At 39.5% G+C, this 60,948-nt stretch overlaps 2 protein-coding genes, 1 long non-coding RNA gene, 1 other non-coding gene and 1 pseudogene across 6 annotated transcripts; 4 read left to right on the top strand and 1 right to left on the bottom strand.

Moving 5' to 3' along the window:
• The first annotated feature begins 1,842 nt into the window (after positions 1-1,842).
• On the top strand, positions 1,843-2,109 carry LOC125174455 (ATP synthase subunit f, mitochondrial-like; annotated as a pseudogene).
• Positions 2,110-33,924: 31,815 nt separating this feature from the next.
• On the top strand, positions 33,925-40,392 carry LOC125174789 (uncharacterized). The gene is made up of 3 exons (XR_007155560.1): positions 33,925-34,282; positions 34,643-34,706; positions 39,299-40,392. It is a non-coding gene; the product is annotated as an uncharacterized LOC125174789 (long non-coding RNA).
• ACTRT3 (actin related protein T3) lies at positions 37,595-39,529 on the bottom strand. The gene is made up of 2 exons (XM_047874588.1): positions 39,327-39,529; positions 37,595-38,513 (listed from the first exon to the last, which is right to left on the bottom strand). Exons 1-2 carry the CDS (start codon positions 39,527-39,529, stop codon positions 37,595-37,597), a joined length of 1,122 nt encoding a protein of 373 aa, XP_047730544.1.
• A 760-nt stretch (positions 40,393-41,152) lies between the features above and the next one.
• TRNAV-AAC (transfer RNA valine (anticodon AAC)) lies at positions 41,153-41,225 on the top strand. Its single transcript has one exon. It is a non-coding gene; the product is annotated as a tRNA-Val (tRNA).
• A 1,285-nt stretch (positions 41,226-42,510) lies between these two features.
• Positions 42,511-60,378, top strand: MYNN (myoneurin). 3 transcript variants are annotated; one of them, XR_007155558.1, is made up of 9 exons: positions 42,512-42,862; positions 43,690-43,986; positions 48,120-48,913; positions 49,676-49,835; positions 52,082-52,260; positions 53,118-53,201; positions 54,220-54,306; positions 57,512-57,832; positions 59,456-60,378. XR_007155558.1 is itself a non-coding variant. In XM_047874576.1 (8 exons), the coding sequence occupies exons 2-8, from the start codon at positions 43,721-43,723 to the stop codon at positions 57,772-57,774; spliced, it is 1,833 nt and encodes a 610-aa protein (XP_047730532.1). In that variant the 5' UTR covers positions 42,512-42,862; positions 43,690-43,720; the 3' UTR covers positions 57,775-60,378. The 3 variants fall into 3 exon arrangements, 2 of the variants coding, with proteins under 2 accessions (XP_047730533.1, XP_047730532.1); XM_047874576.1 differs by having other exon boundaries at positions 57,512-60,378; XM_047874577.1 differs by lacking the exon at positions 53,118-53,201 and having other exon boundaries at positions 42,511-42,862; positions 57,512-60,378.
• The last annotated feature ends 570 nt before the right edge of the window (positions 60,379-60,948 follow it).

The following is a 60,948-nucleotide window of genomic DNA, read 5'->3' on the forward strand; positions in this document are numbered from 1 at the left end:
TATTTGTAACTGGTATTGGCTGAATAAATATTGCCAAACTATTACAAAAGTGTAGTCTTTGATGAGAACACACAAAAGGCATTTCTGACAGTGCAAGAATGTAATTCTTTGAGAGGGACCTTGTTCTTCAGGTGGACAGGGGAAATGATGAAGGGAGAAGCGTCCTCGATGGCACAATCTATCCTTCTGCGTCCCCTTTTGTATATTTCTCAAGAGGATGCTACGATCTCACCTCCACACTCTCTTTCTCTGGCAGCCAGTACATCCTGCTCTTCACGAGGAATTGTTTTGTGGCACAAAAGGATGTTCTGTGTGATAGGTTCTGCAGCGTCCAAAGGACTCTCAAGGGGGGAGCAGAGCAGAACGGTGTGCATCAACAGCCTTCAGAAACTCCTCAGTGCTCAGTTGTTGGGTTGTTTTCTTTTTTTTTTTCTTCTTATTTTAACTTTATCTTAGGTAATATATTTACATGATATGAAATTCAAAACTAACTAAAAGGATAAATACAGATATAAAGCTTTCACTTCCCCCTCCTCCTCCTTTTCCATCAAGTTTTCTGTAGTTTACATACAGTAAAATTCACTCTTTATGTGTACGGTCCATAGGGAGCACAATATACCTACAGAACTTTTAGCCATCTATTTAGAGCTAATATGAGCACTTTAAGGAAAATGTAGAAGAAGCCTTACAATTACCTAGGTCTCTCTTTAACCTTCCCCCCTTTTATGTTGTAGTTGCCGCTTATATTACTGCACCTACATGCATTGAAACCCCCACCAATCTTACATTTTTGCTGTTAACAGTCATACAGCTTTGAAGTAACTTCTGAGGAAAAAAATATTCTGTTACATGTATCCAAACATGTGTTTGTTCCTCCTTCATTCCTGCTGTTCCATCTTTCCCTCTTGAACCTTTTGCCTTTAGCTTGAAAAACTCCCTTTTATCATTTTTTTAGAGCAGGTCTGCCAGCAATGAATTTTGTTAGTTTTCTTAGTCTAGGGATATCTTTATGTCACTGTCATTCCCAAAGGATATATTCACTAGATGTAAAAGTTTCAGTTAATTCTCAGATCTTTTCTTTAAGCAGTTTAAAGATGTTGTTCCACTGTCTTCTAGGCTCTGTGTAATGTGTTATTTTTCTCTGGCTGCTTTCAAGATTTTTTTTTTTCTTTACCTCTGGTTTTCAGCAGTCTGATTATGTGTCTGGTATGGTTTTCTTTGAGTTTATTTTGTAACCTTATCTGTTTCACCATATTGGAAAGTTTTCAGCAATTATTTCTTCAAATATTTTTTCTGAACCAATCTCTTTTTCTTTGGGGGACTGAAATGACACACATGTTATATCTTAAAATATTATCCTGTAGGTACCTGATGATCTGTTCACTTTTTAAAGATATTTTCTCTTCAGTTCTTTATTTTGGATGATTTCTATTGATCAGTCTTTAAATTCTGGTGTCCAGTGGCCTCACTTTTACTTCACACATTACATTTTTCATTTCTAAAATCTCCTTTTGGCTCTTTGTTTATGATTTCTATCTCGCTCCTCAGAATTGCTATCTTTCCTTCACTTCAAATGTGTTCAATTCCACTTTGTGGAGGGTGATCATAGTTATTTTAAAGCCTAGTAACTTCAACATCTGGATCATCTCCGAGTAGGCATCTGTTGATTGTGTTTTGAGAATTGGTCGTAGTTTCCTGCTCCTTTGTCTGCTGAGTAATTCTGGATTGTATTCTGGGCATTTTGAATATACACTGTATTGTGAAACTCCAGGTCCTATTAAAGTCCTCCGTACAATGGTGACTTTTTATATTTTTAGTTGGCCAGACACCCAGAACTCCAAGATGGCATCATCTGCACCAGTGAAGATGAAAAAGCTCATGGATGGTAAACTAGCAGAGTTGCCAGACTGTATACTGATGAGGGATTTCACCCCTAACGTCACTGTTGGAGTGTTTCAAAGAGGTTGCTACTGTATTACAGCAGGTATGTCAATGTGAGGAAAGGGGGCGTCTCTAGGATTTCTATGGTGCTGGCAGCTTATGTGCTTTTCAGCAACTGTCATTCTTAACAAGGGACTCAAACATAAGCAGCTACCCAAGTACTGCTGAAGAGGGCCCAGGGTGGAGGCACATTCTACCTTCCTTACCATAGCCTTTGCCGGGCACCCTTGAATCCTTTCATGTCCGAATTAAGAAGTAACACCCAGTAAAAGATGACTGGCACATAGAAACAAATAAACAAATACATAAACAAAATCTAACGAGCCACTAACATGGTTAGTTTCAGACTCTAAGTTCTGTCTCCTTTGGTCAGTTAGTTTCAGTGTCAGTTCTGTTTTCAAATCTTCTATTCTGCTGCTTTTTTCTATACCACACATGTGCTTCTTAGGGATTAGTCTTTGAATCATGCAGTAAATTACGATATAGATCACTTCAGTGTCTTTGTTATACAGCCAGGGATCATTTTTATGCATACAAAGCTCAGGTTTGAGACACAAGATTCCAATATGGCGTTTTCTTTCATCAAGTCTAAGAACGATATGGATGTTATAATAGTGTTCTAAAGTTTGTTTTTTTTTTATTACTGCTTCTCATGCCATTGTTGTTATTCTCCTCCCATGTATACTTAATCGTGATTTTTATTTGAATCACAAAACTACTAAAATTTATTTTCTTCTATTGTTGAAAGAATTTTGTTTCAAAATTTTGGGGGTTTTTGTTTGTTTGTTTTTTCATGTTTACGAATTTTTGAGTGAGAGAAACAGAACGCAAGCAGGGGAGGGGCAGAGAGAGACAGACAGAATCTAAAGCAGGCTCCAGGCTCTGAGCTGTCAGCACAGAGCCTGATACAGGGCTTGAACTCAGGCACCGGTAAGATCATGACCTGAGCCAAAGTTGGATGCTTAACCGAATAAGCCACCCAGGGGCCCCTGTTTATTTGTTTTTAAATGTGTATTTATTTTTATGAGAATGAGAGTGTGAGCAGGGGATGGGGGGGCATGGACAGAGGACCCAAAGCAGGCTCCGAGCTGACAGCAAAGCCTATACAGATGAAGAGCATTTTTCACCACTTTACACTGATTGTTATCCAATTTTCCTTTAGTCTCAATTTATCTCACTTCTACAAGGAGGCTTCGTGTCATTCTATCTCCTCTGAGGATAACAAATGGATTCATGTTTTGTTCTTCCATTCACTAAGTATTTAAGTGCCTATCATGTGCTAGATACTGTTCTAGACACTATTTTTAAAAAAATAACTAGCTAAGCAAAGAAATGTGAGTCTTTTGAATAGTTATCAACAACTTTCAGGGACAGACATTTGACACAATTTTCTTGCATCTTCCATAGCCTCTATTTACTTACAGATATCTATATGTTCTTTTGATAGTTCAGCCACTGGACTTTTACTGGTATGTTATCTAGTAAGATGATATTGCTAATGTGTTTATAATGAACTAATGAAATGAATAATATAGAAAAAAAATAACTAGCTAAAAATAAATAAATACTGACACTAGGATGCATACATTACCAGGGAAATTGGGGAACTTATTTCTCTGTAGTTTTTAAGATAATTATTTGCCTATTCCATATTATTAACTTGAGGATAGCTTACGGTGAAGGGAATAGACAGTCTCCTTTCAATGTTCTGAGTTCAGTGAACTCTCAAGACTGAAATATCAAGGAGATACCATCAAACAACCCAGAGCGTCTCTAAGAGAAACCAAATTGTGTATAGTCTCTTGTCTGTCATGCTGTCTCTTCTCCTATCATGCTTCTCTCCAGCACCCCATGAGTTCTGAAAGGGAAATAAGAGCTATGATCTCTGAAAAGTACTGTGAGCTAATGGCCACAGTGCAAATATCCCAGCTTGTTGTCTTCGCAGAAATGCTTCGTATTCAGATTGCTCCCGTTTCTTCCACGTTGGTAAAGTCAATGGGAAAATATACAGCAGACTAACCAGGATTAAAAAAAAAAAAAATAGTTTTATTTTTCCGTACACAAATTCCCAGTAAGTGTGATCAGCGTAAAGATTTTTCACATCAAATAGAATTTGGCTTCAGTAATGAGATGACCATGATACATACCCAACATAATACCAATGGCTCTTTAAAAACATATAAAAATGTAAGGAGAGAATATAATTAGCTTGTATGATTCAACCTGGGTTTATGCCCATTTACTGGCTGTGTGATCTGGGATAACTTGTTTAACCTCTCTGGGTCCTCCTTTCCTCAATTATAAAATTGAGAGAACAATAGCTATGCTAGAGTTGTCGGAATTCAATGCCTAACTTAGTAGATAATTAACATTAGGTAAATATGAATCCAAAGGTCAGTAAAACTTCTAGAAGAGAGTATATACCTCTGTCTGGAGAGTGTCCTTGGGAAGAGTTTAACCCAGCCACTTATATATTTTACAAATTGAAGAAAGCAGGAGAATCTCCTAAAACGTTGTCACATAAGGCAGAAGAACAAATCTTCTCTTTTAACAAATGTTTCCTTACTGCAATACCCAATTCAATTAGATTAGCCTGGGTGTTTTTGGAAGGACCTGACTGTAATAATGCATAAAAGTTTTTCTAATAGCTGGCCAGGAGCTTTTGCTGACACTTAATGAAATCTGTTTAATTGCTCCAGCAACCCCTATATTGGCTGTTATGCTGGGGTCATTGGAAAACTCGACCCTGTGGTACATGGGATACAAGAACACCTTCTGCTGATTGAAGCCTGTACCCTGTGGAAATGTTTTAATGTGATCCTTGAAGCGTGTCCTAGGAAATGCTGTCAACACATATTCTTCCTTGTCAGGCCTTTATTTGGTCAGGAATACTCAAGAGCTCTGTCTTTCTGCCTGTGGTTTACCACATTGTCTCCCGTTTGCTTTCAAATCTGGTTTAGTTGTGTTCAATGAAGCAGAGGTAGCTGAATAAGAGGGACATCGTCAACATCACTCCTCCAGGGAGAATTTCCCATCAGATAAATCACTAAACCAGCTACCATGTTCTGATGCGCAGAAGCCACATCCTTGCCACATGATCATTCACTCGCAGAAAAACATGTTCTCCACATAGTGAGCAAAGGGGCATGCCCAAAAGACCACGTGAAAAGCTGGGGTTGATGGCCAATACCCCAGATGAAGAATTTCAAAAGAAGAAGGAGAAGGCAAGAATAAAAGGGAAACTTATTCAGAATTCATACTATCACAGGTGGGTTTTTTAAATTACAAATAAAACTCTTTTTGGAGACTCCTATTGAACATAAACTAAAAGGTATGGCATAATTCATGAAAACTCATAGCTGCTCGTATAAACATAAAGGATGTATATTATGGGTTGATAAAGTAGGGTGACTAGGTATTGACAAGCATAACATTTTGCCATATCCAGAGGTGGTGAGATGTATCCCCAAGGTGTGTTGCTGCTGTTATTTGTTTTTAGTGCATCGGAATTCTCGCAGAATAAGCAATTGCCTTAACGCTGATCATCTGACCAATTAAAAGTCTTAATGTCATGAGTTTTTTACCAGTTCTGAGAATGGAGAATGTTCCAGTGCACAGAACTAACTTGATACGGGTTTTTACTCTCTAAAACAACTGGTACTTAGAGTAAAATTAAGGTTCACATTTCTTTGTATAAGAGGTAGACTTTTTAGAAATGTGATCATTAGAAACAAAATCTTGATTTCACAAAAATAATTCTATTTTACAGCCTATATCGATCCAAGGAAAAACTTTCAAGCCCACTGTCTATGTTTTAACCCACTTGAAGTAAACTGGAATACTTGTACTGTGTTTTCATTTTAGGCATCTAGTCCTTTCATATTAAGGAATGATACTTTAAAAAAAATTTTTTTAATGTTTCTTTATTTTTGAGAGAGAGAGAGACAGAGGGTAAGCAGGGGAGGGGCAAAGAGAGGGAGACACAGGCTCTGAAGCAGGCTCCAGGCTCTGAGCTGTCAACACAGAGCCCTACACGGGGCTGGAACCCATGAACTGTGAGATTATGACCTGAGCCGAAGTCAGACGCCCAACTGACTGAGCCAGCCAGGTGCCCCCAGAATGATACTTTTAGAATTGGAACCTTTTCTTCCTAATCACAGAATTCAAAAGGGAATGAAGTTCTTCAACTTGACAGTAATGAGTAAGAGCCACACTGGGCTTTCTCTTGCTCTTCAACGACCAATGGCCACGTGAAGCATCTGGATACTCCTCCCCCAAGAAGTTCCAAACAGTTACAGAGTGACAGACCTACATACCAGAACACTAAGACACTGAACTAGAGAAAGATGAGAGGATATTTCTGAGCCAAAAAGAAAATGCGAGAACAAAAATCCACAGAATAACTAGAAATTAATATAGAAGAAATGTTCAAGACCGCTATAAGCACAATAATGAATCAAACAAAAACAGGGGCACCTGGATGGTTCAGTTGGTTGAGCACTGAACTCAATTTCAGCTCAGGTCGTGATCTATGGTTTGTGGGATCAAGCCCCACATCAGACTCTATGCTGACAGCACACTCTCACTCCCTCTCTCAAAATAAATATATGTTTTTAAAAAAACAATAAATGAGGTTAGAAAAGCCTGAAACAGATCTTATTCCTGAATAGGAGACAGCGATTCTGAAAAAAATTTTAACAATACCAAACTAATCTGTTTATTCTAATCCCGAACTGTTAGTAGTGGTTACCTGTGAGGAATGGGGCTGGGGGAAATGTTTGCAATGCATACATGACAGACAAATCTTCCAAACAGCAATTGCTAAGAAACAAATAATAATAATAATTCAATAGAAAAAACTTCACTAACAATTGAATTTCAGGTATTTCTGTTCTCAAAAGCCCTTGGCCATTCCTGCCACTGGCTCTCTTCTGCACCAGGAGGAGGACCCAGAGCTCTTCTGGGGAAGGACAAAAGATAGGAACAAACAAGTCACAGAGGAGGAAATGCAACTTGGCCTTAAATACATGAAAAGAAGCTTAGCCTCATTTGTAATAGGAGAAATGTAAAACAATACCCTGTTAACATGGCTGTGGGAAATAGAAACTCTTATACATTGGTTGAATATTATTATATCTCTTGTATGTTATAAATTAGTTACATTTCTATGATGGGCAATTGCATAATATTAATTAAAATTATAGGGATACCTGGGTGGCGCAGTCATTAAGTGTCTGACTTAGGCTCAGGTCACAATCTCACAGCTCGTGAGTTCGAGCCCCCTGTTGGGCTCTGTGCTGACAGCTCAGAACCTGGAGCCTGCTTCAACCTCTGTGACTCTGTCTCTCTCTGACCCTCCCCCACTCATGCTCACTCGCGCTCTGTCTCTCATTCTCTCTCAAAAATCAACATTAAAAAAATTAAAATTATACATGCATGTATTCTTTGATTCAACAATTTCAGTTCCTATAGATACACACACATGACACAAAATGCAAAATGACACAAAGTTCATTGATGAAGCACTGTTTAAAATAGCAAAAGATTGGGGCGCCTGGGTGGCGCAGTTGGTTAAGCATCCAACTTCAGCCAGGTCACGATCTCGCGGTCCGTGAGTTCGAGCCCCGCGTCGGCCTTTGGGCTGATGGCTCAGAGCCTGGAGCCTGTTTCCGATTCTGTGTCTCCCTCTCTCTCTGCCCCTCCCCCGTTCATGCTCTGTCTCTCTCTGTCCCAAAAATAAATAAACGTTGAAAAAAAAAATTTTAAATAGCAAAAGATTGAAAAATGCTGAACATCCTTTGGTTGAGGACTGATTAAATAAAGTATGGTACATCCATATAAAAATATCATTCAGTTGAGGGGCACCTGGGTGGCTCAGTTGGTTGAACGTCTGACTTCGGCTCAGGTCATGATCTCACAGCTCATGAGTTCGAGCCCCGTGTCGGGCTCTGTGCTGACAGCTCAGAGCCTGGAGCCTGTTTCTGATTCTGTGTCTCCCTCTCTCTCTCTGCCCCTCCCCCACTCATGCTCAGTCTCTCTCTCTGTGTCAAAAATAAATAAACATTAAAAAAAAATCATTCAGTTAAAAAGAAAAGGAAAAAATTCTTTATGTACTGATATTAAGAAAGCAAAGTACATGAGAGTGTTTAAATATCCTAACATAAAACAATAGTGACTTGGAAAAAAGGGGCCTGGGTTTCAGAAAATACAAGAGAAGGGAAATTTTCATGATTTACCTTTTCATAACTTATGGATTTTTGAACAGTGTGAATGTACCACCTACTGAAAAAATTTTAACTAAATTTTAGTTGGACATTTTTTCTTTTTTCTTTTTTTAATGTTTATTTATTTATTTTGAGAGAAAGAGAGACAGCGTGAGTTGGGAAGGGGCAGAGAGAGAAGAGAGAGAGAATCCCAAGCAAGCTCTGCCCTCTCAGCACAGAGCCCGATGTGGGGCTCAAACTCACAAAACTGTGAGATCATGACCTGAGCCGAGATCAAGAGTCAGCATCTTAACCAACTGAACCACCTAGGTGCCCCTGGACATTTCTTTCGTTATGAATTATTTGCAAATCATCTTTTTTTACACCATGAAATGACTTTGTAATTGTGTTCATGAAACCTGTTTTTTACCATGGTAAAGGCAATTATATTTCAATTAGAAGTATTAATTGCTTTTTCATATTTAACTTTAACATAAAATGTATCACATTGCCATTGTTTAACAAACAAAACATTTCCAAATATTTTAATATTGAGACAGGTGCAGGAAGATAAATGGGAAAATAGATATTATATTATATTATATTATATTATATTATATTATATTATATCATATTCACAAAAATATAAAGGAACTGAAGTTAATTTTTAGACAATATTGTACTATCTCAAAACCTTATCATTGGTTTAAATTTGTCACACAACCAGCATATCCCACAACAAATGGATTCTTGTTCACATATAAAGAAAGAGTGTGTGCTTAAACAATGGCTTATTTACTGATTAGGGGAAAAAATAACACGTTGAAGTCAGTGGACTTCTGCCCTTGAATGTAATGAACTGGTCTATGGATAAAAGTTCCACAGTGCCTAGTGGTGAAGGGCACAGGATTTTGGAGTAAGACCCATCTAGATTGAATCCATCGCCTATGTGACCTTGGGTGAGTTACTTCACAGGCGACAGTTTCCTATCCCACAATAGATTCCTCATAAAATTGTTCATTAAACAAAATAATGCACATAAATGGCTTAGCACAGGCACCTACTTAAACTCTATTTTCATTATGAACCTTGGCTCTCCTAGTCAGACACATGTCACCAAAAAGGCCCACAAGTAGTCCAGAAACTCTATTTGAGAAGTCACCTGATTCCTCAGGCAAATCCCCTGTGAACATGCAAATATTTCTAGAAAGATATTAACCCAGCAACTATTAATATTTAGCATAGTACATTAAATCAATGTTCCTTCAATAGCTAGTAGCAGAATTCATCTCAGACAACAGTCTGTTTGGTGAGATACAGAATCCTGATGTGCCCTTTTGGTTGTAGAATCCTTGGGGCACAGCTTGAATGAGGCAGGAATAAGACAAAGAGAGCAAAACTGTTCTGTGGAAGAAGAGAACCTGACTCTGTGGGCTTAAGGGACACATGCTGGTCTGAGTAAAAGGGAAGACTTTGAAGGAAGAAGAAAGGGAGCTGATTCCTCCTCCCAGTCCAGAAGAGAGCAAGTGCCCAGTGGCAGGACTGGCCAAGAGCTTTTGAGAACAGAAATATCTGAAATTCAGCTGTATTTACACAGCTTCATGGCCCCAACCCTTTTGTAAGATCTCCACGTAACCCTGAGTTGTCAGGATTTGGAGCAGTGAAGGGATTTGAGTGATGCCCAAGAAGAAGACACATGCAAAGGCAGGCAGGAAGTACAGACAGTAAGATAAACACACAGTAGAGACTCCCAGAAACAGAAAAGCAGGATCAAAGGGCCTTGGTTTGGGACACAGTCTCCTCCAAAAGCCTTCAGACATAGTGGGGATGAGGGTAGGGGCAGGGGATACCTCCTTCCCCACACCTCCTTGCCTACTCAGGAGGGGCTGAGTCAATTTGATGAAGTCTCAAAATGGAGTGATCTGGCTGCATGTTGGTTGCACTAGGTGTCCTTCACCCTGGCTCTCCAAAAGTGGGGGAAAGCTAAAGCAGACCCCAGAGCATCAAGCCATGGTTGACAGAAGGGTAACACCGGTGGGGTTAGAAGAGAAAGCCTGGGAGGGATGATACATAGGGGCATCAAATGGGGACAACTTAAAAGGAGTTTGTTGTTCTGAATAGAAAGTAGCACCCATGGCTTGAGCAAGCCATATACTGATTACATTTTAAATATTATTTACCTAAAGTTAAATTTAGTATATGTTATGTGGGTAAGTGATCAGATACCATATTATCTAGGATAAGTTACTGAGAGGAAATATTAAACCTGTAACATGACCAAAAAAAAAAAAAAACAACCTGAAATTAAAAAAAAACAAAACAAAACATGAAAATGGTATTTTCTTCCCAGCAGTCTATTTAAAAGAGTTAAATTAAGACACGAAATGATCATATCAGCCTTAATTCTTCTCCGTTATTAATTGAACTCCTTCTTGGAAACATGCAGATAAAAGTTCCACCTTGGAGAATTTGAGATAAGAGTGAATGGAAAGGAAGAGAAATTAGCGGGCTTTACCAGTTCACACTCAGAACCATCACGCTCTATTTGTTCAAAGCTGCCCACAGATGCATAATATTAAATTGAACCTTTAATGTATTCTGATGTGGGGGAGCTTACAATCATAAGGCCTGTTCTTAGGTTCACACTTTTCTTTGTACATAGTAGGGGCCATAAAACCAGGTGAACAGCGAAAGGCTGTTGGGAAACAAGATAAATGAGAGTTCCGTGGGTTATAAAGAAATTCAAGCTGCTTCCTGTGATGAAATATACATAGATGTACATACACACTGTAGATATTCCTCAGCTAAATATAATAGACCCTATAATGCATTAGTTTACAGATAAATTAATATGATAAAAAGAAATGATGAGATTTGGATCTTTGCCTAAGGAAGACTTGTTATAAATAGTAAAACTGGCCCGATGTCCAGTGATCCTAAAAATAGTTAAGCTTCTACTGTGAAACCCATCACTTCACAGGAAATAATGAGAGAAACACAGCCGTACTCTATGGAAAAGATCCACCATGAAATAGCCAAGATAATTTCCTTCATTTGACCATAAACCCATCAAAACTTCATGGAATGTGGTTACTTTATTTATGCAGTAACTGTGTTCAGTTAACCACACATGCCGTAGACTTCTTAAATAATGAGAGAGACAGACAGACTGCCATTGGACCTGTTCTTTAATAGGAATTCAAGTATCAGTGAAAATCTCCAGAATCCTAAGGAATTTTCTACCGACATCAACAGTCACCAACACAGACTGACTCAGAAATAGATTATATCTCATTCCTCCTTGGCTCCTCAAAACATTTATTTTTAAAATCTGACTACTTAAAGTGAACCACTTTTTAAAAAGAACCCAAAAGGACTATTACCCTTTTATATACTACAATTGGATATTTTTATTCCAGGAGGATGATCATCACTATAAAAACAAGGGAAGAGTCATTTTTCGATGAAAATTGGCCCCGTGTTAATGCGGTCCATAAAAACATGTGAAGTCTTGATCAGTATGATGTCAAGGAAGCTAGACCTATTTGATACTATCAGCTATGCCCCACTTTTTCTTTTTCTTTGTACTTTGTATAGGGGTTGCCGCTTGGGGATGCAGTAGCAGTCTCTTGCCACGCTTCCCAGCTGTTCTCTTCAAAATAGTTGTTTTCCTATCCACAGTCCTCCAAAGAACAAACTATCAATGAGACTGTTGTTGTTTTTTTTTTTTAATTCCAGGATAATCAACATACAGTGTTATGTTAGTTTCAGGTGTACAATCAATGAAACTCTTTTGGCAAAAGGATGACTTATTTTAAGATACAGAATAGAGAGGGGCCTGGGCGGCTCCGTCGGGTTAAGCGTCCAACTTCAGCTGAGGCCATGATCTCCCGGTTTGTGGATTCCAGGCCCACATCAGTCTCCCTGCTGACGGTGCAGAGCCTACTTGGGATTTTCTCTCTCTCCTCCTCTCTTTCTGCCACTTCTGCATTCGTGCTCTTGCTCTCTGTCAAAATACATAAATAAACTTTAAAAAATAAAATATAGAACAGAAAGTTCTAGAAAAGTTATAGTTATAGAAAATTATAGCCAATAAGCAATCCAATGAGTACTATATGTTCCATATTAAAGATATATTTTAATGAAGATAGCATTCATTATGGAAATTCCTAAAGTAAAAGCTAGGGAGTTGTGGTATGTCAATATATTTCTCTCATCATAGCACACAATACCACACTTAGAGTTTTCAAAGGCATAGATGATGTTAGATGTTAAGATTTGTTTACTGTTCTTTCACAGAGGTAAAGCTGTATAACCTGTAGCACAGCTAGTTTTTTAGGCCATTAACTGTAATTTTTGAACCTTTTGAAACTGGGGAGCCATTTCTTCAAACACGTGTTAGAAATCCACTTGATAAAGACATGCAACTGCCCCTGTTGATGCGATCAGAAGGAGGGTCCCATGAAGGAAACCTCTCCCAAATCCTAGTCTTACCCGCCCCCCCACCGCTTACTCCTTGAGAAGCAAAGCATAAACGTAGGCATTGGGTATAAAACTGGCATTGTTTTATTTCTTTATTTCTTATTTTATGTCTCAAAAACAAAAACGTGTGAAGCTTAAAATTTTCTCGGCAAAAAAAAAAAAAAACACGTTGGAACTTAAAAAAATAAGCAAACAATCTCTATGGGTATGTAACAAGATCTGAGCATAAATTTTAACAGAACTAGCTAAAAATTGTTAGCTTAACCTCTTGTTCTTCTTGCCTCAAACTGTCTACTGCTAGGCTGTCTTTGTTCACCAGATCCAGCAGCCTTTCCTAGACCCGCCAGCCTCTCTATCCTGGAGTGAAAGAAGGCATAGTTTTCATCTACTCATATACTTTTGCACCCCTTCAACCAAAATTTTAAAAGATTGTACTGACATGCAAACTGCTTCTGTCTTCAATTTTACAATTTTAAATAGACTGATTCCACTTTACAGGGTGGAGGGAATAAAAATCTGTAAGTCTTTGGTCATTACTGTGATTGAGGCTTTTGCTACAGGTGAACAGATATTGCCATCTACTGTTGAGAAAAAATAAAATGGCTAAGCCAAAACTTTTCAACCTTACTAAGGTTTTGACAGATCATAAATTTAAAATGGAAAAAAAAAATGGCTTTATGAAAATAGTTTCTCCTCACTTGTACAACTATTTAGTATTCATAAAGTAGTTTGAAAACTAAAGAGAATAGAAAATATAGCAAACCAGAAAAATTTCAACCCTAACATCAGAAAAAATTGCTCTGTGTAATTATTCTTACCTTGGATTACAAATTGAAAGTGAATCATCGGTTTTTCAGTCTCCGTGTGGTACACAATTTTAGATACTACACTAAAAATGAAATATAAGTAAGTTATCCCTTTTAAATTATCTTAACATCATTTCAAAATTTAAGATAAAATTTATTTTCTTTGTTTTTTCATAAAGCCACTAGAAATGCATAAGACAGTCAGTTTTTGACTTTAGATTTAGCTATAAATAAATGTTCTCTAGAAAAATAGGGTAGTTAACACTTAGCCTCCTTTAGGCTTCTAATGGTACATACTTAAGTTCAAATTTAGAGAAAGCCCCTGTAGGGCAAAAAGGTACTACAAAAGCAATGTATCTGAGTCAGACAATCTAGCACATTAAAACTCACCTACTAGTAAGGGGAGACAGAGTTCTGTGACTCCAGATCTATCAATGTGAAGAATGACCTGTCCTTATTCTGATGGCTGGTGTTGAGCCAGAGGACATGATGTGGTGGCCGAAATTCAGTTGGGTTTGCACATAAAAAAGTATTTTCCCCTTTAAAGAGTATTTATTTAACTCCGTCAGCAGCCGAGCACCACACCACATCCTATGCCCGCTATCTCACAGTCTAGAGAAGCGGATGTGAAGCGTGATGTGTGGATGGTGTGGAGTAAGCCCCTTCTACGAAGAGAAAGGAGAGAGACCGCAATCTTGCAGCGTGTTAGTCCCAGTATGAAAACTGATTGCATGCTATGCACCATGTATGTTACAGACATGTATGTATACATGTGTCTGTGTATATGTGTCTGGAGGGATTAATGTACTGGTAACTGATTTGGCTATATCAGCAATTCTGGTTCATATGGCTTATCTTGCTGTCTTCATTAATGTGTTTTCATCATAACTAATATTGGTATGGTGTTTACTATTTAAAGGGCCCTCACACATGTCACAAGTCATTTGCTCATTTAACAAATGTGTACCGAACACCAGCCATGAGCAAGGCTCTCACAAGCATCAGAAATACAAAGCTAAAAATGAAACCGTCTCATCCTTCAAAGAGTTTGATAGTCTAGGTGAGATGAAAAGGAAGCAACCTCACCACCGGGCTTATAAAACAATGTTAGAAGTTCCCTGATGGAAGAATGAAGGGGCCCTATGTAAAAATGAAAGCTAGTAGGCCTGTTTCTGTTTGGGGGACATGGCAGGAATCAGGAAAGTGATAGAAAGCCAAACAGCACATGAGGCAGCAGAGGGTACACTTCCTGAGAATTATGGGTCATTGTTGGACGCCACATGCTCAGCGGGCATCAGCCGGTGAGTCTGGTGAGACAGCATCACGCAGAGTACTTCCAGGCATATACACCTAAGTGTCATATATGCAGCAAGATATAAAATAGAGGTTATAGGAGAACAGCTTACCAGCAGAGAAGTAGTGAAGTGTTCATAGTCCCCTGAACTCTCATTATCCCACAGCTCAGGCCCTGCATAGATGGTCCACATGCCCCAGGGCTAACATCCCAATAGAAAGAGGTCCTGCTCCATAATACTCTAGGGAATAGGAAACATCAATGCACCACAGAGGCCCCTGGTCAGAGTTGTAGCCTTGATAGAATGAGAGAAACTTTGAAGTTCCTGCACTGGTATCAGCTTGTCTTTCTGGTCTACTCTGACTTGCTAACCCAGCTATCTAACCTACCAAAACTGCAGAGGAGACACGACTCCAGGACATGCAGATTTATTCCTCCTACGAGGAGGAGAGAACAGGAACTGAAGGCTCCTGTTTACCAAGCTAAGTTGATTTGAAACAATGGGCATCAGGGAGCCACCAACTGTTCTTGGGCAGGGAAGTAAAAGGATCTGATTCACATTTTAAAGAAGTCACCGACATTAGAAAAGATAGGTGGCGGATAGGAAGCCAGCCAGGGAGATACTGTAGAAGGGCAGGCTGGAGGGTGTGACTCGGGGCAGAGACAGAGAGCTGCACGCTCAGGAGTGACATGAATGTCAGGACATGAACGACAGAATGGACAGACAGGACTTTAAGACTGGTTAGATTTAGGGGGAGGGAAAGAACAGAGTCTAATGCAGAAGAAGGAGATATTTCCTTTCTTCTTCCCAGGTTCTTCTAACTAGTTTAGGAATTGACATGAGACAGATGAACAGGAGGAAAAAGAAACAAAGTTTTATTACATACTGCATGGAGGTCCAATAGTGAAATTGAGACCCAAAGAAATGGCCAGGGCAAGCAGTTTTTATACACTGTAGACAAAGAGACAATACGTTTGTGAGGAGTTTACAGAATAAAGAAAACAGATGTTTGGGAGCGTTAAGTAGTAAGAAATTCTAAGCAGAATTTAGGCTGAGGTAATAGGTTTTTTAAAAATAATAAGATTTATTTCTACAGCTTTCTCAGCTTTAAAGTTCCTAACTGATGATAAGGATATCGTTTTACTTCTTAGTACAGGGAGGGTATCTTTCATATGGGAGTTTTATTTCCTGATTTCAGGGGGACAGAAGAGATCTGAGTGTGCCTGCATCAGACCTTCCCCAAGTAGCTACAATTCAAGATAATCAATATGCCATTGGGATACATTTTGAGGTGGCTAGCCCTGGGACCCTACACTAATATCGCTTGGTCTCTGGCTGAGTGACAAGCTGGATTGAGGAAGAGGATGTAGAGAGGGAAGTGAGAGACAATGAGGCTATTTTTTTAGCTTTCTATTTTGAAATAATTATTGATTCCCAAGAAGTTGCAAATATAGAACAGAGAAGTCCCATATACCTCTCACCCACTTTCCCCTAATTACATAGCTATAGCACACTATCAAAACTAGGAAAATGACATTGGTACAATGTATGTGTACAATTCTTTGTCATTTTATCAAATGTGACTCATGTAGCCCACAATACAGTCAAGACATAAAACTATTTCACAAAGATCCCCTCCATGCTACTACCCCTTTATAGATACAGCTATCCTCCCCTTTCTCCACCATTCCTATTCCCAGCAACCACTAATCTGTTCTCCACCTCTATAATTTGATCACTTAGAGAATGTCATGTGAACAGAATCATACAGTATATGACCTTGGGTGACTGGCTTGTTCCACTCAGCATAATGCCTGACATTTATCCAAGTTGTTGTATGTATCATTAGTCTGTTCCTTTTTATTGCTAAGTAACATCCCATAGTACAGATGTCCCAGCTTGGTTAGCCATCACCCACTAAAGGACATATTGGTTATTTCCACTTTAGGGCTGTTGAGAATAAAGCTGCTATGCACACTAGTGTGCAGGTTTTTGTAAAAACATAAGTTTCATTTCTCTGGGATAAATGTCCGGGAGTGTAATTTCTGGGCCATATGGTAAGTATATGTTTAGTTGCTTTTGTGGTTTTTTTTTTTAAGAAATTAAATAAGCCTTATCTGGCACATTAAGTATGATTTTGTTCCTGTTTTGAAAGAAATGAAAAGCATGACGAATAGCAACCAGACTTCAAGACAAATAGACTTGGGCTTGAATCCGGCACGGCCACCATCCACCGTGAGACTTGGTAAACTACGTAACCCTGCTATATTTATACGCCATTTTCTTTCGTGTGTAAATTTCTGTAATCTTTTAGTGGCTTCAGAAAAGCCCCAGAATGATAATTTCTTGCTTTGCTTGAATGAATAAGGATAGGTAGGATTCCTAGGATGAAATGTATAATTATGCAGTCATCAAGTAAGGAAAAGAGGAGCTAGGCTGACTAGAACTGAGAATGTAGGAGAAGATGACGTTAAAATCGGCAGCGACTGTCCTGGTTTAGACAATATATGGCCAAGTTCAAGTCACCGGCAGAGGCACCAAAAGGCAGAGATATACCCAAGTCCAGGCAACCAGAGTCAATTATCAGGAGTTCCACAGACTAGATGAAGCAAGTGGCGGAGTAGGGGGGAAAGGGTGGAATTTCTGATTCTAGAACAAACTTTTGCTTTTTATCTATTTTCTGCTATGTGCTGCTTCTGTGAAGCCCTGCGCCTTTGGGTGTTAGTTCGAGCCAGGAAGAGGTCAAAAAAGAGATCATAAAAGCCTATCTTTGAGGAGAATAAAGGATTAGGTTACCTCATGTAAAATTAGTAGAGGCAAATGTATTGAGATGCTTTTGGATGCAAATAACAGGTAAGCCCAACTGAAGGAGCCTCAAATAATAAAGAAACTTATGATCTCATGAACAAAGTCCAGGGGCAGGGGATTCCAGAGCCAGTCAAAATAGCAACGCAGCAGTGTCATTAAGAACCCCGTCTATCCCACACTTCCCTCTGCCATCTGCCTCACACTTTCCCAGTGCAGGGTAATGTACATGGATGGACAATGGGGTAAATCACAGGATAAATTCAAGAAATGTTTTTTGGGGTTTAGAATAAAAAATTTTTTAAGTTTATTTATTTTGAGAGAGAACGTGCACACGCACACAAGTGAGGGAGAGGCCAGGGGAGGGAATCCCAAGCAGGCTCCTTGCTGTCCGTGCAAAGCCCAATGCAAGATTTGATCCCATAGACCATGAGACTATGACTTGAACAGAAATCAAGAGTCAGATGCTCAACTGACTGAGCCAGCCAGGTGCCCCTAGAATCAGAAAATTTAAAAACTAATCCTGATTAATTAAAGGTTTTAGTTAGTTGAATTCTAACTAATTGAAATTCTTCCTTACATCATTCTTCGTATTTTATACTTTTCCTAAGATTCCTCTCTAACATGAGAATCAGGCCACTTTCATGGGTGTAGATGAATTTTCTTTATTCTCATTTTCAGGACATGAAATGATGACTCAAAATATTTCTTTTTTTTTTTTAATTTTTTTTTTCAACGTTTATTTATTTTTGGGACAGAGAGAGACAGAGCATGAACGGGGGAGGGGCAGAGAGAGAGGGAGACACAGAATCGGAAACAGGCTCCAGGCTCTGAGCCATCAGCCCAGAGCCCGACGTGGGGCTCGAACTCCCGGACTGCGAGATCGTGACCTGGCTGAAGTCGGACGCTTAACCGACTGCGCCACCCAGGCGCCCCCAAAATATTTCTTTTAAGGAAAGAAGTTGTATAACTTAAATTTGCACAGCAGTGTACTTTCACATGGCTTGTCTAATCTTTAAAAATCTTTGTGAGTTAGAAAGAACAGATATTAATAAGCTCCTTTTAGAGAGGAGGAAACAGTTTCAGTGAAATGCCCAACGTCAGTGAGAAACTACACGGCAAAATTGAGATTTAAGCCCAGATATCATATCTCTCATTTTAGTGTTCTTTCTACTTTCAGGGACAATAAGTCTGATTTCTCTGGCTAGTCAGATATCACATGTGAAGCCATAGTCTCCCCATTACTACACTCATAATTGTTGGAATATAAGAGTTGGTTTTCAAGTTAAGAAGACACAAGCACTGGGACTTCCTGGCTGGCTCAGTTGGTAGAGCATGCAACTCTTGATCTCGGGGATGTGAGTTTGAGCCCCATGCTGGGTACAGAGATGACTTAAACACTAAAAAATAGAGAATACATAAGCACTAAGATCAAATTGTGGGAGGACTCCCAGGTCAGACACTCAAGCTAATACTGTAAATTTCAGTGCAATTAAAGGATGGCTATCTCTCATCTCCTTCCACCACCCCCCACCCCACGAAAGAGCGGAAAGAAGAAAGGTTGAATAAGTAACATGGGGCATAGCGAAATTGGAAGTACAAAAACAGCACTACGCGCGAGAGAGTATCACAGACCTTGCTCACCCTCGATTTAATCCTATATAAAATTCAGATAATAGTAGCTATAGTACAATGTTTTTGTACTACTAAAATAAGGTAATTATTTTCACATATTCTACAAAGAGTTGTTTGAGGATTAGAAGAATGAAGGAATCCTTGCATGTGACCTAGGCTCTAACTTCACATGGTTGGGGGGGGGGGGAGGGGACTGGAAAGTTCCAGCCTCCTAACCATGTGGTTGATTCCTCTAGCAACCAGACTCATCCTCAGGTGCTTTCCAAAAGTTACCTTATGAGCATAAACTCGGGTATGCCTAAAAGGGGTTTGTCATGAATATCAAGACATCATTATCACTCTTGTCACTTAGGAAATTCCAAAAGTTTTAGGAGCTCTGTGCCAGAAATGCAGTACAAGACCAATATGTATTTCTTATTCTAAATAACAATATCATACCTCTCCAATTTACCAAAACTACTCTCGCCAACACACAGGATGACCCTGTAATGTATTGCACAATCCAGGATTTTTTTTTCTTTTTTTTTTTTTTAATGTTTTATTATTTATTTTTGAGAGAGAGAGAGAGACAGAGCATGAACGGGGGAGGGTCAGAGAGAGAGGGAGACACAATCCAAAGCAGGCTCCAGGCTCTGAGCTGTCAGCACAGAGTCCGACGCGGGGCTCGAACTCACCGACCGTGAGATCATGACCCGAGCCAAAGTCAGATGCTTAACCGACTGAGCCACCCAGGCGCCCCCCACAATCCAGGATTTTTGAGACTAAAAAGGAACATTATTAATAATTACATTGGGATGTACACACAAACGGGCCCTGTCCTATATACAAACTTAGACTTTCACATCTCACCTCAACATGAAAACAGTGAATCATTGCTTTTTCTAAAAAACTTGTTTCCCTCATATTATTAAATCCCATCTATACTTATCCCATTTGCTCAAGCCAGAAACCTGGGAATCATGCCCAATTCCCTCTTCCATTCTCTTATGGCCATTTCATAAAATATCTATCCTAGATCTACCTACAAAGTATAATCGGAATACATACACTTCTCTCCTCTATCCACTATGTAAACCCTCCTCTTTCACCCATTGTACCTTAGCCCATCACCCTGTTCATTTCCTTCACACTCTGAAATTACATATTTGTTAATTTACTTGTCACTGTATGTCTTCTCTAGTTTACTGCCAGGACCCCAGTTTGATCACCCAGTGCCTGGCATTCCTAGCACCTAACATAACGCTGAAACATAGCAGGTGCTCAGTAAATGTTTATTGGATGAATGAATACATGAATAAACAAATAGAAACAATAAACATTGTGCAGAACACCTCTGGGAAATACTGGTATAAGTAGTGTGAAATTGAGAATAATACAGCTGAGTCTTTGTGCCCTATTAAAAAATCAGCATCTGAATCTCTGAGACAAAGACCAAACAACCAAGGTCAGAGTTAGTGCTGGAAAAAGGCAAAATGAAGACAGGAGTGGAGAAAAGTAGAGAGACCTGGTGAATTCAGATCATCCCCTCTGTTCCTCTCTGCTCTCAATATAACTGTTTCATATTTTTAATGTTTTTTTTAATTTATTTTTGAGAGAGAGAGAAAGAGAGAACAAGTTGGGGAGAGGCAGAGAAAGAGGGAGACAGAGGATCTGAGGCCAGCTCTGCACGTGGGGCTCCATGCGGGGCTTGACCCCACAAACCGTGAGATCATGACCTGAGCTGAAGTCTGCCACTTAACCAACTGAGCCACCCAGGCGCCCCTATAACTCTGTTTTAATTCCGTATCTTGCACTAGCAGAGAAAATTACATTAATGAGCAGGTCAAAACAGTATTTCTGATTAAGGAACACCACTCTGTCTGAGAGCGAAGGAGAAGTCCATTAATATGGAAGTCAACCACTCAGAAGTATCAGCAGCAGCAGTGTTACTTTTTGCTAGAGTCAGCTTCTTGCAGTAAATACCAAAGGAAGACTTACTCCATAACAGGAATAACACCTTGGACAGTCATCTAATTCCACGCGTTAATTCTTTTAAAACATTAACTTTAAGACCCAAATAAACTAGATAGATATTCTCACTTCAGTTACACCATCATTCATGTGAATCCCTCTGTCATAAACAACCCACTGAATAAGGTGAGAGCTAGCGTGGGGGGAAAGGACAGAATGGGAGTGGAAGATGGAGAAGAGCAGAAGTGCGAATTTTCACTGCTGTGTGCCACACACACAAACAATTTTTTTTCACCACTATGAATAAACATTTCAAGCACACTCTGTGATTCCAAGTTCCTAGCCTTTGGACCTCTATCTCTGATTAGCCTAGGGCTGTTGTCCAGATTGCTTCTGCCTCAGAATTACAGCCCTTGTGCTTCTGCTATGTGATATTATATTATATTACTTATGTATTTATAAATCATATTACACAATTTTAAAATAAAATATATATAACAAGGCACCTGGGTGGCTCAGTCAGTTAAGCGTCCAACTTTAGCTCGGGTCATGATCTCACAGTCTGTGAGTTCAAGCCCCACGTCAGATTCTGTGCTGACAGCTTGGAGCCTGGAGCCTGCTTTGGATTCTGTGTCTCCCTCTCTCTCTGTCCCCTGCCTCTGGTCATGCTCTGTCTCTCTCTCTCTCTCTCTCTCTCTCTCTCTCAAAAATAAACATTAAAAAAATTAAAATAAAATATAGATAAATTAAATTAAATAAATATCGTGTGTCATAAATAGTCACAAACCACATTCATGGCACTTGGTAATCACAAAACATTTCTAATAGGAAAACATTTACTTGCAAATACAGTATCAGAAAGTCTCAAGTCCTGTCTTTAGAAATGGTAATGCTACCTATCATTGTGTCCGGGGCCTGGAAGTACGGGGAGTACGAAGTGGGAGAAGAGGGGGTCCAGAAGTCCCTGAGGCATGCCTCCTGTGGTGGAAAGAACATTTCATTCTAGGACAGAAGCCACTGTCACCCCTCTTCTGGGACTGGACCACGATAAGATTACTTGGCAAGACAGCAATCAGATTGCAGTCCTTCATGCCAGTCCTTCTGCATTAGTTAAGGTACTTTTGAGTGAAAGCAACAAAAACCTCAACTCCCAAATGGCTTAAACAATCAAGGCAATTTATCAGTTCATGTATTTAGAAAGTCCAGAAGTAAAGCAAGCTTTTAAGTAGAGTGCATCAAGGGCCCCACCCCTCTTGCTCTGTGTGTCTCTGGATTCTGCCTGTCTTTATGTGTTGACTCTGTCCTCAGACTGGCTTCCCTTCTAATCCTAATAGCAGAATATTGATTTCTTGCTCCTTCATTGCCATTCAAGGAGAGAGACTCTAATTTCACTCAACCATTAAACTGTTCCAACCATTAAACTTGTTCCAACTGGACCATCCCAGAGCTGCTCACAATGGCAAAGAAGATGGGATTAGAACCATCTGTATACAGGCAAGGGTCAATCCATTCCACCTACAATGCATTACTACAACTGAATGCAGGAAGAAAAGTATAATGCAGAAGAGGCACCACCACATCCATATCCAGACTATGTATTGATTTCCTTCGTCCCTGTAACAGAAGCACAAACGAAGCTGAGAAATAGACTCAGAGTTTTTAACCATGCTCTGTCTCTTCCCCCTCTCTGCCCTCCCACTTCCTTCCCCTACCCCACCCCCTCTTGTTCTCCCTGTCCGCTCTAACTCCTGCTTTGTTAAAATTGATTGGCAGTGAAAGTAAGGAAGGAAGAAAATGAGGAAAGATAAGACAGGGAATATATAACGTATCCTCCATTTTAGTAGAAAGACTCTGGGAGAGATTCAGTGATTCAATATTCAGTTACCCAAGTTACCTGCAGCTATGGCCAGATCTAATGCTCTATATAAGTAGATATATATGGTAATCAAGGAAAATTCTTTTTTTGAAAATTTTAGAAGACAAAGCAAAATAGGTAGATTACCCAAAGTCACTCTACAAGTCTGAGTAATTCTCCTTCAAACCAAATACCTTTGTGTTAATCATGCATTCTTTTTTTTTTTTTTTAAGTTTATATATTTATTTTGAGAGAGAGAGTGCATGCGTGGGCAGGGGTGGGGGGGGGCAGGGGGGAAGGACAGCGAGACAGGGAGAGAGAGAATCCCAAGCAGACACAGATCCCAACGCAGGGCTTGATCTCACAAACCACCTGGACTGAGATCAAGAGTGGACTGCTTAACCAACTGAGCCATCCAGGCGCCCCAGTCATGCACGCTTAGTAACTAAGTAAAAGAATAATCTAAAAACGTGGCAAATGTTGTACATAATAATTATTCACAATAGCAAGAAAAAAATTGAACACAACTTAAATATCCATCAATAGGCAAAGTGTTATGTAGAACTGGTGTATCCATTGAATGGAACATTAGGCAACAGTATTAGCTAATGGATCTGAAGTCTTTTGTAGTATCAAAAAAAAAGCCTATGATTTACTACTGTATTGACAAAAGCAGGACTTGGAAAATAATTAGGTAAAATGTACCTATCAGATATAATCATGTAAAATATACACGTAGAAAGTGACGGGAGGGGTACCTGGCTGGCTCAGTCGGTTAAACGTACGATCTCAAGTCATGATTTCGAGGTTCACGAATTCTAACCGCATTGGGCTCTGTGCTGGCAGCTGAGAGCCTGGAGCCTGCTTTGGATTCCGTGTCTCCCTCTCTCTCTGCCCCACCCCCGTTCACACTGTCTCTCTCTCTCTCTCTCTCTCTCTCTCAAAAATAAATAAACATTTAAAAAAAATTTTTTTAAAGAAAGAGACTGGAAAGAAATATACCAAATAATACTAGAGTTTTACTGAAACGTGATTGTTTTCTACTTCTCAGCTTTTTTTTGTAACACTGTTACACTAATTTTGTAACTGGAAAAAAGAAAAACTGGAAAAAAGAAAATATACTTGGCAGATATCTACTTAGCAGCTTGTGTCTGTCTGTGCTGGTTCCTAGCTGGAATTACAGGGGCACCTAGCTGGTTCAGTGGCCGGAGTGTGTGACTCTTGATCTCAGCATTGTGAGTTCAAGTCTCACACTAGGTGTAGAGATAACTTAAAAATACAAAAACAAAAAACAGGGGCGCCCAGGTGGCTCAGTCAGTTAAGCATCCGGCTTCGGCTCAGGTCATGATCTCACAGCTTGTGATTCCAGCCTCGCATCTGGCTCTATGCTGACGCCTCAGAGTCTAGAGCCTGCTTCAGGTTCTGTGTCCCTCTCTTGCTCTGCCCCTCCCCTGCTCGTGCTCTCTCTCTCTCTCTCAAGAATAAATAAAACATAAAAACAAAAAACAAAAAAAACCAGAAGTCACATTTAAGTGGCCTGTCTCTATCCCAACAGCACTCATTCACTTATTCAACAGCTAATTATTAAGCAACTATTACATATGCACCAGGGATGTATCAATGGGTAAATGACGTGGTCCCTGTACCTATCTTTACAGCCTAGCAAAGAAGACAGACTATAAGCAAACAATTTGTTACAGATGAGGAAAACATGGGATGAAGGTAACCAAATAATGTCATAAAAGGAGAGAGAACCGGCTTTAAAAGGTGAGAGAGGCTTCCAAGGAAGTAGTATCTAAGTTGAAATGAGAAAGAGGAGGTGGCTGAGAACCCCAAGTGCAGGGCAGGGCAATTGAACCAGAGGGCCTAAGGTGAGAAAGAGCTCGGCAAGTCCTGGGGACTGAAATCAGGAGACCCGCATGGCTACAGCACAGTGCAAGAGGAGAAAAGGGGTTACAATGAGGTTAGAGGGGTAAGCAGGGACCAGATCTTGCAAAACCTTGATAAGAATTTTGGATTTTACTCTGAATGCAATGTGAGCCATTGAAGGGTTGTACAGAGAAGAAACACGGTTCCGTCTGCACCTTCATAAGGTCACTCATGGCATTGTGGGAAATGACTTGATGGTGCGTAGGGGACAAGATGCAGAGAGGATAGTTGGAAGATCTTTGTAGCCAACTGTATTTCTTAGAGCAGTAGCAATGGAAATGAATTAGACTCAAAGACTTCAGGGTATGTTTTCAATATGGACCAGAGGATACGGTGGGGTGAGGGGAAAGTGAGTCAAGGATGGTGTCCAGATTAATACTTTGAGCAACTGAGTGTGTGGCAGTGGCACTGAGAGAGAGGGGAAAACAGGAAGAAATAGATTTGGGGGACAAGATGAAGACTTTAAATTTACATAAGACCGAACTGCCATATAGAATGTGTATATAATCTTTCTCTTCAGGAAGACCTTTAAAAATGGAAAGCACGTTTTTCACCTCTGAAATCTTAACATCTTGAACAGTGCAACATGTGACAGGGTAGGCATTTAGCGAGCAATTGTTAAACGAACTTCACAGCTTTGAAAATATTTCATTCATTCCAATGTAAGAAGATTCTAGTTGTGGTGGAAAGCCCGATTTTAGACAGTTTCCCTTACCAAGACTGACAGGGAAAAACATTGATTGGACGGTAACTAAAAAAGAGAAAGGGGCACCTGGGTGGCTCAGTTGGTTGAGCGTCTGACTTCAGCTCAAGTCACGATCTCATGGTTCATGAGTTCGAGCCCCGCATCAGGCTCTGTGCTGACAGCCTGGAGCCTGCTTCAGATTCTATGCCTCCCTCTCTCTCTGCCCCTCCCCCACTCACACTCTGTCTCTCAAAAGTAAATAAACATTTAAAAAAAGGGAGAAAGAAAAACTATGAGATTCTTATTTTTTTTTAAATTCTTATGTATTTAGTTTTCTGTAGTTAAACTAAAATGGGAATTAAAAGCTTTAATGTGTGTGCTTAAATTCTTGGGCCAGCCACTGACCCCTTCAAGTGATTTTACCTCCCAGTGTTTCAGTTTCTCCATTTGCAAAAGGGAGATAATGGTAGTTGCTTTATCTCACAAGGATGTCATGAAAATAAGTCAGATAAATTGCTTTGCCCTCCTTGGAAAGGGGCTCCAGAAAGTAAGCATTATTAGATATGATGATGAATACTCACAACTTCAAAGATATTTTTAAATTGCCCCCCAAGTCTTTGAACATGTTAAGCCTATGAATAGCACAGTGTTAGGTGTTTATACATTTCTGGCAAGCTTTCACCTCTTGTTAAAGCAGTAAATGGTCTTTGAACAAATGTATTTCTCATTCTTTGATAACTATGCTTCCTTGTTTGTACACTTGAAAGATGATTATCATCTGGCATGTGAAGTCAAGTCCAACTCCTTGGTGCCATTACAGTTCAATTGCAGCTTTAATTGAGTTTTTCTTCCAAGGTTGAAAATAAGTCATTTGGTTCACTTTGGTAAGCTCCTTGCACGCTAAAAAGTGATTGTGAGGTGAATACGACTATTTTCTGCAAATGATATAAATAATGTTTTTCATTTTAGCTACAATATCCTCATTCGAAAATTGATATGAAAAAATCCGGTATTTTTATTTCTTCACTGTTGTATTTTTTTTTCTGATGGGTTTCCCTAAAATTGCTTTTAATAGCTATAATTATACATTTTAACATTTCTAACACAGACAGTCCCCGACTTACAGCGGTTTGACTTACAATTTCTTTACTTTAGGAAAGTACAAACGCAGTAAGTATGCTTTCAGTAGGAGCCATACTTGAAATGTCGAATGTTGACCTTTTCCCAGGCTAGCAATATGTGGTGGGATGCTCTCTCGAGATGCTGGGCAACAACAGGGAGCCTCAGGTCCCAGTCAGCCACGCCACCGTGAGGGTGAACCAATACACTTACAACCTTCTGTACCCGGACCAGCCATTCCGTTTTTCACTTTCGGTAGAATATCCAGCAAATCGGGGCGCCTGGGTGGCGCAGTCGGTTAAGCGTCCGACTTCAGCCAGGTCACGATCTCGCGGTCCGTGGGTTCGAGCCCCGCGTCAGGCTCTGGGCTGATGGCTCAGAGCCTTGAGCCTGTTTCCGATTCTGTGTCTCCCTCTCTCTCTGCCCCTCCCCCATTCATGCTCTGTCTCTCTCTGTCCCAAAAATAAATAAACGTTGAAAAAAAAAAAATTAAAAAAAAAAAAAGAATATCCAGCAAATTACATCAGATATTCAACACTTTATTGTAACGTAGGCTTTGTGTTAGAGATTTTGCCCAAGGGTAAGCTAATGTCAGTGGTAGGCTAGGCAAAGCCATCATGTTCGGTACGTCAGGTGTACTTTTGACTTATGAGATCTTCAACTTACAACGGGTTTATCAGGACATAACCTCATCGTGAGTCAGGAAAGACCTACATAGACAGCCATGGTACACACATAAATATCACCAAAGTAAAAACCTACAGACCCCAAGACAAAATACAGGATAGTAAACATCATCTAGGACATTTCTTATTACAGATGTGCATCACGTTCATAATTAGTATGATATTAGAAAAACTAACAGACCATTAGCACTACCATTCTTATCCACACTTCTCTTACCTATATGCCTAACACAAATCAAAACTCTTCCTGCTGGAGTAGCCAAAACACTCCCAGTAGAGTGCTGCAAAATCATTCTTTGCAAAGTAAGAGAATAACACCTACTTCTCCTCTCTTAAAGAACCCCCTCTCCAGGTAAGTCTCACTATATCCACTCGACAGATGTGGAATTTGAAGCTGGGTGCTTTACACTAGATCCCCCAGCTAGGTCAGAACACAGGCTAAATATGCTTGACCACAAGGATAACATCATTCGTATTCCTTCCTCTTTCGTTTTTCTCTCCAGGAAGAATTGAAGCAACACAAAGGAAGACACTGTACACTTTGATAACTCTCTAGGAGGGGAGATCTGAACGAGGATAAAGGAAAGGTAGGGGTAAAATGGCCTCAATTCTACCAAGTGATGGTAGAAGCCTCCTCACAGCTCCACCAGGATCTGACAGAATGGACACTGATGAACGATAGGCCTCCCTCGGGCAGAACCCCAGGAACAAATGTCCTAGGCCCTAAATATTATGAAGAAGGAGTGGCATTACTATTTCAGAATATTATTAAAGTTTAATTTTGAAAGTCCTGCCTCCAATGATATACCCAGGGGCCGATAAAAGATGCCAACAGCATAGCGTCTTCTCAAATACGATTATCCTGGGTGGGCCTTGAACTGGTGGGATGGCCCAAACTCCCACATCTCTAGGGAAAGCATTCCTGGCATCTGGTATTGTTGAATTTACCTAGGCCAAAGGTCATAAGTTAGTGGCCTATAATGAGCCAGATTTTACCTCAAAAGGCTCTTCAGTTGGCCCACTGCAATGACTTCTGCCACCAACCACCTAAGTCAGGCCAAACTGCACAGGCTAACGGCACAGTCCTCCACAAGACTGCCCTTACTCCAGGTACCAGTCACAAGTTCAAGGGTCCCAGGCCACCCTCCCTTCTAAGCTGCTGGCTACAAATTTAGGGGTTTCTGCTGCTTCCTCAAGTTTGGTAATTTGCTAGAATGACTCACAGAAGTCAGGAAAATGCAATACTTATAATTACCGTTTTATTATAGCAAAAGGACAGGGAGGAGAGATGCAGAGAGTAAGGTCTGGGAAAGTCTCAAATGTGAAGCTTCCACTGTTCTCTCCTGCGTCCTCAAGGATGTATCATCTTCCCAATACACTGATAAGCGACAAGGTGGATTACTACCAACCAGGAAAGTTCATCCAAGCTTCCGTGTGTCCAGAGTTCTTACTAGGGCTTCATTATATCAGTATGATTGGTAAGTCATGTATCAGTCTCTGCCCCCCCTGCCCCCCCCGCAAACCCCTTCCCAGAAGGTTGGGTTGATAATCCCCCATTTGCTCTTTCTGGCACGACCAGCCCCATACTGAGTCATCTCATAAACTATTAGTCATCTCACAAAGCATGAGAGGCCCACCATGAATAAGAAAGGCACTCCTACCACCTGGGAAAGTCCAAAGGTATAGAAGCTACTTCCCCAAACTCAGAAACAAAGACCAGCCCAAATTATTTATACACCCACACGATATTTAAATGTTATTTCAGATTGGCTACCAACATTTAAAACTGTGTTCACATAAAAATCTAAATGTTTTGTACTCCCCTAAAGTATTGGCAATCTTAGCCTTCCATTCCCACAAAGCTGCTGCCCGCTTCCTAAGGGACACTCGTGTCTCCCCACCATCTCCCTAGTCTCTACTTTCTTATTCTTGGAGTGATTCACTCCTTTGTTTCCTTCACATCCACGGCAAACATTTAAATTTACAAACCCTGGGGGCGCCTGGGTGGCGCAGTCGGTTAAGCGTCCGACTTCAGCCAGGTCACGATCTCGCGGTCCGTGAGTTCGAGCCCCGCGTCGGGCTCTGGGCTGATGGCTCGGAGCCTGGAGCCTGTTTCCGATTCTGTGTCTCCCTCTCTCTCTGCCCCTCCCCCGTTCATGCTCTGTCTCTCTCTGTCCCAAAAAATAAATAAACGTTGAAAAAAAAATTTTTTTTAATTTACAAACCCTGGCCTAGGCCTTGGGTGTTTTGGCTGTTTTTATTCCATCTCACATTATTAACTTCAAGGAATGTGTGGGGAAGGAAGGGCAATTACCTTTTGCCATTTCATTATCTTACTTTCAAGCTACTCTTCCTCTACACTTCATGTGAGTCTGGGCGCATGTGTGCATATACGCATGCCTGTGCCGTACAGGTGTCTCTTAGAAGGTCTTGAGCCAGGCTAATATGAAAGGTTTGACTGCAGAACCAGGACAAGCTGAAATAAAATTCATGTCATCTTCAGAGTCAAAAACTAGAGCCAATGGAGGACCTTAGAAAAGAAGCCTCTCATTCTAAAGACAAAGCAAAACCTATGTTTCTCAATATCTTTAAAGCTATAGCTTCCTTCATAAGTGTAAAATTCTCACAACCTCCTTTATTATTTGATATTCGGCCTAATTAACTGAAAAAAATAAGTGGGGCAGATACTATTATTTTCAAATTTCACATACCCCTTTCTCCCACTATACCGCTCTGTAAATCACTTGTTTAAAGAATATAAGAGGCATGAAACAAGCCCCAAGTACATCAGTGGCCATGTGGACGGGTACCTATAGTCTCTCTTAGGTACAAGTGTCACAGAGACCTTGAGTTTTATCTTCAGTATTCGTGGGTTTCATATTTTGAATTTATCTACTAAAATTTGTAAACCCCAAATCAATACCTGCAATGTTTTTACAGTCATCCACAAACACATGCAGAGCAGTAAAAAATTTCAGTCAACTGATTTTGAAGGTTCCCAGCAGAGGCCAAACAAGGGAACACTTTACATTCTCATTCCAAAAATAACACTGTAAATAACTGCCCTTTTTGTGTTCTATTTAGGGGCACTTTTTTGGTACTTTTGTGCTTTTTGTTATTGATGTTGTTATTTAAAACGACCCCCAAGCATAGTGTTGAAGTGCTATCTGGTGTTCCTAAGTGCAAGAAGGCTGTGATACGGGGGCATCTTGGTGGCTCAGTCCGACTCTTGATTTCCGCTCAGTTCACGATCTCATGGTTTGTGAATTTGAGCCCCGCATCAGGCTTCACGCTGACAGTGCAGAGCCTGCTTCAGATTCTCTGTCTCCTTCTCTCTGCCCCTCCCCTGCTCGCTCTTTCTCTCAAAATAAATAAATACTTTTTAAAAAAGAAAAAAAAAAAAGGAAGGCTGCAATATGACCCATATAGGAAATGCATGTGCTAGATATGCTTCATACAGGCATGAGCTATACGAACTTAAGTATATTAATGATATATGCATATTAAATATATATGTAAATGTCAATGTTATATGTTAAATAATATAGTATTAAAAATAGTAAGTCAATCATATATTGAACATATATTAAGATATTAATATATTTCTTTAAACAGAAACACACATAAAACAAGATTATGCCTTAATCGGTTGGTGCAGATGTTGTGACCAGAGGCTCACAGAAACCTAATTCTATATTTCCCCAGAGAGAAATGATTCAGTATTCACTAGTTCAATGTTTATAACTTTATAGAACTACCACAAATGACAAGGATCAGCTGTACGTGTAAAATAGTGAAGCACACATGGGACTTTCCAGCACAAAATCACATCAAAGGGGGCTATGGAGGGAGTGGGGGTGAGGGTGGAAACTAAGCTCACAGGCAAGTAACCATTAAGGATGCGATTTCGTTTTAAACCAGAAAATGATGGTGCAATTAATGCTAGTCATTCTTCCCAGACAAACCAATGCAGCATTAAGATGCCACATAGTAAACAGAGCACTGAACTTAAAGTTGGGAGGCCTTGTTGCTGGTCCCAACTCTGCAAGTAATTAACTTAGGTAAGTCATCTAACCCCATTTAAGCATGTTTCTTTATCTGCTAGAGGGATTTAAGTCTTGTAGCAATAACTCACATTTGCCATAATTATTATCCAAAAAAGCTTTCCATGTAAATTATATCATTGGATGACCCTGATGGTCCCTTTTTACTCCAAAACTGTATCACTTAAGAGAATTACTTTGCCAAACTAGAATAAATATATCAAATGTTTATAATACTAAGAAGAGCTTTCGTTTGGCATGTTTATAAGACATTAGTCAGAGGGAGGACTTCAAATACAAGAACTAAAAAACAGCTCTGGACTTATTTTTAAATTGTATTTATTCAATTAATATTTTCTTTTTAAAAATGAGAGAAAAACATTCCCAGTAGATGGCCATCCTTGCCGCAAACCCCATACCACCACAAATCTTGTAAATGCGGAGAAGCTAAAGTACCACTAGGTGGAGCAGGAACAAAAGACATTTATTTATAGTTCAAGGAACCCTGGCAGTCTTCAAGAGGTCTTAAAAGGTCACCTTCTGAGTACATGGAATCTTGGTGAAGCGGAGTTATCTCAACCTACTCGCCCTGTGTGCTTTCCAGAAAACCATGCTGACTGAGGAAAATTATTTTTCTTCTTAGAGAACATTACCAGCAACAGCGAATTCCAGCTTTTTCACATGTCTATAATTGGGCTAAGAATTGTGTTGGACAACACTGAAGGACCTATTTTAGGTAATGGGCTGAGGTACTGCAGACCCACACATTTGCAAATTTGCTGACATGGTCCTCCAGACTGGTTCTTTCCGTTGTCAGGCCGGGACGTGAGCAGAGTAGCATCACCCTGGTAATTTGTCTTTATAACTCGGGCCCCAGGGGCACCTGGGTGGCTCAGTCGGTGGGGCGTCCCACTTCGGCTCAGGTCATGATCTTACGTTTGTGAGTTCCAGCCCCGCGTCAGGCTCTGTGCTGACAGCTCAGAGCCTGGAGCCTGCTTCAGATTCTGTGTCTCTCTCTCTCCCTCCCCCTCCCCTGCTCATGCTCTGCCAGTCTCTCAAAAATAAATGTTAATTTTTTTTTAAATAAAAAATAAATGTTAAAATGCAGGCCGCGGGCTACCATCTCTCCCAGCAACAACCCCCTGAATAGCTCTCTTAAGGAAGTGATGGCACTCGTTTGGGATGAATCCATACGTAAATTTGGATTTAGTCTTTGGGGATAACTGGGCAGAAGGGCCTGTAGGTTGTTTCCTTTAACCTAGTAGGCCATCAGTTTATTTTCTTTCCTGAAGAACACCAGATCCAAATGGGGGGCGGGGGTTGTAATAGATTTCCTTCTTTTCCGTTTGTCGCCACTTAATGCTTTGCAACCACTGGCAGAGGCAAAGAAAATTAACAAGCTAGCACCATTAAAGGAACAATATTCACTGTTTTGAGAACACACTAGTTCTGGTTAACAAATACTTACGAAATGTTTAACAATCCCATCGAGGGGACTGGCTGCGTGATCTACTTTCCAGATCTACTTTCGTGAAGGCAAAACCTCAACAAAACCCCCAGATCAGCTAATACATGAGGTACAAATGGGCAACAAAACCAGAGGCAGGAGATTAGGACAAAAACCCTACAAAAGAATGGCTCGCTGACTGCTTGGCTCACTGCCCATTCATTTGGGCCAATTTCATAAATGTTCTCCACGCATCCTTCTGCCAATCTGCACGCACCCTAGTCCAATCCGCGGGTATCGCGACCCCACAGGCCCACCACTGATGGCGAAGCAAGACCGACGCGCACAAAAGGAGTTCCCCCCCCGCCCCAACCCCTTCCCTTGGAAAGCCGACTGCGGACCTCCAACAGCACCTCAGCAGGCGGCATGTGTCTGAGCCCAGTCCCGGGTGCAAGTCCCACAGCTCAGGGAAGCGCACCGCGCGCGGGGACCTGCTCCCGTTTCTCTCCCTGCGGTCAGAGCCTCGCCCTTGGCCCCCCCAAGGGACCCGCGGCTGACAGAGCCCAACTCTTCGCGACGGCAATGGGTGCCTCCGGAGAAGCCCCGGGCCGACCGCGGCCTCTAGGCGGGACGCGGGGGCTAAGGAGGCGAGCCACCGCAGGGTCCTGGGAGGGGCGAGCAAGTCAGCGGCTGACATTTTTTGTTTGCTCCAAACTGTACGGTGGACGGCGGTAGGCCGAGGCTTTTCCGCCCGCTGAAAGTCAGCGAAAAAAACAGCGTGCGGGAAACAAAAGCGCGGCGCCTACGCCCTTCTCAGTTAGGGTTAGACAAAAACTGACCGCTTCCCCTCCCAGGCCCACCCTCCACAACCCGAGGTGCAAAACGCCGCGGCTCCCTATAAAGACAGAGGCCGCCGTACGCGCCGATTGGCTAAAGCCCTCCCGTCGCGGTTCTCGCGAGATCCGTCCTCACCCAACCCCCCCCCCTTTTTTTTTTGGAATGCCCTATTTCCGGCCGTGAGGACAGCTGCGCCCCTCCCCCCACATTTCCTGGGAAAAGCGTTAGGTATTTCCCAACGTACTTTGAAAGTAAAAACGAGCTTGTCCTACTGCACGGCTCCGTTTTCCATGCCTTAAGGACCGGGTGCACCTGCCTTAAGGACCGGCCTCGGTGCGCTCGACTACCTTAAGAAAATGAAGTTCACAGAAAAATTTTAGGGCCTGGGAAATATGACAGTGATTCTCAACTCTAGTCACATTTGTTAGAGATCTTTAAGAAAATAGATTCCCGGATAGCTTTGGCTAAACCAGAAGGTTGGCTGGACTCGTTGGATTGCCTTGGAGTTCCTGCCCTGCTCCCTTCTCCTTAGAAGGCCTCTTTGCAACGTCTTCTTGAACATAGGTTGGGTTTTATTAAGTATAACTACTTCATTCTTAATCTTAACATTCAAGATTTGAATTTACCTTTTATTAGGAAATGAAAGCTTTTCAGTCATTGACTTTGCTTTAATGTTGTGTCATGATTAGGTTAAAAATCCACCGTAAATTGTACCAAGTTTCTGTAATCGTATAATACTGTTTTACATAAAACTGGCTGATCCTAATTGTAGAATTCATGTTCAGTTGGGTGAATTCTGTGGAGTTGTCGCTATTGACACCTCAGTCTGAAAGAAAGATAAAATATTAGAGGGGTTGGTTTCCAACGATTTTAAGGGCAGGGAAAATATAAACGTGATTTTCCATTTTTATTCCCTATCCCTAGATTACTTGAAAAGGATCATCTATGATCCCATGTTAGAGGCTGGAGTCAGTACAGAATATTCCAGGTAGGTTGTTGAGTTAACTACCTGAGACCACGGTTCAGAATTGTTTGCCTGACTAATGTAGCAAGCAATTTACTTTGGGATCGCTTTAAACTTAAATCTCTTAACCTGTTTAAATATCAATTTTTTAAATTTGTAAAATGGGAATAATGCTTGTCTTGCTCATTGAGAGACTAAGAAAAATTACCAGGTGTACTCAACAACTGCAAAGAAAAGACCTCCCCCCACCCCCCCCTGCTGTTCCCAGAACCAGCCAGGGCGCCCCCCCCTCCCTTGTAGTCTGACCTAAAGGCGGGGACCAATCAAGTTCTGCTGAGTGGTTTGAAAAAAAGGCGGGAACCAATCAAGTTCTGCTGAGTGTTCAAATTTAAATGTCAACCAATAACAGCTCTGTAACCGCAAAAAAAATCCCTAACTTGTTTGTGCCCTTCTATAAAAGAAGCTGTAAGATCCTCGCTGGGGGCCTCTTAGCGTCACCGGCAACGAGTGCGCGGAGGACCGGGTTTGAACCTGCAATAAACGACCCTTGCCGCTTGGCTTTGAATCTGGAGGTTTGTTTTGGGGGGGGGTCTCTCGAATCGGGGCATATCACTCATCTCTCTGGGATGTTGAAGTTTTGCTTTGTGTTTTAAGTTTATTTTTGAGAGGGAGGCAGAGAGAGCAAGAGGAGGAGGGGCAGAGAGGGAGAGACAGAATCCGAAGCAGACTCTACACCATCAGCATGGAGCCCAATCCTGGGCTTGAACCTACCAACCACGAGTTGATGACCTGAGCTGAAGGCAAGAATCTGATGCTTAACCCACTGAGCCACCCAGGCCCCCCTGAGATGTTTAAGTTTAAATTAGATAAATGTGTAGATAGCTCTATTTTCTTTTAGAAAACAGTTTCAGAATTCTGAAGAATAAGTTCATGCTCTCTACAGTGCTTGTGAATCTGGTGAGTGCAGCATCAACTGTTCACAGTGCCCTCAGATAATCATTTTTTACACGGTAACCAATCTAGTTTTCCTTATAATCACTGACGTGGGAGAGAAGTACCTAGGAATGAAATGCACCTCTTCACAAATGCTTGACTCAGGCCCACTTCTCCTTGTACAATGTGCCCATCATTATTACACCTTGGAATCTTTGCCCTAATGTTACCTCTGCCCAGAATTTTCTTTTGGTCAATTCTCCGTATCTACACACCTACTGGGAGTGCACCATAGAGAGCATCAGGGAAGGGGATAGAGATGAAAAGGGAAATCCCACAATCCCTATCTTCTAAGAATATATCTATTGCGGGAGAAAGACAAGCAAACTAAAAGGTAAGGCTGCATAAATTAAGTGGTCAATAGAAGAACAAATAACAATGCGTTGGAGGACACAATGAATTTTGACTGCATGGAGGAAGTAGCATCTAATTCTACAACAGAAGATAACAGATTTCGTTGTGTTCGAAAAGTTTCTAGGGGCGCCCGGATGGCTCAGTCAGTTGGGTTGGGCGTCTGACTTTGGCTCAGGTCATGATCTCCCAGTTCGTGTGTTCGAGCCGCATCAGTCTCTGTGCTGACAGCTTGGAGCCTGATTTTAATTCTGTGTCTCCCTCTCTCCCTCTGCCCCTCTCCCACTCGCACTCTGTCTCTCTCTCTTTATATTTTAGTACATAGTTTTATGTACTAAACAAAAAAGAATAAAATTAAAAGGTATCTTTACAGAGTTTACCCTATTTGAAATTTACAATGACCCTGTGAGACAGGCAGGGATTAGCAGCCCCACTTTATGGATAAGAAAAATTTATCTTCAAAATGTTCGTGCAGCTGGTAGGTGGTAGAGCCTCGACCTAAATCCACATGTGCTGCCCCTGAATTCTGAGGAAAGGGCATTACATTAGGTTTAAATTTCAGCTGTCTTTCAAATCTAGCCCCAGAGCCAAATCTAGCCCCAGACCAGAAAGTCTTCCACCGAGACCTCAAGGTATTTTCCTCCTTATGAACCCCCAGACCATTTTATGCTTCTCTTAGGACACCAAATCACTTTCTACCTAGTATTATTATAATCAAGGCATAAATCTCACCTCTTATACTAGACTGCTGGCTTCTTAAGGACAGGATCTCACTCCTGCTTTAGCAGTCATTGTGCTTAACACAGTGCTTTGCACAGAGCAGATATGAAATACTTTGAGTTACATGAATACTGCCATCATTATCAAGAACCCAGGTCATTTCAGACTCTTCCCCCATCATATCTAACTAGATACCAAGACTTGTCGGGGTTTTTTGTAATTACTTCTTCTGAATTCCTATTGTCTATAATCTTGAGTCTTATGACTTGACTACTTTATATCTAGACTAATAACTGGTTAACTGATCACCAAATCTCCAGGGCCTTCCCAGCCCAATTTATTCTCCAAACCACTGCCACATTCATCTTAATTTCCTATGTTTCCTGCTTTTCATTCTTTAATTGTTCTCCTTTGCCTATAGGACGTGTAACACAAAGCCTCCCTTTCCAGTCCTTGGCCTTCATTTACTTTCCTAGTCATTGCTCTTAGTCTGCTCAATGTGAGCTCTTTATTTCAATAAAACCAGTCTATTAAGCATGGCTTGAATATGCTTTGTTCATTATGTAAACCTCAACAAACTTAAATCTGTATCACCCAGTTGGCACACATGTTGCACTACAAATTTTTCCAAGGGAAAGATGAGAACTTCAAGGTCAAGAATAATGTTTCCTCTAGCATTTAATTTGGTTCTACTCCAGAAACAGGTTGTTTGCTTCACCCATCACAGAAATGGAAGAGACATGGACATTCCAACAACTGAAATACTTGCTGTTCTCTCCGACACATATAATATCCAAAGTTTTCTGTCACATACTCAAAGCATTTTTTTCTAACCATTTTATCTGTATTCAGAAGCATCTTTGATGTACTATGTTGGGTCCAACTTCTTTAAATTCTGCCTTAGTGATCCACATGTCCTGGAAAGCAGACAGGGATGCAAGAATAGAGCCTCCCATCCACACTGATAGTTTCCTTTCTGGGGGAACTGTAACTTGCACAGGTGTATTGGCAGGTACCATATTTGCTACACCTTTAACTAGCCTCTTGTCTAAACCGGGGAAAGAGGTTGATCCCCCAGCAAGGATAATATTGGAGAAAAACGAATTCCTCAGATCTGTATCGCATTTCATTATGCTGTTGAAACACAACTTATCAATGCCAGGGGTCTGCAGGTTCCTAAGACGTGGAGAGAAGAGGGCCTCTGGACAATGAAAGAGTTGGTCATAGAGCTTGATCATCGTCCCATCAGGTAGCTGGTAAACTTTCTCTATAGAATCACGTTTCTTGGCCATTTCCTCTTCATAGTTCATTACCACATAACAAGAAGTTTCCTTAATGTCTGCAACAATCTTTCTGTCTGCAGCACTAAGCAGCATGATGCCCTGCTCCTTCAACAGTGTCATGAGGTAGTTGGTAAGGTCAAGGCCTCCCAGATCTAGCTGCTGGACACCATGAGGCAGACAGTAACCCTCAAAGATGGGCACACACTGGGTAACCCCAGCACCTGAGTTCAGCACAAAACCAGTTGTGAAGCCAGCAGCAAAGAGAGCCAGCACCCCCTGAATGGACATATAAAAGGCAGGCACCTCCAGATGCTCAAAAAACACTTCGGTGATTTGTTGCCGGTTGGCCAGTGGGTTCAGTGCTGGCTCCGTAATCAAGACTGGGCCATCACAGGCCTTTAGTTTCAGGTTATGATCATAGATATGCTTCCACATGACCTCCATGTCCCCCCAGGAAGTAATGAGACCACGTTCCACTGGGTAGCTGTAGGAAAAGCAGTAAGATAAGTGACAGCTTTTTTTTTTTTTTTTTTTTTTTTTTTTTTAGTGGCAGCTTTTAATTTTTTCAGCACCTACTCTCTTCAAACCTGGGTTAATCCCCATACTTATTACCAGTACCCTTTGTGGGCAGTGACTGTCACAGCCAGTTAGAGAAGGTAACTGCCAGCAAAAGTTTGCATAGCTGACTTCCTCTGCACTTTTTGTTGCTTTCCATTTGTCCCCGCTTTGGAAGACAAAGAATCTTTAAAAAAAAAAAAAAAAAAAAATTGGGAAGTCTTTGGAGCACCTGGCTGGCTTAAGTCAGTTAAGCATCCGACTCTTGATCTTTGCTCAGGTCAGGAATTCCCAGTCGGTGGGATCAAGTCCCAAGCTCTAGGCAGAGCCTGCTTGGGATTCCCTCTCTACCTCTCTCTTTCTGCCCCTCCCCTGCTCCCTCTCTCTCAAAATAAATAAACTTTAAACGAAGTTTAAAAATTGGGAAATCTTTACATAATAGTACAGTTTTAATATCAATTAATTGAAGAAAATAACCCACAGGGAGAAAGTGACATCCTTAAATAAACTTGTACATTATGAACGGTGACTTTATTTATACATTTGAACAGATCTGTTTACATACGAAGAGCAAGTAATGCTAACCCTTTAGATGTCTGGTACCCTCAGAGATTTGTGGCCTGCACCAGCGGGTTGAAACTTCCTGTTCCTGTCTTCCTTGTCTTCTCACCCTTATGCCCCTCATCTAGACCCTTCCTCTTTCCGCTCCACTAGGGTCCTGCCCGCTGTGAGAAGACGGTACCTGATGGACAACGAGTGTCTCCGTTCCTGCGCTTGGTCACCTACACACGTTTCCAGCGCGCCCTCCGCTACCCAGCCCTGTCCTTTGGCCCGGCCGATAATGTTGGGGTAGACGAACTGGGGCTCCCGCGACCCAGCCAGGCCCGCCTTAATCACTCCTGAGCCGTTGTCGATCACCACTGGTAGCTGGTAGTAGTAGCTCATGCCGCCTCCGCCTCCTATCGCTTGGCTACTCCGGCTGCCCTGGCTGCGGGCTACGCTAGGGAGCGAAAGTGCGCAGCGTGGGCCCTTGGGCAGCGCCAGAAGGCCTACGGCCTGGAACGTCGCGTCACAGAAGCGCTGGCCTGACCACGGGGCCTGCGCCTGGCAGGCGTGCCCTGGAGAGCCTAGGCCCATTGACCCTCCAAAGTGCTGCCTTCCCCCCCCCCCCCCCCCTACTGCATCTCACAGGGTCTGGGTCACTTGCCACCCCCTGGAATCCCGGGATACCAATATCAGGAAAACCCAACTTTCTTCCCTAATGATATAAATCTAACCCTTCACAAGGGGCCTCCCCCAATACCTCGATGAGTCATAAAAAGTTTTCTTTTCCAAAGCCTTTGAATTCTGGTTAATATGTCTGTCCATGGGCATGTTGAAAGTTCTAGAACGTGCCCTTGAACCTAGGAAAAGGTGGGAAGATTTGACTAGAGAAAGTTGTCACAGAAGACGCCCGGTTTGTGCTTCTGGAAACCCTTGTCAACTTTTGAAAACACAAAGGAAAGAATGCTAGGATTTAAAGTGGGCTCTATATACTTTTATTAATGTTTCTATACACCAGGCAAATACTTTGTTGCGCTTCTTTCCTGCAGTTTCTAAGCAAAATGTAGTCAAAACCAAAATGGTAGAAGCTCACTTTTTTGGATTGATTCATTTTTAGCAATCTCATCTGGTGATCCCCCATGTAATATGAAGGTCATTCCTATTTCCTAAAAAATACAGGTAATGGTCTCACGGTTTCCTGAGTTGGAGCCCCGCATCCGGCTCTGCACTGACTGTGCAGGGTCTACTTGGGATTCTCTCTCTCTCTCTCTCTCTCTCTCTCTCTCTCTCCTTCTTTCTCTGCCTCTTGCCTCTCCGCCACTCTGCTGTCTCTCTCTCAAAATAAATAAACACTTAAAAAAAAAGACGTGATTTTTAGGCATAAGGATGTGTCTGCCTCTTTGCAAGAAAAGTGATATTCCTTAGGTCCTATGAAGTTTAGGTTTAGAAAAATTTAAGTACATTGTGTGCCAAAAAGTGCATCTTTGGTGTCTGATCTTTTACCCCCTCAATTTTACACACTATGTCGAGGATTTAAAAACACCTCAGCAAGTTCGAACCTCTGGTTGGTCTCTGAAAGCAGGGGAGGAAATTCAAAAGCTATTTACTTGTCTCTCCACCAGAGGTTGAAAGGGTCACCTAAGTAACAGCCGTGGCACTTGGTGCTGCAAGCCTCTGCAAGAGGAGGGAGGCCACTGAAGCCCCGCACTACACCCTGCCTTCTGAGCAACGTCTCTCCAGGAAAGGATACGAAATAAAACATTTCTTTCCCACAGAAGTGTTACCCAAAGGAAGGGCAAGGAGCGAGTGCCTGGTTTCTGCAGCGGTACCTAAGAGTCTGAAAAAAAGTGCATGCAAATTCCAACTTTTGGTATAGTTTCAGCACTATACAATGAAACATTTAGTTATTTTCCTTTTCTGATTGTTTTATTTTTCCTGTTAAAAGCTATCTCAGTATTACGTGCCTGTGAACTCCTAATTACTACTTCCATATGGAGGACTTTCTGAACCACAACACCTAACGGAGTTTCCGTAGTGTAGTGGTTATCACGTTCGCCTAACACGCGAAAGGTCCCCGGTTCGAAACCGGGCGGAAACAGCTTTTTTTTTTTTTTTCTTTCTCTACAGGGTTCACGAGAAACGGAGCCATGTGGTTCTCAGCAATTATTCCAGATTTTTAAAACACATTCTTAATAGCAACTTACTGAACAGTGAGAATTTAAACTTTCACCCTGGTTATGTTATTCAGCAAATGTTTTTATTGACAGCTTGCCATGTGGAAGTGCTTCAAAAAAAAAAAAAATTCAAATCACAACCTACTACTTAAAAATAATGTAACATACAGCCTAGAGAGGAGCTCAAACACAGCGGTAAAACTGTTAGCCTTGTTGCCTCCTAAGCACCTTTTGTGTTACAAGTCATGTGGTCTTCCATTAGTTTTCCCCTTCAGACTGCAAATTCCTCATTGCCGGGAGACCATGTTTTAGTCTTATTTTATACATACTTAGTGTCGTGCTTAACACCTGGTAGAGACTCATATTTCTGAATGAACTACCGAAAAAGGTTTCAACAAAATATAAAAGTGGAATCATAAAGGTGTAATCTAGAGCCAGCCTCAACTTTTCCCCTTATAAACTTTATGGTAGTGGCTTTATTCACAAATATATTTCTTACCGCCTAGAGAAAAGAAGTTAAAGAGCAAAGTGTCGTTGAAAAAAATCTCAGAAGAAATGGGTAAATTCCAGTTGAGACTGTCTTTTAAAATGAAGTCATGAGTAAATAGTCTATGGTCCTGACACATCTTTTAGAAGAATAAATGTAGTTCTGGTTTTCTTAGAACTATGATATCCGTAAGTACTAGGGGAAAATTCACCCTAAAATATCAACACGACTTATCCTACTGTTTCTGTGCCTCTTGTATGTTACACAGATAACTGGCATTCTTTTCTTTCACTGTACAAAATCTGAATTCGATGTAAATTATTACGTTAAAATATTCCTGGTCCAGACGCAGAACCTTTTGCGGTATAAAGCCCACCTTCCTGCAATGTTGCGTGTGCCCAGGTGCCCTACTGCTTTGCCCCGTTTTCTTGCATCTCAGACTTTTAACACCAGGTAAGGATATCCTGAGAACTAAGCTACAGTTGGCTGATGCAAACACAATTAAGGGTTCTCAAGAGCTTTCGGGTACATAAACTGAAAAGGAGTGACCAGTCTCAGTTCAAAAATCCTCTATGGCCAGGAGCCTAAGGACACAAAGCAGCTGTTCCCACTCTCGGGGGTCCCGAGGAAGGAGAGGATGATGGGAGAAACCAAGAAACTACAAGCCCCAGCATGCAGTGCGCAATCTGGCTCCCGGAAAGAGGGCTTTCGGGCTGTGCTGCCCGACCTCGGCCCTGAACGCGAGATGCTGACTAACGGCAGACCAGAATGTTTAGAATGAGGAAGACAAGCGGGTCGCTGTGAATGAACCCTTAAGTCCCGTATCCATGACGTTCGCAGTTTCGCTGGAGACCCCGGTATGCAGGAGAGCGTTATCTCTGCGATCCAGCCCGGTCCGTCCTCGCCGGTACCAGACCTCCAAGGTCCCAGAGCCTCCAGCGTTTCCTCTGGACGCCCGGGCCGGATATGATGTCTCCGTAGAGGAAGAAGGAAGAGGCGGAGCGGGGAGCGGTGACGTCCTTCCAAGATGGCGGAGAGAGCGTGAAGAAACTGTTGCCCCTTGATTTGCTCTAGGTGAGTCTTTCTTCACGCCCCAGCTTGTCAATCCTGCTTTCCCCGGACGCGGCGTCAGGAGTGAGCAGGCTTCATGGAGTTTGAATTCAGGTCGAGGCGGAGATATTAACATGGAAAGCTTGGGCGAGGCAGCCCCGGTGTTGGCTTTGGCCACAACCTCTGCTGTGGGAACCCGAGGTAGTCGTGGGAGCTGGCCGAAGGGCAGTGCGGCAGAAGCCGGGAGAGACTGGCTTTGGTTGTCACTCTCCGTTGCCGTCGGGAGGGGGATGAGAGGGGGTGTGGCCTCCTCCGGGCGAGTGACGGAACCTTGACAACTCTGGCTCTCTGCTCCTTCTCCGCCTCCTGGGCACCCGCCCCGCGTTTTGAAGCAACTCTGCACCACGGAAAACTAACAGGTTGTGGGGATTTGAGAGCGGTTTTAAAGAACTCATACTGTGTTTTTTTCCTCATCTGTCCAAAGGAGTCATTTCTTAGTGGTTTGTTAATTTTTTCCCCAACACATGCATGCGTACTGAGCTTGGAAGTCTGGAGGTTCAACTGCTGCAAAGCGTGAAATCTTGCGGTGCTTTTTTTTCAGCTCGTGGAAGTGTTTTCACGCATCGCCATATATTGATGTGTCCAAACGATTGTGTTAGTTGGCCAAAGATAGACACTTAACCTTCAGCGTTTTTAACTAATCTGTTTGATAAGAATTTTCTGTGGGGGCAGCGAGTGAGGACTTTATTCTTGTTCATGTTCTATGTCCCTTCTCCCCTTACCAATTGCTTGGGTGAGACGTTTGATGAAAACTTAGGGTTACTGACTTACTGTCTCTTTTTGTCTTTTAGAACAAGGGTAAAATTCCATTCTGATATCAAAATGCAGTATTCGCACCACTGTGAGCACCTTTTAGAGAGACTGAACAAACAGCGGGAAGCAGGTTTTCTTTGTGACTGCACCGTAGTGATTGGGGAATTCCAGTTTAAAGCTCATAGAAATGTCCTTGCCTCATTTAGTGAGTATTTTGGTGCGATCTACAGAAGCACTTCTGAGAACAATGTCTTCCTTGATCAGAGTCAAGTGAAGGCTGATGGATTTCAGAAACTGTTGGAGTTTATATACACAGGAACTTTAAATCTTGACAGGTAAAGTACACATTTTGTTTTCATTTCTAAAAGCTAGTCAACGGTCTTTAGAGCTAAAGTATATTTGTAGCTTTTCCATTCAGTCCCTTAACTTCATATATTGCTGTGCACAATGCTATTGTTGTTTTTAATAAAGATGTCAGTATTACTGATTTGGGATGAAAAGACTACATTTCTTAAGCGCAAAAAGCACAGATGCTAATTAGATTAAAGCCTTTTTTTCTGACACGTTTGATTTATGTGCTGAAGCAAAACCTGCCATTTCAGTTATGGAAACTTGAAGATCATACATAATGAATGCGAAGTGAATTCCAGTTTCCTTGGTCTTTATATTCCTCTGATCTTCTCTCTTCCTCACTCTGTCCCCTACCTCTTAACGTGCTTGAGGTAGTAGGGGAGTGTGGATGAAGAAGGATGATCCTCTGTGTTCATTTCATGTATTCCCATTTCTAACCATAGATAGCGATGTGCAGGACCTCTTCCTGATCTTGATTCAAGAAAATAATTTCCTTGGAGTGTAAATGGCAGTGACTCCTGTTACCTCTGTAAAGCTATTAGTACTAATGCTTACACCAGATCCAAGGTGCTAGAATGCTTCTCTGAAACGCTTAATGCTGTCACTCCACTAACGGGAAGTAGGTTCTGAGGAATTTAATAATGCAGTCACTTGTGTCTCCCATGCATAGTGGACTGTATAATTAATTTAATCCTGATGAATTTACTAGTTGTGGAGGGAAAGGTAGAGGGGATAAAAGGAAAGAGAAACCAATCAAATTATTCCTGTCTTCTTTCCTCCATCTCTTATGGAAGTCATAATCTGACATAAACAGGTATGCTCTTTAGAATTAGATCTAGCCTGTCAGTCACTGTATGTCTTTGAGCAAGATGCAACCTCTGAGGGCCTCAGTTTCCCCATCTGTAAAAATGAGATTGTAGTAACTCCCTTGGTATTAGTGTGAAGATCGAGGATTTACTTGAAGGCCTACTTCCCATTGAACGTTAGTTTCGTTTATTTTCTCTCTTCTCCTCTCTCCCTTTAACTCCACAATTTTTGGAGAAAAATCAGGAAAGAAACAAAAAGGAAACACCTGAAATTTTGCCGTCCACTGATAATTACTATTAACATTTTGATAAAAATCTTTCATTTTCCAGATGATCTCTATATATACACATAGATATTAAGCAGAATCCTTCTCTCTGTTTTACATTGCAACTTATTGTGGAAATATACTTCTTTAAAAAGCTAGAATCAAAATGTTCCTTAATTCTTTTGAAAAGGAAACACACTATTTTTGAATTATTTTTAAATTTTAACATAATGAGATTTTCAAGTCAGTTCTTTGTGGGTTGATTAAAGGAACACACGAGTGTCAGATTAATCTACATGACAAATTATTTAAATTTACTGAATAGTTGACTCTACAGGTGCCTCATCTAAATATTTAGAGCACATTATGTAAAATAACCACAAAACCAGTGAATTTTGCTTGATCTTCGACTTAATAGTTTCCCATTCTCAATTAACTTTTCCAAATAATCTTGAATTGATTTGAACCCACTGAAGAGCAGCTTACTTTGAGCCTTCATGCAAAGCACCAGTGTGAAAAAGAGCCAGATTTTTGTTCAGTCTTTTTTGATAACATACCTTTCCTGGGAACTAGTTGTTTGAGCCCCACCACAAATGTGAGAAGACTTACATCAAAAGTAGAAAGTGTATAATTTAGTGATTAAACTTAGTGAAGAAAGCAAAATAATAGAGAATTAAGTGGACTCAGGAGCCAGATTACCTTGGTCAAATCTTATTCTAACCTCTGTGATCTTGGATGAATTACTTAATGTCTTTGTACATCTGAGCCTTCATTTGTACGTAAAATGGGATTATTACAGATTGCAGAGACCTGTCTTGAGGATTAAATAAACTATTCATGTAAAGCATTTAGCCACATACCTTGTAGCATGTAATTAAATGACTTTCAGTGACTGTTCAAAAGATGAAAGCAGGTTTGCAAGCACTGTAACTTCATGCTTGTAAACAAAAGCAGATTAGTCATTGGTGTAAGCAACTGCTGATTGGTTCTCTTAACTGTAACTGAGATTATAGTTTATGAAATAGATGAATAATTGGTATGAAATACTGTGTCAGTACTGAACGATTAGTGTGCATCTCATTGCTAGTTTATATTGGTCTTAAAGACTACCAGACCTTGTTATGTGTTTGGTAGTTCACTGTATGGATCACTAAGCACAATTGTAATTTGAGACCTAAGTATAATGAGTGATAAATTTGGTTTCATTCTAGTGCTGTCTCTCATTTATTGTAGTAATAATAGACTATGTAACAAAATTAATAAAAATACTTAAGGACAAAGGTAACGTTTTTAGAAAGTGACAGTGCTACTGTATGCATGCTAAAAATATTTCGTATAAAAGATGAACAAGATTGTGTTTATATTTGGACTATTTGTGTTATATCTTTGCAAATATAGAATTAACTTCATTACAAAGATCATCCGTTGTGTATTCCAAAATTATTCCTAAGGGACATAAGAAATCTTTAATATTTTCTTATCTAGGGGAAAGACTCCATTTGCAAATAGATTATATTCTTAAAGTTTATTTATACTATATTTAGGAACTTCAGGTATATTTTCCTAGAGAATAAAATGTTCCCTAAACTTGTGATTAGGTTTCCAAACGGGCCTATAAATCTATTTAATCTATAATGAGCTGAGAAAATAACTATGTGTGTAATAAAAGCCAATGGAAAACTAAATTTAAAAAGAGGAAACATACAGGTGCCACTTGAGGTGAAGAAGTTTTCATCAGTTGATGAGAAAATGGATAGAGATCTGTAAATACTGTAGTATACCTTCAAAGACCTGAGTGGTTCATGAGCTAGTTAATGTTTAATTTCATTTCAAATTTTACTCTTCCTAAAAAATATATATAAAGATATATTAATAGTACTATAATTGTATTATTAGCTATGACTAAAACTTTTTTCTGGCTCATATAATCATGTGGGAAAAAGGAAAAGATTTTTTAAAATTTTTTCTGAAGAGTTAAATAATATTTGGGGAAAAGAGCAGGAAGATTACTTGAAAGGTGTGTGTGTGTGTGTGTGTGTGTGTGTGTGTGTGTGTATCCATCCTCAGATAATTATAAAAGGGTCCTATTTTCATGTTAATACCAACTCAACTCTCAGATTTTATAGCTAAGAAAAGCAAAGTGCCAACAGGTGCTGACTTACCCTAATTAGCTCACCTAGTAATGCCAGAGCCAGTGCTAGAGTAATCAAACAATTTTTCACTACATTGTAAACTTTTGGAGTGCAGGGACTATTGCTTATTTCTTAATATCCCTCTTAGTGTACCACACATGGTAGATGCTCAGTAAATACTGACTAGAATGTTGAACAGGGTGAACTTAAGTCTTTCTATATAGTTCTAATAATGACGGACTCTCCAACTAACATGGGTTGAGTATCACACACAGGCGGGAGGGTTGTTAGAGCTTTCTGAAACCTTGTTCCATTGAAGTGTAATCAGTATACGAGCAGCACTGGCATCACCAGCAACTCTGTTAGAAATGCAGACACTTGGGTCCCGTCACAGATCTACTGAACCTGAATCCTCATTTAACAAGATACCTGGGTGACTCACATGCACGGGAAAGTTTGAGAAGCACCGTTAAAGTCCCTCACAGGGGAGCAGAGGAAGGTAGGAAACAATTTTTTAGACTCTTGCTGTTGCCAATCCCAGAAAAGGTAGTTGCTATCTGAATAGGCCTCAGGATGAATGGGAGGAGGCAGTAAGTTGCCAACAGCTACTTTTGTGTTCCAAGTGTTTTTTAAAACACACAGAAATTTTAACATTTTCTTATAGTGGTACATTTGTAGTTATGAATAACCATTATTTTTCATCTTTTGAAGTTCTGTAAAAGTGGAGATTTTTGCCTAAAGATTATTCTGAATGAGTGAATGAATTTTTGTAAGTTTATTCTTTTAGTTAATGCCTTTTTCATCATTCTGCTTCGTTAGGTCTTTAAAAGACATTGAAATATATGTGCAGCTCTGTTTCACAAATAGTTTTTATTTGTTCAGAATATTGTCATTTAGCCTTGTTTCCTTACAGTTGGAATGTTAAAGAAATTCATCAGGCTGCTGACTATCTCAAAGTGGAAGAGGTGGTCACTAAATGTAAAATAAAGATGGAAGATTTTGCTTTTATTGCTAATCCCTCTTCTACAGAGATATCTAGTATTACTGGAAACATTGAATTGAATCAACAGACTTGTCTCCTTACTCTACGGGATTATAACAGTCGGGAAAAATCAGAAGTGTCTACAGATTTAGTTCAGGCAAATCCTAAACAAGGGGCTTTAGCAAAGAAGTCATCTCAAACGAAAAAGAAGAAGAAGGCCTTCAACTCCCAGAAAACAGGACAGAATAAAACAGTGCAATATCCCAGTGACATTTTAGAGAATGCATCTGTTGAATTATTCTTAGATGCAAATAAATTGTCCAGTCCTGTAATAGAACAAGTTGCACAAAGAAATGATAATTCAGAACTCGAGTTGACATCAGTTGTGGAAAATACTTTTCCAGCACAAGATATTGTGCAGACTGTTACAGTGAAACGGAAACGTGGAAAATCACAGCCAAACTGTGCTCTGAAAGAACATTCTATGTCTAATATAGCCAGTGTCAAGAATTCTTATGAGCTGGAGAGCTCTGGGGAAGAGCTGGATCAGAGGTATTCCAAGGCCAAGCCAATGTGTAACACATGTGGGAAAGTGTTTTCAGAAGCCAGCAGCTTGAGAAGGCACATGAGAATACATAAAGGAGTTAAACCTTATGTCTGCCACTTGTGTGGAAAGGCATTTACGCAATGTAACCAGCTGAAAACGCATGTAAGAACTCATACAGGTAAGACTGGTTTGTGGGAGATATAACTGCTTTTATACTGTGACTGAAATAATATTTTTGTACAGTACATATTAATATACAGTGTTGACTGTGACCAACATTTGGTATATACTTGTATTCACAAAAATATTTGCTTAGCATGTTAAGACTGTTGAAAATTTCTTTCTAATTGTGACCAAGTATTTAATGGCTATTTTGTTTTATTGCAGCTGATACTCTGAAGTCCTAATGTATGACCTGTGTATACCGTTTTCCTTCATAGTTAAAATGAACATATACTTGATTCTAGCTTGCTAAGTATTTAACAGAGACAAAGATTAAGAGAACTGATAAAGGGGAAAAGTAATTACAACTCAGTACAGTTCTCAGATTTTGCCAGTACATCTCACCTCCTGCTTCCTAATCTTTGTCAACTTCTGAACACGTTTCTTAGCATTACCTGCACATTTCATTCTTCAGCCTCTGCATTTACTTTTGTTTGGTACACTTAGATTTGTACCTTTTAAGATGCAATATGTATTTCTTTCATTGACCACCTTTTCACTATTATGAATTGAGAAACATTGATTTCTTTTAATTCTATCAAGGTTTTGATAGTTGATCTGGAAGAAAGTTTCTGTTTGCTTTGTTACTTCTAGCAGTTAACAATTTCCGAATACTGAAAATAGTACTGTTGATGAACTCTTTTGAAAGCCTATGTGGCTTAAGCAACTAAAACAATATCTCCTTTTAAATATAAATTTTATTTGCTTGTTCTTTTAGGTGAGAAGCCATACAAATGTGAATTATGTGATAAAGGATTTGCTCAGAAATGCCAGCTAGTCTTCCATAGTCGTATGCATCATGGTGAGGAAAAACCCTATAAATGTGATGTATGCAATTTACAATTTGCAACTTCTAGCAATCTCAAGATTCATGCAAGGTAAAAAAAAAAAAAAAAAGTTGTTTGATCTTTGAGTCTGGCATTCACCTTAGTCTTATGAATAGACTACTGTGTTAGTATTCAAGACGGTAGAGTTCTAATTGTGGTTCTACCATTAAATTTTCTTGGCATAGTGAAGGAACCAGAGGAAGCCATGGTGGCTGGAGGGGAGTAAGTGAAGGAGAGAAATAAGATCAGAATGAGAAATAGGTGATATGATCTTGCTTGCATTTTTTTTTTTTTTATCTTGCTTACATTTTAAGGGGTGGCTCTGGCTGCTATATTGGAAAACAATTGTAAGATTGCAAGAATGGAAGCAAAATTAACAGGAAGCTATAGATAAAATCCAAGTGAGAGTGATGATGATTTAGGCCACAGTGATGGCAATGGAAGAGATAAGTAGTAGTCAGATTCTGGACATATTTTTAAAGAATTTGCCGCAGATTGGATGTGGGGTATGATAGAAAAGAGGGTAGAATCAAAGATTCTGAGATTTATAGCCTGAGCACATGAAAAGATGGAATTACCATGAACTGAAATGGAAGAGAGTTCTGGATAGAGCAGTTTAAGAGGGCGTGTAGGCATTTTGAGCAGAGATCTGAATATGTTAAATTTGAGCTCTTAGTCATCTGAATGGAGATGTACAATAGACAGTTGGTTATGTAAGTCTGTAATTCAGGGGACTGGTTTGAGCTGAAGATACAAATTTGGGAGTCTTCAGCATATAGATAATATTTAAAGCTGTAATACGGAATGAGGTCACCAAGAAAATGAATGTGGATAGAGAAGCAATCAAAAGGACTGAATCATGAGGCACTCTAATCTTAAAAAATTCTGGGAGATAGTCAAGAACCAGCAGAGGTGACTAGCCAATATAGGAGGACAACAGTAGACTGCCCTGGAATCCAAGTGAAGGAAATTATTCCAGAAGAGAACAATCAGTTTTGTCAAATTTGGTGATAGAGATGTGAAGATTGAGACTTAACTGTTGGATTTACCAAAGTGAGAGGTCAGCAGTGCTCTCAACAAAAGCAATGTTAGTTGTGACTAGTAGAGAAAAATTAAAGTGGAACAGTTGGAGACTCACATTTTTGATAAAGAGGAGCCAAGAAATGGAGGAGCAAGAGAGGTCAAGGTTTTTTTGTTTTGTTTTGTTTTGTTTTGTTTTTATGTTTATTTTTGAGAGAGAGCCAGAGTGTGAGCAGGGGAGGGGCAGGGAGAGAGGGAGACACAGAATCGAAAGCTGGCTCCAGGCTCTGAGCTGTCAGCACAGAGCCCGACGCGGGGCTTGAACCCACTAACCTCTAGATCATGACCTGACCCAAAGTCTGATGCTTGACTGACTGAGCCACTTAGGTGCCCCAAAGGGTCTTTTTTTTAAAGATCAGAGACATCAGTATATTTGTATGGGAAAAAGGAACTGTGGAGGAAATTATAGGAGTGTTACCATTGAGTAGGAAAGAGATAATATCTTAAGTATGCAAATGGGAGTGTTTGGATTCAGATGAATTGTCACCCTCCTGTTAGAGTTAATGAGAACAACAGATACATAGGTACAGATGCCTATAGGTGGAAGGTTGAAATGGTAGAAATTTTCTTCTGATTGCTTAAATTTTTCTCAGTAAAACAGGAAGCAAGGACATCAGCTAAAGATAAGGATGGATGAGGAGTTGCTGGAGGTTTAAGGAAAGAGTTTTAAAGAGTGAGTGAATGGACAAGTGAAAATAATTGCCTGCGGTATTAGGGACACACTTGACAACCATATAAAGATGACGGCAAAATTTTTTTTTTTTTTAATTTTTTTTTTTCAACGTTTATTTATTTTTGGGACAGAGAGAGACAGAGCATGAACGGGGGAGGGGCAGAGAGGGAGGGAGACACAGAATCGGAAACTGGCTCCAGGCTCCGAGCCATCAGCCCAGAGCCTGATGCGGGGCTCGAACTCCCGGACCGCAAGATCGTGACCTGGCTGAAGTCGGACGCTTAACCGACTGCGCCACCCAGGCGCCCCAAGATGACGGCAAAATTTTTTTAACTTACCTTAGAACTAATGTTTTGATAACATTATGCCAAAACATTTATTTTTGATTTGTATACATTGAAACTGTTGATTTTAAGTATATATTCTTGGTCTGTTAATATGAAATAAAATACTACATGAAAAATTGTATAAAAAATGCTTACTATATAGATTGGATCCAAATTGTTTTACTTACCACTATATAACTTTATTTATTTACTAATAGGAAGCATAGTGGAGAGAAGCCATATGTCTGTGATAGGTGTGGACAGAGATTTGCTCAAGCCAGCACATTGACCTATCATGTTCGTAGGCATACTGGAGAAAAGCCGTATGTGTGTGATACTTGTGGGAAGGCATTTGCTGTCTCTAGTTCTCTTATCACTCATTCTCGAAAACATACAGGTAAGAATTTGACAGAGATGTTTAAAATAAGGAAAGTTGTAAAAAGAAAGGGAAATTGAGCCCTTACAGAAAGTAGATTATAGATTTTGTTGTGTATCTGTTGTGTGTGTGCTTCTTGAAGCCTTTTGTGTTTGTGGTTTTCACATAAATATTAGCTATAAAAGCAGACTTATTTTCTAAGATAGTACACAGTGGATGGAATTTTTTAATTATGTAACTATATACGTTAAAAATCAGGTAATTTTGATGGTATATAAACTTGAGTTGAAATGTATTTTATGACCTTAGAAAAACCCCATTAGCCTCTTGTTTCACTTCCCTTGGATAAAACAGTAGAGTGAAATTAAGGGGTGAAGATGGGTTTAGGTAGAACATTGATTTTTATGACTTTTCCTATGCAGACATTCTGAGATTCACAAATTAAACAGCTACTTCAAGTGCAAAATACCAGTTTTGAAGCACATTGTACTCAAAGATTTTCAGTTTTGATAGAGTACCTCTTAAAATAGGTCTTTCCTAAATAATTTTATTCCTCTTAATAATATAGTAGATAGCAAGAACTAAAGTCCTGGATTGATGAATTTTTAATCACGTTTGTAATCATAAAAATTGAACTTCTTGCCCAACTCTAGTCTACTAGAAGGATGTTTGCAGAAAGTTTTATTATATGAAAAGCATCAGGTTACATGAACAGTGTAATTACTAATCTAAGTTGGATCACACTGAAGATACCTCTAAAATACAATATAAGAGGTTTTAATTCAGTATTTTAGAACAGGTTACTTTAGATTATTGTAATTGATAAAATATTATATTGGTATAGTACACCACTTCGCTATCTTTTATTTTCCATCTAGGTGAAAAACCATACATATGTGGTATTTGTGGGAAAAGTTTTATTTCCTCAGGAGAGCTCAACAAACACTTTCGATCCCATACAGGTCTGTGTTTAGGGAGAACGTATTATTTTTTGTTCTCTCTAATTTCTTTTTATGTAAACCTTGACTTTTAAACCATTATGGACTATATGGTTTCTAGTCGTACTCTACCTATAGCAATATTTTAATGTATAACTATCAACTTTCTGTTTGCTTTGTTTCTTTAGTTATTTGGAGTAGTGTTAATTAAGTTGGGTCTAGAATTGTATAGATTTTCTAAAAAAATATGCCAGATAGTAATAGTTTTTAGATGACTTAGATTAAATTGCAAAGATGTACCAAGAAATGAAAAGGAATATATAATACCAAGATAATACTAGATTTTCTTATCAAGTAGTGTTCAGTAAGCAAGTTTTTAGAATGAATGTTAGAATTGACATGTTTCTTGTAAGAGTATTGTATAATATGACGAAAATATGGAACAAAAAAAAATTAAAACAAGGGAAAATGCCACTTTGAAGATGGACTCTTTTCATTTTCATTGTCATTTTGAAAATTATTTCTCGCTATTCCTGTCTAGAATACTATGAGCCCCTAGTAGACATTTAATAAATTTATTGGCGGCTTCTCCACTCTTAGGCTTCATAGTTTGTAAAGCATTGAACAGTTCTTATTCGAAGGAATTATAATTTTGTAGCATTTTATTCTGTCACTGTTTGTACAGGATTTTGTAATTTGTAGGCTGCCAGAAAGCAGAAATATTTACATATTTTCCCCCAGCTGTTCCTCTTAGTATCTGGCATATAACTGGCACTCACTAAATGTCTAATAGTAATAAGAGTAAGTTAAATTTCTCTTAACAAAAGGGCTCAATTTTTCCTGAAATGGGGATGCTTAGTATAACAGAGCGCCTAATGTGTATGGAAGTTTTTGTTTGACTATATTATAACCACGTGACTAAATGGTAATTTGAAACTAAACTTAAACAGTACAGTAATGTTTACACTGCATTCGTAAACATTGATATTTTTGTCTTAGCTTCAAAAATATTGAGTTTAAACTTTTTTAACTTGCTTTTCAGGAGAAAGGCCATTTATCTGCGAATTATGTGGAAATTCTTACACAGATATTAAAAATTTAAAGAAGCACAAAACAAAAGTCCATTCCGGTAAATGTTTGTGTTTTTTTTAAAAATTTAGGGCTCTCGGCGCCTGGGTGGCGCAGTCGGTTAAGCGTCCGACTTAAATTAGATACATATTTTTAAAAACTAGATAAATACATATTAGGAAGGTAGCTTTATAATTTGTAGATAAGTTCACTAGAAATTTCTTTCCATATTGACCATCTAATAAACAGTACTTGAAATATTTCCTCTTTTAAAAACCTGATTTATGGGGCGCCTGGGTGGCGCAGTCGGTTAAGCGTCCGACTTCAGCCAGGTCACGATCTCGCGGTCCGTGAGTTCGAGCCCCGCGTCAGGCTCTGGGCTGATGGCTCAGAGCCTGGAGCCTGTTTCCAATTCTGTGTCTCCCTCTCTCTCTGCCCCTCCCCCGTTCATGCTCTGTCTCTCTCTGTCCCAAAAATAAATAAACGTTGGAAAAAAAAAAAAATTAAAAAAAAAAAACAACAAACCTGATTTATGAAGTTACAAGAAAGAAAGAATATATAAACAAAACGTGTATCACTATTCTCCAGACTAGAGTCTGGGTTACCTGGGGATTAGTTATGCGACAAAAAGGGCATCATGAACACATGAATCCAGAAACATGTAAGAGGAAGTAGGGAAATGGGTAGCTCCAAACTGTTACATAAAAATGAAAAGCCAGACTATAAAATTTAAGTCTGTTGCTTAAAATGAATCCTTGAAAAAGTTTCACTATGTTTGTCATAATTAAAAAGAAAATACTAGGCTTCTTCAGTGTATAGAGATGTTAACAAGTCTTTGATAGTAAACAGCGACATCATAAGGATTAAGAAATAACATATGAAAACTGCAATGTGAGTAATTCAACAAACATTAAATGCCTCTGCCTCCAAAGTACACATAACTGCAGAATAATACGAAGTTGAAAAACGCACAGTCTTAGTCCTAAAGAGTTTACAATCTGGTGTAGGAGACGAGAAATCTAAATATATAACTGTGATTACAAGACAAAATGTAGGGTATAGTAGAGACAGAAGTGCTAAAGAAGAGATTAAGTCCTTCTGAGGTGAGTACTGGAAAAACTTAATTCTAGGGAACTTGAAGGAGAGAGGGGTTCAGAGAATGGAGATGGGAAAAGGAGGGTTCCTCCCAGGCAGAGAGAATATTGTAAAGGGAGTCACCGGGATAAGGAAGTGCAGGTTGTATTGGCTGGTTGAACTGAAGAGTAATTAGGCAAGAACAGAATTCTAGTTTTATGAAAGCAAATATGCAGTTTTATCTAATGAAACAGATTGAAATCATGTAAAAACTTTGGGGTGGCAGAAGCATGGTAAAGCTCATGGAAAATTTGAAGGCAAAAGTGTATCATAATCGGTGTGATAATTTATGCCCTTGAGCAGAATTTCTCACTTCTGAAAAATATACAAAAGTGCTGTATCTCTGAACTTGAACTCAGAGAATAGTATGAACTACTCATTAATACGTTCAGAGAACAAATCTGTTATGTGTATAGCACTATTATTAAGTACTTTGAAGGAATCAGAGAAGTATAATTTGGCATTTACCCTTGAGGAGTTTAGTCTGAGAACAGAGGCCATACCAGTATGAAGCAGAATGTTCAGTAGCAATAAGAGACAGATGTCACAAGGTAGTATACAAAAAATTGACAAGTGAGTGGTAAAATAGGTAACATCTCACCCTTGTCTAGAACAGTTAAATCCCGAGTTTGTTCTCACTTTTTGGGAGTCTCTTGTGCTTTGGCTCTCTCCCACTCTAACCTCTTTTTTTTTCCTTCCCCTCCCCCATGGGTTTCTGTTAAGTTTCTCAGGACCCACATAAGAGTGAGACCATATGGTATCTGTCTTTCTCTGTATGGCTTATTTCACTTAGCATCACACTCTCCAGTTCCATCCACGTTGCTGCAAAGGGCCATATTTCATTCTTTCTCATTGCCACGTAGTACTCCATTGTGTATACAAACCACAATTTCTTTATCCATTCATCAGTTGAAACTTCTAAATAAAGTCATAAGTGCAAAAAGTGTGGTGTACTGGAGATTACATATTTTTAGTCTTATAGAGATTTATGTACTGGACAGACGTTTTTAAGTTATTAAACTAGAGGATCACAATAACTGAGATAAATATTTTTCTAAGGATTCTCCATTTGGATTTTTAAAATATAAGATTTAAAAATTGGTTTGGAATATATATAAAAAGTATGTGTGAGTTTGTAAATATATAATTTGTATATATATGTGTGTATATATATACATATATATAATGTTTCAGCAGAAAATTAAAGTAACATTAAAAAGCTCAAAATATACTAAAATCATGAAATACTAAAATATACTAAAATGTACCAACTAACATAAATTAAATAATTTCTGCAATTTAGAGCTTAGTAATTTGGGGCTTAGGAACAGACAAAAGGAAAAAAACTAGTTCGTTTAATACTCATTTACCGATACAGAAAAGAAACGCCTTTTTCTGAAAATATCAGTTTCTTGACAGATAATTCCAGGAAGAATTAATTTCTAAATATCCACATAAGCCACATTGCATCATATGTTGGGCAATATCTTGGAGCGAAGTACAATTGTGTATTTATGTTTGTATATTGCTTGTTTCTGAATGGCCAGGTTATAAGAAAGCACCGTCTTTAAATTTTAAAGAAGTATGCAATATTTGCTATACGACAATCCGAGTTGGAAGTCACTTGGGTGCTCTGTAAGTCCAACACCAGTGCTTTCTAATTCTAGGGTGACATCTGTTTGCGGGGCAGCTAAGCTTATAAAATTTGGAGAATCTTCTTAGCAAACAAGAAACAATTAAATCTCGCTTATGGAACTTTTACAAGAATATTGCTATGTGGCCACCTAGGGTTTGAAAGGGCAGAGAAAGTTAAGCTTTCTGTGGTCCTTGGGCAAAATTAAAAAAGAAAAAAAAAAAAAGAAAAAAAAAAAAGAAAAAAAATAAAAAAAAAAAAAAAAAAAAAAAAAGAACAGTTAAATCCCTTTTAAGTTCAAGTTGGTGCTTAAACCTAAGCTTGAGGCCCATATTGGACTTGTGTAAATAATGAGGGTAAATCAGTATAAGAGAAACAGCATGAGTAAAGCTGTGGAGGTTGGAATGTAAGTTCTGGGAATGGTAAGCAGATTTAGTCTATCTAAGAGTTTTTGTTTTGTTTCCAAAGATAGCATAAATTTCTTTCTCTTCTATTTCAGGTGCAGATAAACTTCTAGATTCTAGTATAGAGGATCATCCGTTGAATGAACAAGATTCTATACAAAAAAGTCCTTTATCAGAAACACTGGATGTGAAGCCTTCTGATATGACTTTACCACTGTCTCTTCCGCTTGGAACTGAGGACCACCACATCCTTCTGCCTGTCACAGATAACCAGTCTCCTACATCAGATACGTTGTTGAGATCAACTGTGAATGGGTATTCAGAACCACAGTTGATTTTTTTACAGCAATTATACTGACTTTGTGAGGAATATGGAATTGCTAAGACGTCTTTGGTAGTAAACATAAACATCTCTGGTAAGGTGCATATATTCATATTAAATTAGCATTCATTTGAGTCGTGACCATTATTTTCCATTCAGCTGAAGTAAACACCTGATGCTGCATTATAACGGCAATGCTTGTTTTGATTTTTGGCTTCTATGCCTAGATTATAAACATGACATGTTAAGGAGTGAGTTATACTAAAGTAGCACTATTTTGAATGGATGAGTTTTTTCTCTTAGAGCTGCCTTAATTCATTTTTATTTTGCATTTTAAATTGCTTTTCAGTTATTTAAGTGGAATCTTTCCATTTATATGAGTCAGTTTTGACCTGCGGGATTTTTTAGTTTTTTCCCCTCAAAATTTAAGCAAAATCTATGATAGTATCAGGCCAATAGTGTTGCTGTACCAAGTCCCATAGACCAGTACATAAACTATGGGGGGAAAGTGAATTTTCATTCTTCTACTTAAGAGAATTTAGGTACTGAATAAGAATTGTGCTGTTTCTCTATTAATATATTCCATTGGCGGTAACTTTTCTAATGACACAAAAAGAAGTGTTTTTCTTAAAAGCTAGAAAACTGTATATACATTTTTGTTCATTTAGGCCTCAGAATTCTGGAGAAAAGCAGTGATCAGTACTTTTGAGTTATCCAAGACTACATTTATTTGCAAAATGAGTTTTAAATAGATCATATGGTATTTTTATCTTAATAAAGACAGCTTCAAAATTTGATTCAGGTTATGTTTTAATAGGTTTCTAGATTACTGGAGATGAGGAAAATATGAATTTTGAAGATTTTTGATAAGCCTTGCTACACCTGTTACACACTTTTTAAAATACTAAGTTCCAAAAAGTATTTTTTAAACGTAAACCTAATGCGTACGCTAAATCACTTGGCTTCTCAATTGACACATTGTAATTACATAAAGAATTAAGAAATTAGCTTCATTTATCAGTGAACATTTGACTTACCAGAAAGCCAGTTTGCTAAATATTTTACATTTTTCTATAAGTTTTGAGTTTAAAATTTTATGAATCAAACCACAACATTTGGTTGTTGTCAGACTGCCTACAGTAGTCTGTCTTCTTCTTACTGAATGTAAAAAATTCAGTATCATTCTGATATTTACTTCCCCATCCCACTTTTCCCACATAATTAATTTATATTACTGCCTGATCTTTGGACATTAAATTACCAGTTCCACAGAGTCAGTTCCTATGCTGCTGATCAAACACCATGGTGACATTATTTCTTATTTCTGCCATGCATTAGTTGTGGCTTATTTGTTTTCTGTAATAAAGTTAACATGGGGTTTGGGGTTTTTTTGATATTGATTTCCTTAATTGAATTTTCTCTGGCATCCTAGTCAGAAGAACCAACTAGAAGAGGCTGTAATGAGACTACTTAATTCTTGTACACTGTAGAGATGGCCACCGTTTCGCAGCACACTCACCATTTTCGCAGTAGTTTGCCACCAGTGGGACTGACTTCACAGTTTGAAATATTCCCTTTGTGTAATATACATCAAATTTAGGATTTAACTATTTATCTAAGAAATCTAATTATGCTTGTGTATTAATATGCTGGGTTTAAATACAATTTACAAAGTTATAAAATGTTCAACTAATCTATTCTGGCTTAAATTCAATAGGAATTTATTGGAATGTGAAGAAATTAAAGAAAATTAAAAGACTCAGCCTCTTTAAGAAGTCTGCTGAAATGGAGAGGTTATATTTAATTCACATCTTCATTAATCCAAGCATCTAAAGAATAAAATTTCAAAAATGGCTACAGTGATGTCAAAATTTTATGAGAGCTGTAGTTACCAAATTTCTTCTAATAATGGTAATTAGCATTTTATATAGATTAGTCCTCAGATTTATTATTTTTAATATTATCGGATTGGAATGGGTAAGGTTGATTTACTGTGTTTTTTCTCCATCACGTTATCTGCTTCATAACTAAAATACTTTCTTTTAAAATTGACATGTCTCGATGGTCTTCCAGAGTGACATGTGAGAAATCTTGAAGGCTGAGGTCCCTGTCTTGTCATTCTTCTCATAATGCTATACAATTTTTTATGATAATACGCTTATATTTTAGTTGTATCTGGTGTCATTTTAACACTCAATTACCATTTAAATAAGTCCGGTTTTAAATATATTTGTTACAATGCAGTTTTGGGAAAGGTCTATTCTTAACTAAATATTATTACGTTTTTGCAAGTGTTTAGGATGCTGAAGCTCTCACTGAGAAATTATTTTCTAAAATAATTTTGTATGTATTAGATTATTCCTACTGTATTGTTAGATTTTAGACTTTTTGAAAAGAAACCATAGATTATATATAAATGATTTTTTGCTGTTTTTAAATGGTACTTGTTTTATGTTTAATTTCATAGGATAATTTTGATAGACAAATTTTAGAAAAAAAATTTTTTTAATGGTTCTGATGTTCTATTGCAAAAGTAGTTTAGCACTTCTGTATGTTTCAGTTCTACAGAAACTGTACGAGTGAGAGTAGTTGAAATGTACATGTATAAAAACAATGTACATATACTTGTTTTTAAAAATATCCTAGAATAATAGTTCTAACATTTAATGCATATCAGAAACATTTTAAAATAACACTATCCCAGTCCCACCCCACCTTAGTCTTACTAAATCATACAATCTGCGGGATATATATGATGGAAAAGCCCCATAGCAGATTTTAATGTAACCAGACATTGAGAACCAATATCCTAAATGTTTCTTGGTGTTCTTTTGGAAAGCATTTAAAAATGAAGCTCTTGATATAAATTTCCATCTTGTACTTAGATTTTAAGTCTTTAGAACTTTACTAGAAATACCACCAAGTAAAAAGAAATTGTATTTTAATGCAATTTCTGTATATTCTACATTTTTACTCTTTATTTATAAACAACTTGGAGATTTAGTTATTGAAGCATTTTTTTCTTTTTTTTTTTTTTGGTGGAGCATTAATTTCTTGAGACAATGATATGGTTACTCTTTTGTCCTCTGCAACCCCTGCCCCCCATTCATTCAAGAGAAATTTGGGGGGCATATGGGTGGCTCAGGCGGTTAGGTGTCTCTTGATTTTGGCTCAAATCATGAACTCATGGTGATGAGATTGAGCACTGTG

The sequence above is a fragment of the Prionailurus viverrinus genome, chromosome C2, assembly GCF_022837055.1.
Source record: "Prionailurus viverrinus isolate Anna chromosome C2, UM_Priviv_1.0, whole genome shotgun sequence".
NCBI classification, from domain to species: domain Eukaryota; kingdom Metazoa; phylum Chordata; class Mammalia; order Carnivora; family Felidae; genus Prionailurus; species Prionailurus viverrinus.

Coding starts and splice junctions, on each gene's coding strand:
- MYNN (XM_047874576.1), top strand. CDS start 43,721: ATGCAGTATTCGCACCACTGTGAGCACCTTTTAGAGAGACTGAACAAA. Junction 52,261..53,117: donor TCATTCTCGAAAACATACAG/GTAAGAATTTGA, acceptor TTTTCCATCTAG/GTGAAAAACCATACATATGT. Junction 53,202..54,219: donor ACACTTTCGATCCCATACAG/GTCTGTGTTTAG, acceptor CTTGCTTTTCAG/GAGAAAGGCCATTTATCTGC.
- ACTRT3 (XM_047874588.1), bottom strand. CDS start 39,529: ATGAGCTACTACTACCAGCTACCAGTGGTGATCGACAACGGCTCAGGA. Junction 38,514..39,326: donor AGACACTCGTTGTCCATCAG/GTACCGTCTTCT, acceptor CTTTTCCTACAG/CTACCCAGTGGAACGTGGTC.